A 70,391-nucleotide genomic window follows, 5' to 3' on the forward strand; every position below is an offset into this window, starting at 1 on the left:
CTTTCTCCAAGCCAGGATATATATTTGCAAAGTTAAAAATGAGTGTTTCATTCGTTGACCGAACTAGAAATGGATGGTCAGAGAGATTCAGTGGCTTTTCCGAGGTGCTTACACAGTGAATAGATCTGTAATGTATTTCTACAGCTCTTACATAGTCTGATTTTTGCCCCAAACAGATCCAAGATAGATAATCACTCTATTATGATCTGATTACTCTTGCTATTTTATCTATCTATATATACCTATCCATCCATCCATTCATCCTTACCTCTCTCTTTGTCTGTCTGTCTACTCATCCATCTATCTATCTATCTATCTATCTATCTATCTATCTATCTATCTATCTATCTATCTATCATCTATCTATCTATCTATTCATGCATCCATCTCTGTCTGTCTCTCCATCCATCCATCCATCCATCCATCCATCATCTATCTATTTATCTCTACCTATCTACCTATCCATTTATATAGACGCCCAACTCAAACAAGTGACACTTCGTGGCGAACAGTCATCAAATTATTAAAAATAGTTACAATATGGTATAAAATTAAACATGTGTATGGCAACAGAGGGAAAAAAATGTCACCACAGATGTCAATATAGCCAGGAAATAGAGCCATTCACATACCTGCTCACTGTTCAACTCTGACACAGTAGCTAGAAGGCAGTATTGCAGGCTAACTCTGCCAACTGCCAGGAAATTGATTCTCACTGGCTCAAGGTTGACTCATCCTTCCATCCTTCTGAGGTGGGTAAAATGAGGACCCAGATTGTTGGGGGCAAGAGGCTGACTCTGTAAATCGCTTAGAGAAGGCTGTAAAGCACTGTAAAGTGGTATATAAGTCTAGGTGCTGTTGCAATCCTTAACTATAAATGGAGAATGTTTTGGTTGCTTCCACATAGAAGGTATGTCTCCTGCTTCCTCCCAGCTGACATTCCTTGATGGGACCAATAGCATGTCTAACCTGCATTGGACTAGAAAAAGATGGCCCCTCACACAGCCTGATCCCATACCATGAAAGGGTTTAAAGTACCAGTAACTTGTCTTGCACCCAGAAACACACAGGAAACCAATGCAGCTCACAGAGTTGTGGTGTTATGTGTGTCGTATATTCTGTTCTGATCGAGGCTTCCCAAGAGCATGAAGCAAACTCCTGGTCATGACAATTGACTGTGAATTCTGCTCATTCACATCCAGCAAAGCCTTTCAAAGGAGGATTTATGGTCACAGACCTTATCTGGCATGGAGAGCTGCCAGGCTGATATCTGCAAAATATCTGCAAAATAAGTCTCGGAGAGTCACGAACCAATGAAGTGAACTAATTGTTTCCTGCAAACTCCACCCCCCTTTTGCTCCTCTTTTATTTCCTCTGGGAGGGGCCATTCATCATCGTGGCCTTACTCCCAAGTCGATCCCTGTTCTTTAGCTGTTCGCTTCATCTGGCAACTCTGCGCATGCGCACACTGGGAACAGGCTCCAGCTGTTCGTCTGTCTCACTGATGTCTGACTCTGAAGGCAGCTGATAACTGGCATACGGCTCTGGCCCCCTCTCTACTTCTGACACAGAGCCCTCATCAGAGCCTTCCCCAGACTCCAGGACTGGCCCATGTTCCTCCCCAACCTCCTCACTGTCCGAATCTGCTGCCAGCTCCACTTGCTGCTGGTGGGCAACAACATATTCAACGCTATCCCTGAAGCTGCATTTTGCACCACTTGAAACTTCCACGTGCTTTTCAAGGGCATTTCCACGTAAATCTTGTTGCAGTAGGTCACATGAGGTCATGAGTGACTGTAAACAGAGCCTCCTGATCTATTGATGGACGCCACTGGTGCACAGTTGGTTCCTTAGACAACTCAGCTGCACCCAGAAGAAGCCTTGGAGATATTTCCACCTCAGATTGTATAACTCATACAGACCTCTGCCCGAAAACAGGGGTTGTTCAGAGGATCTGATTCCAAAACCTTTTGGATGCAGGACAACTGATATACCCAACACGATGAATAATACAAGGAGGTGTTTGGCTCTGCTTCCCAGGATATGGTTACAAGAGGAGCAATCCTCTCGCCCAGCTGGACTGCAGAGAAAATTCTAGCAGAAGGAGGCCACTCATGCAGGACCACGTTTCACCCTGCAGCCTTCTGGGACCAAAAACAGGCCACTACGGGTGCACCACTCCCCGTGCTGCCCCCCCCCCAATGCATGCATGGCAGAAACCTGAAAATTATTGCATTTTTCGGAGTATAAGACACATCAAAATTTTAAAGAGGCAAATTAAAAAAAAAGTTTTTGCACTCTGCAGTTTATTATTTTTATAAATAACTCAAGGAAGCTGGCATATTTAATCCTCTTCCTATTTTCCTTACTACAACAACACTGTGAGGTGGGATGGACTGAGAGAGACAGACTGGCCCAAAGTCACCCAGCAAGGCAGGGCTAGAACTCACCGTCTCCTGGTGATTGGCCCAAGTCACCCAGCTAGGTTTCATGTCTACCATGCCATCTCCTGGTGATTTGCCTAACGCCACCCAGACGGCTTTCATGGCTAAGACGGGACTAGAACTTACCGTCTCCTGGTGATTGACCCAAAGCCACCCAGTTGGCTTTTTCATGGCTAAGACTGGACTAGAACTCACTGTCTCCTAGTGATTGGCCCAAGTCACCCAGCCAGGTTTCATGTCTATCGCGGCACTAGAATTCACCGTCTCCTAATGATTTGCCCAAAGCCACCCAGTTGGCTTTTTCATGGCTATGGTGGGACTAGAACTCACCGTCTCCTGGTGATTCACCCAAAGCCACCCAGCCGGCTTTCATGGCTAAGGCAGGACTAGAATTCACCGTCTCCTGGTGATTGGCCCAAAGCCACCCAGCCGGCTTTCATGCTAAAGCTTGAAAAATGCTTGAAAAATCCAGATGCTATCAAAAAAAACAGTAACTAACCAGCACTTTAGAGATTTGGGGAATGTCTCTCCATGACTGATAGCTGCTAAAGATAGACAAAGACTTCTGTACAAACATTGGCAGATCCACTCGTGGTCTTTTATAGACTGGCTGGAATTTTGAGGAGGGAGCTAAATGGCAGTTCAAGTATGTGAAGTGCATTGATGAGAAGAGGGCTGCCTGTCAGTCTTTTCAAGCTGCAAGTCCTATTCAGAAAGGCAACAAAAGGCACAGTGAGGTCATTCTGGGCCTCGGCACATTTGAGAAGCCATTTCATTTATCTGGACAGAACGCATAGAAAGACGCTTAGTCCAGGAACACGCTCGGAAATCTTACCGCCGGCTGCTGAAAATATTATATTTCAGTTTTTCTAGCAGAAAACTAAGGGCTCAGTGGCTAAGATGCTGAGCTTGCCCATCTGAAAGGTCGGCAGTTCGAATCCCAAGCGCTGCGTAAGGGAGTGAGCTCCCGTTACTTCTCCCAGCTTCTGCCAACCTAGCAGTTCAAAAGCACATAAAAATGCAAGTAGAAAAATAGGAACCACCTTTGGTGGGAAGGTAACAGCGTTCTGTGCACCTTCGGCATTTAGTCATTCCGGCCACATGACCACGGAGACGTCTTCGGACAGCGCTGGCTCTTCGGCTTTGAAACAGAGATGAGCTCTGCCCCCTACAGTCAGGAATAACTAGCACATATGTGAGAGGGGAACCTTTACTTTTACCTTTAGCAGAAAACTATACAGGTAGCCCTCCACTTGCGACCAAAATTGGGATCAGAATTTCTAGGTAGTTGTTGGTGTGAGTCACATCCAATTTTGCGAGCTTTTTGGCACAGCTGTCAAGCAAATCACAACAAGCGTTCAGTGAACATAAGGATTAGTTGTCCATAATGCAATCTACCCTTTCTTTGTGTTTTCCTTCTTTCTCCCCCAGGCTGGTTCTGCCTTTTAGCTGCTTGGACCCCTCAGCCCTTTGATCTCGAAAATTACACCAATGTCAACTGGCTCCTACTGTCCAGAAGGAAGCCCTGAGCCCCTTCTATGCCCACCAGGACTTTAGTGTAATGTAGAGACAAAGGATGACCTTGGATTCTAGAAAGGAGTTTTATTTTGGCTACGTAGCATTTGACTCCGTACCTTCCCCCCCCTCCCAATTCCCCACAATAGAAACAACATAGTAGAATAATAGAAAGTGTGGCAGGCCAAAGATGCAAAAAGGAATGTGGCTGCAGGCCTGACAGGGCCATCCTCCTTCCATTGAGATGAAAGAAAGAAGGAGCATCAGTGCTTCGGAGCAGAACATGAATGACAAGAGAAAGAAGTGACCACATGGGGGAGTATTGAGGCTGACAGATAGCCTGAAATGTGCTAAGAAGGCTGAGATGTTGTAGTAAGACTCCGATCTACTCACAGAGTCACACCACTGTGGAGCGGGAGGGAACACAAAGGTCCTCTAGTCCAACCCTCTTATCTTCAGGGGATAAATTAAAGTGGCCTCTGAAGGGTCTGGCCAGCATTGTCTTCAAAGCTTCACAGCATAAGGACCGATTCACACTTACAACGGCACTGAAAAGGGTGACTTACAACTGTTTTTCACGCTTATGATGGTCGCAACATCTCCCTGGTCACGTGGTTGAAATTCAGGCGCTTGGCTATTGACTCATATTTATGACGGTTGTCCCAGGGGTCATGTCATCCCATTTGGCCCCCTTCTGATGAGCAAAGTGGATGGGGAAGCCAGATTCACTTAACAACGGAGTGACTAGTTTAACAACTGCGGTGGTTCACAGGTTGCAAAATGGGGTGAATTTCCCTTAACAATTGTCTCGCTTAGCAATAGAAATTTCTAACTCAATGGCGGTCGCAAGTCGAGGACTACCTGTCTAAATCCAGCAACAAACAGAACTTAAGCCGGATTGTGTCATGGCCTGCTGGCGGCCAGCAGAGTTGGCAGTAGATTCGGACTGTGAGGAGGTTGGGGAGGAACGTGGGCCAGTCCTGGGGGCTGAGGAAAGCTCAGACGAGGGCTCTGCATTGGAGGCAGAGAAGGAGCTAGACAGCAGTGAGGCAGAGGAACAGCTGGAGCCTGTTCCCAGTGTGCGCATGCGCAGAGCTGCCAGAAGACAAGAACAACTAAGAAACCAGGGTCAATTTAGGAGTAAATCTACATCTTGGAGGTGATTGACCCCTCCCATAGGAAACAAAAGAGGAGCAAATGGGGAGGGGGCTTTTGCAGGAAACAATTTGTTCCTTCGGTCGTTTCAAGAGTGGAAAGTTCTGTTTGTGACTATAAGAGACTCTGTGCCAAGTGTTGCCTTGCCCTGCCTTTGGAAACTAGTTATCTGGCAGCTCTCCAAGTGAGATAAGGTGCGTGTGGGTAAACCTTCCTCTGAAAGACTGTTTGTTAAAGCCTTGCTGACTGTGAATGAAAGGAATTCACAGTCATGTAAATAATAGAGGTTTCGCATCAAACGGAGAGGAGATCAACCCTGACTGCTCTTTAGAAGGCCAGATCCTGAAGATGCAACTCAAATCCTTTGGCCACCTAATGAGAAGGAAGGACTCCCTGGAGAAGAGCCTCATGCTGGGAAAGACTGAGGGCAAAAGAAGAAGAAGGGGACGACAGAGAAGGAGGGGGCTGGATGGAGTCACCGAAGCAGTCGGCGTGAGCTTCAATGGACTCCAGAAGATGATAGAGGAGAGGAAGGCCTGGAGGAACATTGTCCAAGGGGTCGCGATGGGTCAGACATGACTTCACAACTAACAACAAGCCTTCAAGAGGCTTTGCTGAAAGACACAGGATGCCTGCAAAGCCATTTTCTTATCAAAGCACAGCATGTAATTGTCCAAGAAACGGCTGGAGAATTTTGCACATGGGGGCTTGCTTTGTGGCAAATTGAAGAAATGAAACTCAACCTGTCTATTTCCTTCACTTAAGAGAGAGGTAACAGCTGATAGTTCACCCGTCTCTTTCATTGGTGCCATATTTCTGGGATGTTGTTGTTTTTTTTAAATCACATTTGCTGTGAAATATTTTGGAGAAAAATGCCAAGAATTCGAAGCCTGAGGGATGGGTGGGTGGGTGGGACCCCATTTTGTCCACTGGGGTCAAATAACTCATTAGGCAGGATTACAAGATGCAGAATTCCCGATTATCGTGCCACTGTGGTAAGCTTTCCTACAGAGCCATGATGGCGAACCTATGGCACCCGTACCCGAAGTGGCATGTCGCTTAGCACATGCAGCGTCGCCCATTCCTCTTCCGGGTTTCTGGCACGCATGCACACATGACGATAGCTGAACTTCGTTTGTGCAACAGTGCCGGAAACTGGAAGAGCTGGTCTTCCGTTTTCCTGCATCAGCATGCATGCTGGCCAGCTGATTATCACGCATGCATGTGCGCCAGTAACTGGAAGAAATAGCTGGCTGGCGCGCAGCGCGTGCCAGAAACTGAAAGTGGATTTGGGGGGCATGTGCATGTGCCCTGGCCAGCTCCTGTTCCGTGTTGCGGGCCTGTTGAGTGCGTGCGCACTCCCGAGTGCTGAAAAGGTTCAGCATCACTACTGTCTGTGACAGATCAGGAAAGACCAGTGATGGAATATCTCAGACCATTATTCAAGCATCTTTGCCGGCCCTTTCATCCAGATAACTCCAGCTACTGTCATGTAAATGACACGTCTGTTTGTTAGAACACAGATAAGCAAAGACAACAGGGAGTTTAGGTCGTCTCAATAAAATTCAGCAATGTACAAAAAAAAAAACGTGGAATGTACTAGCAAACTTTTCTACAGTACAGTACAAAATTGGGCGATGTTTTCATCATAGCATCATGGGTGCCATCTTGACAGTTTTGACCATCTTGTGTGGATACCGCTGCCAAATGTTTATTTTGCCCCCCCCCCCAGTGGGCTCTGCTATTCTGACTTCAACAATGTGGAAGATAATGACTTACCGAGGAACATTTCAATATATTACTAAAACCGTCGTATCCGTTGATTTGTAGACTTCGATAGAGGGAAATTGAAAGGAGTAGAGAACAATTTTTGAACCAAGGGGCTACCAAATGGTGGGAATTATGGGTGATGGAGAGAGGGGGGTGAGAGGGAGGGAGGAAGGGAGGGGGAGAGGGAGGGGGAGAGGGAGGGAGAAATTGAACTAAATACTTCATTTGGCCAAGTGTGATTAGACACACAAAGAATTTGTCTCTAGTATGGAAGCTCTCAGTGTACATGCAAAGCAACAGAATGCCTATAATGAAAAAGTGTGAATAATGAAGATAATGAAAATAAATAAGAATCCGACAGCCATACTACATGGGTAAATATATGCAAACATTAGGTAGCTCTGTTGTTGTTTAGCAGAGAAAGAAAGGACTGAAGAACATACACTATGTCTTAGTATCCTTGTTCTGAAGTTTACCAGGAACTCTTCCAAACTTCTGTCTGACAATATAATCAACAAGTCCGATCTGTGAGGCTTCCCTTCTACCCTCCACCCCCTTCATTCGTGTTTTTGTAACGTAGATTTATTTGCGCAGTGACAAAACCCAGGAGTGTTGTTAGTGAAAATTCTCAGCTATTCTGTTAGATCTTACTCATGTAAACATCCAGATCTAATGTGTTTATTTTGCCCTGCTTTGAGTATCTATCAGACTCACACATATCCTGGGTGGTTTGCAACCGTAAGCCCTGTTGTAAGGCGACTGGATCTCAGGATCTGGTCTCTTGAATTAAGGCAGAGCTCTTAACCTTTGACTTCTGTTTATAGCCTCATAGCTTCCCACCATTGATAAATAATCAAAAGGACCCATTTAAGGAGCTGCAGGCTTACGCATCGCAGAACTCCCACAGATAGTCTTTATGTATTTTTAGAACAACGGTGAAGAACTATTTTCAATCCAAGGACTACACTTGTTTATATAATCCCTTTGGAAAGCCACATGTCAAAGAAATGTATTTGTAGCATCAAGTCACCCCATGCTCTTTCTCCAGCAGGCCAGCGTATTGGATCTCATGCCACTTTCGAAATGTATGCCATTTATTGATTTATTAGGGGGGGGAGGTTGGTTACTTTATAAGTAACACAAGGCAGCAAACATACACAATACCCCTTCCTTCTCCCGTTTTCCTCGCAACAATAACCCGGAGGTGGGTTGGACAGAGAGAAAGAGAGAGTGATTGTGCTAGGATCATCCAGCCAGCTTTCATGCCTAAGGTGGGACTAGAACTCACCGTCCCCTGGTGAGAGGAGGAGGAGGAGGAAGAGGAGGAGGACTGAGGTATCCTTAGTGCTCTCTGAGCTTGATGGTTTTCTTGGAGATGTTTCATGACAATCCTTCCCCTGCCACGCCCACCAAGCCACGCCCACAGAACCAGTAGTAAAAAATGTTGAATTTCACCACTGAGCAAATCCCACATCCTCCTAAAACTGAGGATGCCACCTAGTTGGGTCATGAAACGTCTGCCAAAAAAATCCACCAAACTCAGAGAGCACCAAAGTCCCCTCAGCTACAACTATTCTTTATTATTATTTCTTTTATTCGTTAAACATGAAACTCAGTCAAGTGAACATTTAAAGATGTGTCACAAATACCATTGACGGGTGCTAATGGTTGATACAGGTTGCTGCCAGCGTCCTAGGTATCAACCAGGTATCTTCTTAAAATATACGATGTTCCTAGTAGCGCAGTTTTTTGCCATTCCGCTGGTGTTATTGCAGGAAGATTATTACTATTATTATTGTTGTTGTTGTTATTATCATTATTATCATTATTATTATGTGGTTAATCTTTGGTGAGATTCACAGCCTTTGGGGCTGGTTGGTAGCACAACAGCTCGAGTCCTAACCAAGGACCTAGGAACTGTTACGGTAATGTCAGAGGAAATAATAAGCTGTTCCAAGTAGGTTTTTTTTTTTTTTTGTAGAATCAGAATGTTCAAGTCCGATAAATTTAGACTTTCCAAATAGCCAGGTAGCCCTTTGTGTATTGCTCCAATTATTATTATTATTATTATTATTATTATTATTATTATTATTAGTAGTAGTAGTAGTAGTAGTAGTAGTAGTAGTAGTATCATCATCATCATCATCATCATCAACAACAACAACAACAACATTATTAAGCTTCAAGACCATTTTTGTGAGGCGGGGTGGTGGAACCAAGATGAGATCTCAAATGGAACACATTCCCGCCCCACCCCTTTCTTCCTTCTTTCCTTCTTTCTTTCCTTCCTTCCTTCCTTCCTTCCTTCCTTCCTTCCTTCCTTCCTTCCTTCCTTCCTTAATTAATTACTTAATTAATCAATCAATCGAGCTTTTCAATTGCGCTGGGTCCCGCGCCGCCCTCCCCGCATCCTCTCCCGGCGGTCCCATCCCCGCCACGCAGGCCGGGGATGCGGTTGCCGGGGCAACGGAGCCCAGCATCTCGGGTCGCCTAGCAACCGGCTCTCCCCGGCTTCCTTTCCCCGCCTGCTCCGCGCCGTCCCTCTTTCTCTCTCTCTCTCTCTCTCCCCCTCCGTCTCTCCTCCCACCCGGCGCTGGGATCAAGCCAAGCGGGGAATGCGCAAGCTCGGCCGGGCCAGAACGGACGCCCCGAGTCCCTCGGCATCATGGCGCTTTGGCGGCCGGCGCTGCTGCTTCTGCTGCTCCGTGAGTCTCTCCCGGTTGGTTGTGTGTATGCGGGGATCGGGGATCCCTCGATGGAGGGAAAGGAGGCGAGCCGGACCCAAAGGAGAACCCGGGCGGGGCCTTTCCAAGCGGGAGGGAAGAAAACCGGGAAGGGGGGGGGTCATTATTTCCCGGTCTTCACAGCCCCCTTTTCCCTTCTCCGAGGTCCTATTGTTTCCAGCATCCGCCAGTTGCAAAGTTAGGCGATGCGGGGTTGGGGGGGATTGAGGGGGTGGCAGGGGGTCTTTGGGGAGTTTTTCTCCCTAACCCATCATCCTTGGGCAGAGAGTTCCTGAAACAATAGGCCCTTAGGCGTGCTTTCCCCAAGGGTTGGTTGTGTGCCTTACAAGGGGGAGGAAAACTTTTCTCCAGTCCAGCATTTGGGACAAAGGGAAAGGAGTTGTAACTGCTTGGGGGAGGGGAAAAAGTTTTGTTTTTTGTTTTTGCTCTTTTCAAGGCCTAAACCCAAAAGAGTTGTGAGTTGGGCGATTGTAGGATTCTCCACAAAACAAAGGCACTGCTGAATGCAATTATATTTGCCGGCTGCCTGGCTCAGAAGTATCTCCTAAGTAGCTGCCAGACCTACACACCCACACACCCTCCTTCGTAGTTGTTCGTTCAACTATACCTGTTGGATGTTGTCCTGGTGAGCTTCTCCTGAGTTGGTACAAAATGTATATTCTTGGGAAGGAAGGAAGGAAGGAGGGAGGGAGGGAGGGAGGGAGGGAGGGAGGAAGGAAGGAAGGAAGGAAGGAAGGAAGGAAGGAAGGAAGGAAGGAAGGAAGGAAGGAAGGAAGGAATTTTCCCTGGACTGTGGGTGCTCCATTACTGGAGATTGTGGTTGGTACAAATAACTTGGAATATGCAAACAGAGAATCAGAAATAAAATAATATTTATCATGTATATTTGGAAAGAAAGAAAAGAAAGAAAGAAAGAAAGAAAGAAAGAGGGGGAAAGAAGGAGGAAAAGGGAGGGAAGGAGGGAGAGAGGGAAGGAAGGAAGGAAGGAAGGAAGGAAGGAAGGAAGGAAGGAAGGAAGGAAGGAAGGAAGGAGGGAAGTTTGGTGATTGGCCTTTTTGTGTTTCCCATTCAATTGTTTTTATGGATTGTGGATTTCATGGAGTTGTAAAGTAGTTTGAAGGCATCTTCCTCCCAACCAATCTGTTCCCCTTTTCCGTAACTTGGGTTGTGCGTGTAAAGGGTGGAGGAATGGCTGAACTAACAAGACTTGTCTGTTATTATTATTTTCCTAACCTTTCTCTCCCGTCTGTCTTTATCAAGAGTCCCAACATTGTTTTTGAATGGTGTCCTTGGAAGTTTTTCAACTGCAACCTCAAGAAGTAGAGCTAAGCGATAGTAACTGGCCCCAAATCACCCATTATTTTTTTTTGTCCTTTACTCCAAGTGTGGCCACTGCAAGCTGGCATAGGCTGTTGTAGAAGTGGCTACTACAGGTAGTCCTCAATTTACAACAGTTCATTTAGTAACAATTTAAAGTTACAACAGCACCGGGGGAAAAAATGACTTATGACCGTTTTGGACCAGTGGTGGGTTTTAATTTATTTTACTACAGGTTTACTCGTGCACGCATGCGCAGAAGCATCTGGGCGGGTGGGCGGAGCCTCACCTGAATCAGCAGAAACCCACCTCTGCTTAGGACTTTTGTATTACCCCGCCACACTCATGGGATCAAAATTCAGATGCTTGGCAAATGGTTCATACTTATGACCGTTACTGTGTCCCGGGGTCACGCAATCCCCTTTTGCGACCTTTGGACCAGCAAAATCAATGGGGAAGCCAGATTCACTTAATGACCGTTGTTAGTAACTTATCAACGGCAGTGATTTGCTTAACAACTAGGGCAAGAAAGGTCGTAAAACGAGACAGTTCACAAATGTCTCACTTAACAGAAACAGAAATTTGGGGCTCAATTGTGGTCGTAAGTCGAGGACTACCTGTACATTTGAAGTATGTAAAAAAAATTGAAAGTTGAGGTTTTAATGTTAACTGGGAGGTTCTACTCTGCTAAAAAGAGTCAGTGCTTTTCTTTAGTTTTTCCCCCCCTCTTAACCCTAACACGTCTTTCTTTCCTCTTTTCCCTCCCTCATTTCCGCGCTCTTTTCATTTTCATTTGTATTTTATTCTTCAACAAGTCCCATAAAAAAATATCAGTTTCTTTCTTTAAAAAAAAAAAAAAAAAGAACAGCTGGCACATTTGATCCATTTGCTTTGCTCAAAACTATTTTGGGGAGTTGAATAAAGTAAAGCCAGAAAAAAAAAAAAACAAGGGTGGAAACTTTTACTTTGAACTGAGCCACTCTTCATCTGTACGCCATTTCGAATGTACACATATTTAACGCTTGTGGAAGACACAAAGTGGTGCTATATGTGTGTGTGGATGGCATTTTGTCCCTCCCGATGGTTTCCGTTCTTTATCATCTTTGCAGGAGACAATCTTTACTCCTGTCCCGTTATACAAAAACGTGGATTCCCCCCCCCCCCCCAATCTTCCAAGTGTTTCTGGGCTTATCTTGAGGAGGAGAGATTTAGGAATGTGCAGCTTGGCCAGCTGATACTGGATCCATCTTCACTTGGCAACAGAGAGACTCATTGTTCTGGGGGCCCCCAATGCAAATGCTTGCAGCTTTTATTGCAAAAACATTTGCTAATTCCATTCATGAATGAGTTAGGGCTTGCTTGGGGTTTGGGCTAATAATAAAGGGCCAGATAGGGCAGCTTGGGTGGGTTTTGTTCTAGGGGAATGTTCAGCTAACATACATACTTTCTATCTCAGAGGGTAGATGCCCCTGGGTAAAATATAACAAATAGATGAGATTAGCGTTGTGGTTTGGAATTTGCCGATCCTTATTGAGAAAATGAGTGCATTAAGGAAATAGCCCAGACTTCCTGATGGTCACTTCCAGGGACCACACATATTTCCTTGCAAAATATACAGAGAACTGTATGAGTGTCTGATCACAATCTCACACAGCTTCCTTACTAACATGATATTTTGGGGAGAATGGGAGATAAATTTTATTTATTTACTTACATCGTTGGGCTGAGCAGTTTGCCATTTGGTGGCAAACATTTCGTCACCATTCGAGGAGATGTCATCCGTGCGCTTTGAATTGTGCTCCGTCTGTCAGGGCGCTGATCTTTCAATACCTTTAGTACCAAATTAGTGTGGATGGAATGGAATGGAATAGAACAGAATAGAATAGAAGTAGAAGTAGAAGTAGAAGTAGAAGTAGAATTCTTTATTGACCAAGTATGATTGGACACACAAGGAATTTGTCTTTGGTGCATAAGCTCTCAGTGTATGTAAAGAAAAATAAAATAGAATACATTCATCAAGAATCATAAGATACAACACTTAGTGATAAGTCATAGGTTAATAAACAATCAAATTATACTAAGAAACAAATAGAACACTATAAATTTTAAAGATACAAGCAATATGGTTATAGTCATAAGTGGAAAGAGATAGGTACTAAGAAGGACGAGAAGAATAATACGTAATTTACATCACATCAAAAGACCAGGGCTCGGACCGAGGAGCACAATTCGAAGCTCACTGACAACGTCTCCTCGAATGGTGACAAAATGTTTGCCCCCAAATTGCAAATTGCTCAGAGCTACTACCAACCTGAACTACTTATTTTCAAATACATTTCAGCCGCTTACATATTTATTCAGTTCTGTGGCCATCCGAATCCACAGGGACAGCTCTCTGTTTACCCCCCCACCCAAAAAAAAAATTAAAAAGAAGACCAGGACAGAAGAAAGGGGCCCTCTGATGTCCACTGATGAAATATTGAAATGTTGATTTCCAGTTCTTGCTTCTCCTTAACCAATCCTGATTTGCCAGGCGATTCTAAGATAGACCCAACACATCACCTTAGTCAGAGAGCAAAGGTATGATGCAGTGGTACAATTCAGCCGGTTCGATCTGGTTTGGGTGAACCGGTAGCGGTGATGGCAGGAGGCTCCGCCCATCCACCCGGACATCATCACATCCCGTTTTTAAAACTTTGCGCATGTGCGTAGTTGGCGCGCGCACTCACATTTTCGAACCGGTAGCGAAGATATGTTGATTTCACCCCTGGCATGATGGCAAAAATCCTGTGGACTAGGGAAATGTTCTTTTCCTTCTTCTTTTTTAAATTTCTCCAGCAGGCCAATCGTTAGAACAAATTTTCGAGCGGACTTGCCGTCCAGTTCTGAGTTTTGAATTGCACCCTAGTTTCCTAACTGACCCGTCCAATATATTTTGTCAGGACAGATGGTTAGCAAATTCTAATTTCTTCCTTTGCAAAATTTGCAGGGCTGGTTTCAGTCCCCACCCACGAAGCAATCTGGGATTTAACGCCACCACAAATAAGAAATCCGTTGACCCCTTCACCACAGTTCTTGAAAACCCAGTTTTGAATTGTGTGGGATCCCTTCCCAGAGACCTTAGTCTGCCCCAAACAACACAATCCTTTGGGCATCGGGTTAAAACTTTGCTAATCTCCCGGGCCTTTGATGTCAAGGCATAAAGATCTTGCTTATTAAATTCACTGCTGCTGCTTGTCTGCTGTTATTATTGGCTTAGCCTTTTATGTGATATTTTAGGCTTGTTTTAACCGAGCTGTTAGCTGCTCAAACACCCAGTCTGGCGATAAGGCGAGGCATCTCTGGTTTTTAAAACAGAGCAAATGTTCTTTGGATGTGATCAGGGGAGAGATAGAGGGAGAAAACCTTTGGTACAAGCAATTAAAAATTAATTGAGGTTTGTTTATGCTGGTTTTTCTCCCCTGCTAGCTCCCCCAAAAAAGCGTTTTATGGTAATAAAAATCAATGGGACGTAATATACGACAACTCTATTTGTAGGCTTGTAAAACAGGGACAAAAAACAAGACCAATGCAAGAATTTGTTTCAGACATGACAAATCTGCTTTTTGGCTTGCTGAGTTATGGGAATAATTCTTAACTGGTCTCTCCGATTGGTCTTTTAAATCAACTGAGTGCGAAAGAGTCTTGTTGCGTTGAAAACGTGAGACCACAAGTTGATTAAAAATGGAAGGAACCAAGTTAAGGATTGGAATCTCCCTGCTGAAAATTATTTCTGACTTTCAGTCTCTTAAAGTTCTAATCCTTTGTGATTATTATTATCGCTGGAGCTGTCATTTGCAGTCTTAATTCAAGCAGGCTTTTGGTTCAGGTATTCCATCCAGGTAAATGGGTGTTATGGTTTTGTGGGTGTCCAGTTAGAATAACAGTGTTGCAAGGGGCCTTGGAGGTCTTCTAGTCCAACCCCCTGCTTAGGCAGGAAACCTACACCACTTCAGACAAATGGCTATCCAACATTTTCTTAAAAACTTCCAGTGTTGGAGCATTCACAACTTCTGGAGGCAACTTCTGTTCCACTGATTAATTGTTCTGACCGTCAGGAAATTCCTCCTTAGTTCTAAGTTGCTTCTCTCCTTGATTAGTTTCCCCCCATTGCTTCTTACCACCCATTTTATGGTTTCATTTTTAAAATTATGACTTTTTTTCCTGTGTGGTTTCCCCTCCTCCCCCCCCCCTCCATTTTATGAACCACCCAGGGTCACTGGGTCACTTTATACAAATTTAATAAAGGAATAAATAATTTATTTAGGGAAATTCCTCCGGCCTCCAGAGCTAAGCAGGGTCAAATCTGTTTATGTGGGAACCCCTAGTAGGAACTCCTGACATGTAGGCAAGCAAAGAACATCCCAGAAAAAGCCGAAAGAAACTGCTTCCGTTGTGTTGCCAAGACAGCTATAGCACGCACGTATATAAGGGCATCTTTTTAACCTTAAAAGTTGTTGTTTTTTAACCCTTTTTCGTGCCTGGTGAAATCCAACCACGCACTCTTTCAGGACGAGTCTTAACTTCTTGAGAACTTCACCTGCTCCTGCAGATTCCGTGTGGGTCGCGTGCCCCCTCAAATAGCTGGGAGTTTTGGGATTCTCCGAAGACCCAAATAGGTTTCGTGCCCACAAAAGCCTTTTTGTAGCATTCTGGTCAGAATGTCCCGAGACAATCTCCCTTTTTTACAGAGATCCAGCTGTCCCTCAAGGAAGCAAGTGGTCCAAGCCAGCTGTCCACGCTTGTGTTCGGTCCTTTTTGGCTTTTTCTAGCCTAGTGGATTTGGCCTCCTAAATTGGAAAGGGGAAGGGGGAAGGGCAGGAAGAGCCCCCAAACTGCGTCACAGTTGATTTAAAAAAAAAGGCCCAAATGGGTTGCTTGGAATTGTTGTTTTAAATACATTCCGAAGCAAAATGTGAAATTTCTCCTGTAAACAACTCTTAAGCTTGGTCACGTTGTAAGAATTGATTTTTCCACCCCCTTTCTAGCTCTGGAGAAGAATGTGTGATATGAGCAAGCTGTCTTTGGACATCTTCTCCAAGCCGTGTTGTTGATTATGTAAATGGCTTTGAGTTCATGGAGAATTGCGTGCACATTTGTGCCAAGTCTTTGTCCATCAAGAAGCAAAGTCAAAAGAGCCATCCTCAAATTATTCGGCTTTCTTTCATCCGATGGCGTCTTTTCTGTCTATCCAGCTTTTGCGGGTCCTCCTCACAATTGTACACTCTCTCGACAGTGCCACATGGCTTCGGATGTCCATGACGAATAAAGGGTGGCGTGGTACAGAGGTTCGGCCTGTGAATTTACAGATTATAGATTAAGAGAATTGGAAGGGACCTTGTAGGTCATCTAGTTCAACCCTCCACCCAAGCAGACCCCATACCATTTCTGACAGATGGCAGTCCAGTCTCTTCTTGAAAGATTCCAGGGATGAAGCTCCCGCAACTTCCGAAGGCAACTTCTGTTCCATGGGTTGATTGTTCTCACTGCCAGAAAGTTCCTCCTTATTTCCAGGTTGAATCTCTCCTTGGTCAGTTTCCATCCATTATTCCTTGTCTGGCCTTCAGGTGCTTTGGAGAATAGCTTGACCCCCACTCCTCTCTGTGGCAGCCCCTCAAATATTGGAAGACTGCTCTCATGTCTCCCCTGGTCCTTCTCTTCACTAGACTAGGCATGCCAGAGGATGGTAAAGGACAGGAAGGCCTGGAGGAATGCAACTAACAACAACAGATTGAGGCTGATGTTGGCCGTTGGCAACTTTTTCTGTTTTGGAAAAAAAACAAAACCCTCTTTTGCAAAAGGATTGCAAAAATCACCCGTAGAGCTGGATTTTTTTATCAGGGAGGGAAAGGGGAATGATTTCCTGATTTTGTCCTCTCTGGGTTTCTGCTCCAGGTTCTTATCCTCCCCCCCCCGCCCCCCATCACTGCCTGAAGACCAAGTTAGAGGATCCCTAAAGTGGGTGTTTCAGAAGCTCCTGCACAATATCAAAGTGTGTGTGTGTATTCTGTGAATGCAGGGGGCACGTTGGCTGGCAGAGTTTCCCTGCAATCAATGCTGCGTCCTGTAAACCAAGAGTCACCAACCTTTCGGACCCCAGGGACAAATAAGTTCATAATTTTAAATCCCGCGGACAACTAATACGATCTGCCTAATGACCGGTTGGGTGGGCGTGGCCAGGTGGTCATGTGACTGGGTGGGCCTGGCCAAGTCAATGTCACTCATGTCAAGGGGCGCCTCGCCAGCCTCTACTCGCCCCCCCCCCTTCCCAGCCACTCCTCGCCTATCCGCCCAGGCTCCTTAGGACCCCAACAGGAAGCAGTTGCTGGAGCTAAGCAGCCACCAGGAGAAAGAGTTGGCCAAACAGCTCAGTTCAAATTCTGACCAAGAAGGAGGCTCAGCAGAAGCTCCTCACTGAGGACTACGAGCATAGGCTTTCCAAGCAGAGGGAAGACCTGTGGGAGTGCAAGGCCAGGTACCGGAGCCTGGAGGCTCAGCGGGCTGAGATGGTCAGCCAGTTCCAGGCCATGATGCAGTCCCACTGAAACAAGGCCCTCTGGCTCTTCGCCACCAGGGGCGCTTCCCTCCAGCCTTTGCCCAAAGCCCCACACCAGGTGGCTTAGGCAGACCCCATGTTGGAATTTCTGCCCCCCTCCAAAAAGACCCCAAAGGGGAACACTCTCTGCAGCCACACAAGCGTTCATTGCACGTATCCATCCCTTGGGCCGTAGTTTGAGGACTCCTGATTTAGTGCAATATAAAAAATACAAATAATTTTTCTGCGGACCACCAAAATTTTCTCATGGACCACCACATTCTTTGCGTTTTAAACAAAATGCGAGCAATCCAGGGTTATTCGCCTTCCCTCGAGGAACTGCCCCCTAAGTTGCTAAAATCCCCTGCAACAAAGTCTGGGAGAAAACAAACAAACAAACAAACAGTGAGAGCTTACAACAACCAGGGAGTTTGGAGAAAGTTTTGCTTCCTAACAAATCTGCCTCTTCTCTTGGCATCCTTTGTCATCCCTCCCACCCACCCACCCCCGACTCCCCATCCCACCCCCTTACCCGGCTGGCTTCCCTACAATTTAGTCCTGTGTGCATGTGTGCTGAGGCAGAAATGGGTGTTGTAAATTCAAAAGTCCCGTTTCACAGCTGATTGCACTCCTGTCCAGCCAGGAATGCATTCAAACATTTTCTAAAGCTCCGTTGAGTTGCAGCCCAGGGCGGAGAGTGGGATAAGCTCTTGATTCAGAATGCCTTTCCTGGGCTTTGCTGTTCCCCCCCAAAAAAATTCCCTTGGGTTGTAGAAAGGTTGAGGACAAAGAGATCCCTTTGTATTTTAAACATTCAACAATATCCAGAATGGTATTGGAGAGCCAGTATTGTGTAGTGGTTAAATCAGGAGACTGTGAGTTCTAGTCCCACTTTACTCATGAAAGATGGCTAAATGACTTGGGGCCAGTCACCAGAGATGGTGAATTCTAATCCTGTCTTGGGCTTGAAAACCTCATTTATGACTTGGGGCCAATCACTAGGCGACTGTGAGTTATAGTCCTGATTTAGGCATGAAAACCAACTGGGGACTTTGGGCCAATCACCAGGAAACTGTGTGTTATAGTCTTATCTTAAGCATGAAAGCTGGCTGGAGGACTTTGCACCAATCACCAGGAGACTGTGAGTTCTAGTGTTACATCAGGCATGAAAGCTACTTAAGGGCTTTAAGCCAATCACCAGGAGATGGTGAGTTCTAGTCCCGCTTTAGGCAAATTTTACATGTTGTCATCTTAAGAGTAACCATGTGAATTGGGTCTCCGCAGTGGTAGTCCAGCATCCTAACCAGTACCCCCATTAGCCTTAGGAGACCCCGTAACGAGAAAGTATGAGTGATGGCAATGCTTTTTACAGATATAGGAAGTGGCTCCCAGATGTCCTACAGAAATAAATCTGGATGGACCTCCATTAATTTTCAGGTCATCCTACTAAAAGTAAATAAAAATAATGACCTGCCTGACTCCATAACAGAAGGCCCCCAGGCCATCATGCAATATTACCAAATTAATGTTTCTTGCAGGATTGTAAATATATTTAGATTATACCCTCGGAAGGGCGTCTTAAAAATGCATTCCTGTATCGTATGCATTTTAAAGTCTTTTTCCCCCCAGATTTGCATTGCTGGACAGACCCTATTTCAAGGCTTCCAAAAAAAAGGGAAGGAAAAAAAATCTAAAAGATAAGGACCTCCTTTTATTCGGTGTTCATGGAAACAATGCTTTCTTTGCATGTAGATTTCATGGGAGATTAGTTTATTTGCTCAGCTTCCTGATTCTTCCCTCCCAGAGAATTAGGTGATGGTGCTACTTTAGAAATACGTCCCATTCCTCTCCCCCAACCCTTCCTCTCCCCTCCAGATTTCAGATTAACAGATTTGGAAGGGACCTTGTAGGTCATCTATTTCAACCCTCCACCCAAGCAGACCCCATACCATTTCTGACAGATGGCAGTCCAGTCTCTTCTTGAAAGCTTCCAGGGAGGAAGCTCCCGCAACTTCCGAAGGCAACTTCTGTTCCATGGGTTGATTTGTTCATTTTCTGTCAGAAAATTATCCTTATTTCCAGGTTAAATCTCTCCTTGGTCAGTTTCCATCCATTAGTCCTTGTCTGGCCTTTGGGTGCTTTGGAAAATAGCTTGGCCCCCTTCCTCTCTGTGCTAGCTCCTCAAATATTGGAAGATGCTCTCCTGTCTTCCCTGGTCCTTCTCTTCATTAGACTAGCCATGCCCAGTTCCTGCAACCATTTATCGTATGTTTTAGCCTCCAGTTCCCTAATCATCTTGGTTGCTCTTCTCTGCACTCTTTCCAGAGTCTCAACATCTTTTTTATAATGTGTTGACCAAAACTGGATGCCATGTTCTCGGTGTGGTCTTACTAGGGCTTTATAGTGTGGTATTAGCATCTTACTTGATCTTGATTGTATACCTCTGTTATTGCAATTTAGGATTGCATTGGCTTTTTTGGCTGTCGCTGCAGCCAAATTTTTTTTGAATCAATAAAATGATTTTATTCTACTAATAAAAGAAGGTGGTTCCAAAAATCTTCTCCAAGGTTATTTCAGTCACTAAGTTCAATTTATTTAAATGGTGCTTGGCCTTCCCATTCCGGCAAATATTCAACGTGCCTTGCCAATTTTTTTAAACTCCCTGTCAGAAGATAATTTTGGGGTTTCTATTCAGGCTGGGGTTGGGGTGGAGGGAGGGAAGGGGAAATATTTGTAAAATCTATTAAAACTCTTCAATTAAAAAAAAGGACAAAGAAACAGGCCGGCAACAGCACCGGCGACCAGGGAACCGGTTTGGGGGGAGGTGGCCAGCCTGGAAACAGAAAAAAAGGGTTCACTCTCTTCAGACGCTGCGTGTGGCCTGAAGCAGCCGAGGCGGTTTCTTAAATTCTTAATTTCTGCGTTTCAACCCCTGGTGCAAAAAAAAAATGGCTGATTGTGATGGGTTGTTGGCAGAGAAAACCCTTGTTTTCTTTTCTTCTTCAAAGCTTCTGGCCTCTGGGCTTAAGCAGGTATTTTAAAACAAATTGTTGCTGCGTCTGTAGATTTCGGAGAGAGATTAGCCTGGGAAAGAGTTGGTAATTGGGTCCTTCACCTTAGGAAGACGAGGAGTTGATCCTAAAGAGTTGTTTTAAGAATATACGCCACTGTTTGGGCTAAAGATAATTGCAAAGAGAGGAAAAAATGCTTGCTTGGCACCGGCAGCTGAACAAAAACTCAGCAATTGCTCCTACCCCCCCCCTCCCAGAAGCATCAGGTGAGAAGGAGAAAGTTTGGAGAAGCCGCTCCCTCGCCGCCAAGAAGATGCAAAGGCTAATTCGCCCTGGAATGTCAAGCAGGAGTGTCAAACTCACGGCTCGTGGGCTGGATTCGGCCCACAGGGTGCTTAGATCTGCCCCCCGAGGCCGCCCTGGGAACAGCAAAGGACCAGCCCACGGTGCCTCCGCCAGCGAAAACGGAGCTCGGGAAGCTACGCGCAGCTATCGCGGGCTCGTTTTCAGCTGCAATGTCCTCCTGCAGCCCTCTCACCAGTCAAAACGGAGCTTGGGGGGGGGGGACACGCGGCCCCGTTTTCGCTGGCGGAGGGCTATCAAAACAAACTAAAAACAAAACAAAAGGAGAAATGTTTCCCCTTCTGCATTTGAGCAGGCAAGAAGAAGGGACAGGAAAAGAGAAAGGGAAAGAGGAAAGAAAAGGAAAAGAAGGGCAGACAGGAAGAGAACAAGGAAGGAAAACTAAGTAAAGAGGGAAAGGAAGAAGAAAGGAGAAGGAGGAAGGAAGGAAAAGGGGAGGGAAGGGAGAGAGGGAAGGAAAGAAGGAAGGAAGGAAGGGAGGAAGGGAGGGAGGGAGGGAAAGGATTATAGTAGGAGTGAAGGAGGGTCTGAGGGAAGTCCTGCCTTAACACTTGGCCACCACAGGTGCCCCCCCGACACGAGTGACATCGAGCTGGCCACGCCCCCCCCCGCCCCCTTCCGAGGTCAAACACAACCCTGGCCCTCAATGAAATCGAGTTTGACACCCCTGGTCTGCAGGATTGAGCTTCACCTTGACCCATCCTTGTCTCCAATGTTGGCAACTTTAAGACTTGGGGACTTCAACTCCCAGATTTCTCCATCATGTATAGCTAGAGTTGGAGCCCTGAGGTCTACAACTCCAGCCAGGAAGTCCACACGTTGTAAGGTGGTCATCGGTCCCCAGGGTTGTGAAGATTGGACATCTTTGCGGTAAGATGAAAACAGAGGCAATGTCCAGATGACCATCTGCTCTCCAGCCAAGCTATTTAAGAGTATAGCGAGTCCTCATTTAGCGACAGTTCGAATGTCTTTGAATGGGTGACTAAGTCTCCATTGCACACCCTTCCAGAGAACTCTTGTTTATCTCACAGAATAAAATCCGAGAAAGCATTTGTCCCCAAATCCCAGAAATAAAGGCCCGTTTTCTGCAAAATCGTCATAAAATGTGATCCCGTCGTCACCATGGGCTGGCTACTAATGGACGTAACCGCAGTCCAGGTGCCAAGCGTCCGAAGAACAGGTGGCAGGGCTACCGTCCGTATTGAATCCGGGTCATCGGTCCTCTTTTAAGCAGTAGCCCGTAATTTTGAAGAGTTGTAAGTTGAGGATACGGATGCGCTGAACTTGTTGATCAGAAAGGTTGGCAGTTCGAACCCCTAGCGCCGTGTAACGGAGTGAGCTCCCGTGACTTGTCCCAGCTTCTGCCAACCTAGCCGTCCAAAAACATGTAAAATATGCAAGTAGAAAAATAGGGACCACCTTTGGTGGGAAGGGAACAGCGTTCGTTGCACCTTTGGCATTTATTCATGCTGGCAACATGACCATGGAGACGTCTTCGGACAGCGCTGGCTCTTTGGCTTTGAAACAGAAAAGAGCACCGCCCACTAGAGTCAGGAACGACTGGCACATATGTGAGAGGGGAACCTTTACCTTTTATAGCCTACGTAAGCCAAAGCTCCAAGATTTTTAAAAGTGGGAAGAGAAGAGCAGAAAGTTTAAAAGGCACTGATTTAAATAATGCCTAGTATCCCATGATTCCTTGTTCTTGGCAAGTATTGGCAAGGCTTCGTGATGTCACAAGCCTCCTCCCTGTTGGCCAGGCTTGCACAGGAAGGCGGGGTTTGATGGCTGCAGCCAATCGGGCTTCAGAACAACGTAGTGTTTTGCCAGACCTTGGCAGTGACTCCAGCAATAATGTGCTTTTTCAGCTGACTGTGGTTAGAGCTTCCCACGGCAGGACTCTCGGCAGTTTAAGTCAGCTTGAACTCTTGAGTTTCTTTGGGGCCGAATTCCTTAAACGCCGTTTTCGTCTTTCTGCAACAAATCCCTTCTCCTTTCAGCCCGCTCAGTCAGAAGATATATTCAGTGCACAGCCTGTCTTTGCGGTTAATATCAGCCACTCACTGCAAGAACAATTACTACCTCCCCCCCCGCAAAAAAAACCGGATGGAAAAACGACATAGAATAACAAAGCTGGAAGGGACCTTGGAGGTCTTCTAGTCCAACCCCCTGCTCAAGCAAGAGACCCTGTACCATTTCAGATTATTTGTTTCCAGAGAGTAAGTCATCTGTGTACCAAGTTTGGTTGAAATTGCTCCAGGCGTTCCAGAGTTATGCTGGAAACACACACACACGCATGCACACACACAGCCATTTTTATATATATAGAAAGGCAATTCTTGGCCAAAGTTCCTCTTTCTCTAAGATGTTTTTTTAAAAAGTTTTTGTGCCGTTCTGTTTTTAGAGAACAGTTTGTTGGCGCAATCCACGTTTCCCATTCCTTCAGTGCTTCGGCCTTTCCAAACTGGGGCCAAATTCATCATCTTTCAGGATCTTTTGGATGAATTTCAGAAAGATTCGAAAGCTTTAATAAATTGCTGGAGCCAGCTGAGAGCAGATGCTGAGATTGGTAGCTGGTAAGCGTAGAGGGTGGGACATTCTTGGCCATGAATCTGATTAGGAAGATTAGATGGGGCGGAGATCAAGGCTTAAGTGAGGGCCTTCTGTCTGTGGGTCATTTTTAGTGTAGCGGCTATGAGCCTATTGGTTGTATTGCTTGCTTTTGTCTATTTTTAACCAGGGTGGATTTGATTTAAATCAAGTCTATTTAAATCACGATTTAAATCACAATTCAAATCAAGTCTATTTAAGTCACGATTTAAATCACAATTTAAATCAAGTCAATTTAAATCACGATTTAAATCACGATTTAAATCAAGTCGATTTAAATCACAATTAAATAAATCACAATTTAAATCAGATTGATTTAAATCACTAGTAAAAGGTTTGATTTAAATCAACTCGATTTAAATCATAACTTAAAATTTAAATATGTAAATTTCAATCATAACTTTTAAATACAGTTCATTTAGTGACCAAAGTGACAATGGCACTGAAAGATGTGACTTACGACCATTTTTCACACTTGGTAACCTTTGCAGCATCCCCGGGGGGTCAGGTGATTTACTTAACGCGTGCTTGGCAATGGGTTCATACCTACGACCGTTGATGGGTCCCAGGCTCATGGGACCCCCCCTTTACAAGCGACAGATGGAAACTAGTCAAGGAGAGGAGCAAGCTAGAACTAAGAGGGAATTTCCTGACCGGGAGAACAATTAGCCAGTGGAACAGCTTGCCACTAGAAGTTGTGGCTGCTCCAAAACCTGGAAGTTTTTAAGAAAAGATTGGACAGCCATTTGTCAGGAATGGTGTGGGGTCTCCTGCTTGGGCAAGGGGGGGTTGCATTGTATTACTGTCAAGAAAAGCAAGAGTTGAGCGTAACTTGGACAAGACTTTAATTGAAGTTTTAATCCAAAACTGGAACGCCAAAATTTTTTTGGGGGGGGCTCGGTGTGACGTTCCCTGTTTCGTGTCAGGATCCAGACGGACCACGAGCCACAAGTCCTGGAACGCGGATCTATCAAAGGGAATCTTTGTCACATATTTGGGGGGGGGGGAATAGCTGTCTAAAAATAGAGGCAGAGGGAAGAAATGGCTCCAGGATTAGAAGAATCTGCCTTCTTAGCTAAACGCTTCAGGGGTTTGACTCCCCTTTAGGGGAGGCTGTTTTTAACACTTCCCCTGCTGAAAAAATACTCACCAGACTCATTTCGCTATTTTAAGGAAAGGAGGATGAACAGGCTCTCTGATAAGAAATGCTTCCATCTTCGGGAACTGGGTTTTTTATTTTTCTTCCCTCTTAAGAATGTCTAAACAACCCCACCTCATTTTGGGGGGCCCCTCTCCCTCCCTCTCTCTGCCTCTTTCTTTCTCTCTTCTTCTCTTTCTTTCTTTCTTTCTTTCTTTCTTTCTTTCTTTCTTTCTTTCTTTCTCGGTCTCTCTGCCTCTTTCTTTGTCTCTCTGTCTCTGTCTTTCTTTCTTTCTCTCTCTTTCTCTCTCTGCCTCTTTCTTTCTCTCTTCTTCTGTTTCTTTCTTTCTTTCTTTCTTTCTTTTTTTCTTTCTTTCTTTCTCGGTCTCTCTGCCTCTTTCTTTGTCTCTCTGTCTCTGTCTTTCTTTCTCTCTCTCTCTTTCTCTCTCTGCCTCTTTCTTTCTCTCTTCTTCTCTTTCTTTCTTTCTTTCTTTCTTTCTTTCTCGGTCTCTCTGCCTCTTTCTTTGTCTCTCTGTCTCTGTCTTTCTTTCTTTCTCTCTCTTTCTCTCTCTGCCTCTTTCTTTCTCTCTTCTTCTGTTTCTTTCTTTCTTTCTTTCTTTCTTTCTTTCTCGGTCTCTCTGCCTCTTTCTTTGTCTCTCTGTCTCTGTCTTTCTTTCTTTCTCTCTCTTTCTCTCTCTGCCTCTTTCTTTCTCTCTTCTTCTGTTTCTTTCTTTCTTTCTCTCTTTCTTTCTTTCTTTCTTTCTTTCTTTCTTTCTCGGTCTCTCTGCCTCTTTCTTTGTCTCTCTGTCTCTGTCTTTCTTTCTTTCTCTCTCTTTCTCTCTCTGCCTCTTTCTTTCTCTCTTCTTCTGTTTCTCTTTCTTTCTTTCTTTCTTTCTTTCTTTCTTTCTCGGTCTCTCTGCCTCTTTCTTTGTCTCTCTGTCTCTGTCTTTCTTTCTCTCTCTCTCTTTCTCTCTCTGCCTCTTTCTTTCTCTCCCTCCCTCCCCTCTCTCTGCTTCTCCCCCCCCCCCATTGCTGATTCTTTTCGGGGGATAATATTTATTCCTGGCACAGATATGCTGTTTTTCTTATCCCCCGTCTCAGCCCTGGAAAAATATATATATCTGGGAATGGCTTCATCTGCCTTTGTTCCTGTATTTGGAATGCACTCCAGCCCAGGGCGAGGTTTTAACCAAGAATTTTGGCCAAGGAGGGAAAGGGGGGGGGGGGGATCAAGTTCTTTTGAGCTTTCCATCGTTTGGCTTACGGTTTCTTCTAGGCTCAGCCTCTTTTTAAACATTTTTTTAATTTAAGTTATTTTTCTTGTTAGTTGCAAAGTCGTATCTGACCCATCATGACCCCCATGGACAACGTTCCTCCAGGCCTTCCTGTCCTCTACCATCCTCTGGAGCCCATTTAAGCTCACGCTGGCTGCTTCAGTGGCTCCATCCAGCCACCTCATTCTCTGTCGTCCCTTTCTTCTTTTGCCCTCCATCTTTCCCAGCATGAGGCTCTTCTCCAGGGAGTCCTTCTTCCTTCTCATTAGATGGCCAAAGGATTTGAGTTCCCTCTTCAGGATCTGGCCTTCTAAAGAACAATCAGGATGGATCTCCTCCAGGACTGACCGGTTGGATGGCCTTGCAGTCCAAGGGACTCAATGCAGGAGTCTTCTTCTCCAGCACCAGAGTTCAAAGGCCTCCATTCTTTGACGCTCAGCCTTCCTTATGGTCCAACCTTCACAGCCATCCATTGCAACTGGGAGAGCCACAGCCTTGACTATACGCACTTTTGTTGGCAGGGTGATGCCTCTGCTTTTTAGGATGCTGTCTAGATTTTTCATAGCTTTCTTCCCAGGAGCAAGCGTCTTTTAATTTCTTTTAATAACTTTTAATTAAGTTATTAAGTATTCTAAAATACAAAAGTAAATAAAAGAGCAGCGAGAAGGGAAATGGGAAAGAGAGGTGAGGAAAAGTAAGGAAAAGGAAAGAAAAAGAGGCCTTGACTTCCGACTCTGTTGCAGTAGAATAAGGCATTAGCATCAAATTGCAGCTTTTTTGTTTTCCCATAATGATATGAACAAGTCATTTCTATAAAGAGCTATCAGTCATCACTTCCTTTTAAGGACCCCATAATCCCTTGCGGGGTGGAGTCTGGGCAGCTGAGTGGAGCAGGGTATTTACTGGCCAGATGCCCTTCGTGTCACCATTGAGGAGTTTTGTTCAGCAGATAAATTCTCATTGTGCCCAGAGAGAGAAATATCTGCATCTACCTAGGATCGAAGGCTTATAAAGATCTATCAATCTAATCTATAAAACCCAAAGTCAAAGTTAAGTCGCTAACTGCTGCCCATTATTGTTCTTGGACCAAAAGTTCTTCCTTTCTTGTACTTGGCATGTTGGAGAATTTATTTAGCCCTGGAAGGTGCCAGTTAAAACTTCCAATGCTTTTGACCCTCCGGAGTCAAATAATACACAAATAGCATTCTTTTGGACTCGTTCCCAGCAGAGAGAAGCCAGAAATAGATTCAGATTCACCCCTATACAGGTAACCTTCGACTTACAACCGTTTGTTTAGTGGCTGTTTGAAGTTAGAAGAGCAGAAAGAGGGAGAAAAGTGATTGATGCGAAAAAAAGATCATAACATCGGATCCGGCCATAGGGTGACCTGCTTTACAACTATCACAACTTATGACCAAGAGCGTGGGCTCAGTTACGGTTGTAAGTTGAGGACTACTTATAAGGACCTACAGGAAGTCCTTAGCTTACAACCACAACTGAACCCCACAGTTTCTGTTGCTATGCGAGACAGTTGTGAAATGAATTTGATTTTCAGCACAAAAGTAAAAGAAATATCTCTTTGTGGATTTCCCCAAGTGTTGAGGAGGGGCCGGGGATGACGACAAATGAAGTGCATTCTATAACCCGGGAAATATGGGGGTAGTCCTTAAGTTAAGACAACACAATTGAGCCCAAAATTTACGTTGCTAAGAGAGACATTTGAATTTTCCCTGTTTTACAACCTTTCTTGCCATCATTGTTAAATGAAGTGCTGCTGTAGTTACGTAAGTGAGCAACGTGGTTGTTAAGCAAATCAGGTTTCCCCATTGATTTTGCTTGCCAGAAAGTCGCAAAAGGTAAATCTCGTGACCCGTGGGACCATGCAACTGTCATAAATGCGAGTCAGTTGCCAACGGTCAGTTCACCAAAGCCAATTCGCCACAGCCAACTCAACAACAGTCAGTTCACCTTGGCCAACTCAAAATGGTCAATTCGCCATGGCCAACTCTTCATGCCCAACTCACAACAGTCAGTTCACCATAGCTAATTCTCCACAGCCAACTCACAATGGTCAATTCGACACAGCCAACTCAACAACAGTCAATTCACCATGGCCAACTCACAATGGCCAACTACAATGGTCAATTCAAGCTAGCCAACTCAACAACAGTCAATTCGGCATGGCCAACTCACAAGGGTCAATTCGCCATGGCCAACAGTCAGTTCACCATAGACAATTCGCCACAGCCAACTCACAAGGGTCAATTCACCATGGCCAACTCACAAGGGTCAATTCACCATGGCCAACTCACAAGGGTCAATTCACTATGGCCAATTTGTCATGGCCAACTCACAAGGGTCAATTCTCCATGGCCAACTCCCTGCGGGACAAGACTTACACTGATATCAAAGAAATGGTGGAATAGAATCATTAAAGAAAAGATGCAAAAGGAGGGACAAAAAGAACTCTGAATGACAAAAAAAAATTAAAACAATTTTTATTTATTTATTCTAAATGATTACATTGAATTGATCAAATGCCCTATGGCCAATTGACCGCGGTGAGTTGGCCGTGGCGAATTGACCATGGCGAGTTGGCCAGAGTGAGTTGGCTGCAGCAAGTTGCCCCATTCCGCCCAGAGCGCATCCCAAGGAAAGAGCCGAGAAATGATGTGTTCACATTGAACTGCACTCTCTCACACACACAAAACACAAAGGGAAACACCCGGAAAAGCCCTTTTGTCTGTTCCGATGGCTGAATTTCCTGTCCCTAATCTTTGACATCTGCTCCGTCTTTCCTGGCTTCTGCCAGCAGCTCTGTCAGAGCTAGGGGGGGAGGGGGGGGAGGGCAGGAGGACTGAGACTCTGCCAGAAAGAAGCCAACAGGAAAAAAATAATAATAATTAAGACGATGCAAATTGCTGATCTTCTTCTTTCGGCTTAAAAAAAGAGCCACAGCCGCGAGAGTGTAACACAAGCTGTTTACCGGCATTGTTACCTGTGTGCCTCCAGACAGCCGAGATTACACCCTGGCGATTATCCTGATTAGCAATGGTACCTCCTGCAGCTGAATGTGTGAGGGGAGGGAGGGGGGACACTCACAGGTTATCTAATTTTAGAGGATGGTAGATGAACTTTGTGGCAGCAGGGCTGACTCATCCTGCAAAACCATGGTTTAAAAGACACAGGCCACTCTTTTGCAAGACAACAAAGCCCATATTTTGGACACAGAGGATCGCTGGTTTGAAAGACGGGGACCAAGAGACCATCTATGTCCAAATTATCCAAACAGCTAGACACAAAGGCAGTTTCCCCCCGCATGCCGTTACTCTGCTCACCAACTCATTCCCACAACACTGTCAAACTAGTTACTAAGACTGTATTACTATTTTTCTTCTTATCCTTCCTATTACCTATCTCCTTCCACTTATGACTTTGTTGCTTGTATCTTTATGATTTATATTGTTTTATTTCATTTCCTAGTATGAGTTTGATTGCTTATTTATAGGATCCTATAACTATCACTGTTGTATCTTATGATTCTTGATGAATGTATTTTTATGTACACTTAGAGCTTATCCACCGAAGACAAATTCCTTGTGTGTCCAATCACACTTCACCAATAAATAATTCTATTCTATTCTATTCTATTCTACTCTACTCTACTCTACTCTACTCTACTCTATTTGTTATATTCTATTCTACTCTACTCTACTCTACTCTACTCTACTCTACTCTACTCTACTTATTCTATTCTATTCTTCTATTGTACTCTACTCCACTCTATTTGTTCTACTCTACTCTACTCTATTCTACTCTACTCTACTTATTCTATTCTATTCTTCTACTGTACTCTACTCCACTCTATTTGTTCTACTCTACTCTACTCTAAATGGCAAATCAACAAGTGAAGCCTGCAAGCCAGGTTAGCACCCTAACCTGCCCCAATTTGGTTTCAACATGTTTGAGAAGCCTTTCCTGTTTCTTAACCTACCTCTCGTTTGCTTCCTAGGCTACAGAGTCCTGGCGATAGAGCTGATCTCGAAAAATATCAATCCGGTGGTGGAAGAATTTCGACGTAAGTATGGGGCGAGCAAAAGAGCACGACCGTATCCTAGCCAGTGTCTGGCTTGTCACCCTCTTTACCAACCCACAGCCACATTGGCTGGAAGCCACGGGGTTTCAAAAAGCCAGTTGCCTCGGGAAGACACAACTTTGTTTGGCCTTGACCTGGCATCAGGGGTAGGCTTCAGCCAGTTCGTGCGAGCTGGTAGCTCCGAAGATCAGCCCGCTCCTGGGCTTTACCCAACTATATTTCCTTGGGGTTTTTTAGCCCAGCTGATGGGTTGCCGCGCCTCAGCTGTTTTCCTGTGTGGCAGGCAGGACAGGCGCGCGCGCAAAGCCCATGCTCCGCAAACCAGTTGTTAAATTGGTAGGATCCCACCCGTGGCTGGCATCTATCTCCACATCGCCTCGTGATGTCTGTTGTGTGTGTGTCTTTGCAGAAGCCGAACTGTCCTGCATTATTGCTGCCACCAAAACAGCGAATCCTAGGATCGAATGGAAGAAAATCGGCAGCCAAGGGACAACCTACGTGTATTTTGACGGCAAGGTGCAAGGTAGAAAGTCAAATTTTTGAAGAGTCAAATTTTTTTAAAAAAGTTTTTGCACTCTGCAGACCTCCCAAAAGTGGCCCGTTTTTCGCGAAAATGGGCCCATTTCTTTTCCAAAAAAAGGCATGAATAGCCTTTAGGGGGCTTGCAAACTGCTCCTGAGGAGTGCCCCCCCCCCCCAAAATAAGCAAAAAATGGATCACTTTTTGCAAAAACGGGCCTGTTTTTTGTCAAAGAAATTGCATGCATAGACTTTAGGAGGCTTATAGAGTACTCCTGGGGGCTTGGGGGGGAAATTGAGCAAAAACCAGTCCGTTTTTCACTTATTTCTGCCTTCCCCAGCCCCCAGGAGCACTCTGAAAGCCTCCTAAAGGCTATGCATGGCCATTTTGGTGAAGGGGGCGGCGTTTCGGGAGGCAAAAAATGCTCTATTCAGTGTATAAGACACACCCAGATTTTCATCCTCTTTTTTGAGGGAAAAAGGTGCGTCTTATACTCTGAAAAGTACGGTAGCTGTGGAAATGTTTGGGCTCGATTATGGTCGTAAGTCGAGGACCGCCTGTATACTGGGGTCTTCAGGCTGCCTATCTCCTCTGCTTCTCCTCCTCCTCCACCCTTAGGAGAATGGGCGAACCGGGCCCAGCTCAGCAGCAGGACGTCTCTGACCATTTACAACGTCACCAGAGCTGATAAGGGGATTTACCGGTGTGAGGTCGTAGCTCCCGACGATGCCAATCTTGGCGCAGAAATCAACGTTAACCTCACCGTTCACGGTACGTTTCATGATAAACCTGGAGTAAGCTTCATAGGCCATGCCTGTTTCCCTTCCATAGGAATCTAGACTGGAAAGCAAGCTTGTGTGTGTGTGTGTGTGTCTGTGTCTCTGTGTGTCTGTGTGTGTGTTTGTGCGTGTGTATGAAAGAGGAAGAAACAGAAAGAGACGGAGAAAGGAAGGATGGAAGGAAGGAAGGGAGAGAGAAAGAAAGAGAGGAGAAAGAGAGAAGGAATGAGAGAGGGGGAGAGGGAGAGAGAAATAGAGAGGTGGAGAAAGGAGGGAAGAGAAAGGAAGAAAGAAGGAGAGAAAGGGTGGGAGGGAGAAAGAGAGGAAAAGAGAAAGAATGAGAGAGGGGGAAGAGGGAGAGAGAAAGAAATGGAGAAAGGAAGAAAGAAAAAGAAAGAGGAAGAGAGAAAAAGAAGAGAGAAAAGAGGGGGAGAGAGAAAGAGATAGAGAAAGAGAGATGGACAAAGGAAGAAAGAGAGGGAGAGAGGAAGATAGAGAAAAAAGAGAGGAAGAGGGAGGAAGACAAGAGGAGAGAGAGGAAGAGAGAGAAAGAGAGAATGAGAGGGAGAGAAAGAGAGAAGGGGAGGGCAGAGTGTCTTGACTATAACATAGTGTGTTCCTACCACAAAGCAGTTTTCTAACGAGGTGAACTATAATTAAATACTTCATTAGCATCCCAGTATCTTTGCCTTACACTCTTTCTTTCCCTTTTTTTTGTATTTGTATACACACACGTACTTGCCAGGATGCTACCTGGTCCTCAGAAAAAGAACTAAGTAGACACTGTTCCTTCGTGCAAACCCAGGCCTTCTGTTGTGCTCAATGCCCCCTGCTCTTGAGTAACAGACCCTCCCTAACAACAGAGAAGGTCTGATGGGGGGTGGGATCCCACCCCTTACCTGGATTCATGGACTTTTGAAAGGTGTGTGTGTGTATATGTTCTTTGTATTGTGCAGCTTTACCGACTGAACCAGATTAATAACTTGACCAACTGGTGGCCCCGTGAGATTAATATTATACAGCTAAGCTTGTCCTGTAAATCCTTTATCCGTTCAGCTGGAAGACTTTCAGGCTATGAAGGAGGAGCAATAATGTCTTCCGACCTAGGCTTCCCGAGTTAGCATAAATCACCACCTTAGTCCCAAAAAACCCCACTCTTTTTATTTAAACAGCTGTGAATTATGCTCATTCCCAGCCCATAATGATTCACAAACAGTCTGTGAAGAGTCTGACAGAAGTCTGCCAAAGTCTTTCAGGGTAATGTTGATAAGCACCCACCTTCATCTCCCTTGAAACGCTGCCAGAGACCTAACTGCCATTTAGTTTCGCAAGGCCAAACGGAGCACAGAGTCAAACAGAACTACTCAGAGCTTGAAACCGGCTAGATGAACTAATTGCTTCCTGCAAAGGCTCACGTCCCGTTTGCTCCTCTTTTATGTCCTATGGGAGGGGCCAATCATTTCCAAGCCTTACTCCCGAGTCGCCCTTTTTGTCTGAACTCTTCTTGCCTTCTGGCAGCTCTGCGCATGTGCCCACTGGGAATAGGCTCACATGTTCTTCTACCTCGCTGATGTCAGACTCCGGAGTCCTCTGTGCCTCCGACGCAGCCTTCCCTGGACTCCAGGACCGGCCCAATGCTCCTCCCCAACCTCCTCACTGTCCGAATCTGCTTCCAGCTTCGCAGGCCGCCAGTGGGCTGCAACATAATGGAGGCTCCGTCCCTTGTACGAAAAGCGTTCTAATTCCCCCCCGGGCTAAGAGTAATTTACTTTCTTGGTTTTTCTTTCCTACGATGGCAGACTGTTGAATAGGAAATGTTCATGAAGGTATGACTGAGGTTCTGTATCCACTAAAATCATGGTTGGGCTGATTTGCATGAAAAAAAAAAGAGAAGCCGCCAAGGAACTTCAGCCCAGATGCTGTCCTGCGCGCCTGAAAGATTTTGGGCACGATGTGACTCTGCTTTCTCCCAATGTTGCTCCTTCGTGGCATCTGGGACCACGATTGCGGGTTTGCGATGAACTCTTGTTTTCGCCCAGCTTGAGAATTAAAGCTACGGTTTGACGTTGGCCTGTTTTGGGAGCCCAACACTGGAATTGGCTGCGAATCACAATCTCAGATCTCTCCAAAGATGGAGAAAATGGAATTCAATGCTGCAAGGGGGAGATCCTGGCTGTATAGAGGAGATGGGAGAATGTAGCATGTTAATCACAAGGCTGACACCCATTTCTCGCTGCTTGTATCTCTTGCATTAAACCATGGTTTAACGGGATGTCCGGCAGGCTGAATGTGGGAAGAGCATGCTTCTTGGCAACCTGGGGGCCAACGCTCACACCTCGCAGTTGATGAATCCACTAGATCACCTGCTTTGTGGGCCACCTCGATACGATCTCTAGTTCATTGCTCAGTGTGAGATTCGCAGCTTTGATGGAGCTCCCGAGAAATGAAAGATGCAAATCTCCTTCTACATATTCCGCAGCATGTATTTATTGATCCTGTTGGTTTTCTGACTTTTCCCCAAACGCCCTTTTCCAAAGCTGGCTCAGAAGTGCAGCGGTCCTTGAGTTATGACTGCAAATGCGCCTAGAATTTCTGTCCTACGTCATCATAGTCATAAGTTGAGGTGTTGTGGCCTGTCGGCTGCCAGGCCCTCCAGCAGACAAATCAGAGGAGGAGGAGGAGGAGGAGGGGGCATGGGACTCAGGGTCAGCTTCAAGGCAGCCTGAGAGCTGCGAGGGGGAAGAGGGAGTGGAGCTAGCAGGGAGAGAGAGACAGAGGCGGAGCCTGGGCTGTCCGTCAGCCCTCAGATGGAGAGCCAACAGCCCCCAGGTCTGGAGGTGGCTGATGAGGAAGAGGAGGAACAGTTGGGCCCAGTGCCTGACACACAGATGCGCAGCAGGCAGAGGAGAGGAGAGCAGTGGAAATCTATGGGCCGGTCCTTGGGACGGAAGAGCCACCGCTGCTAGTGAAGCCTCTGGGGATAAAAGGCAGGGGGTGGAGATGAATAGATGTGGCAGACAACTTATTCATCTCCCAGACAGACGGACTTCTTAGCCTGCAGTGACAGAAACTTTTTGCCGGGGCTGCCGGCATTCCTAATTAAAGGAATCTTTTGAGTTCACTTCAGAAGGTGTGTCATGCTTGGGGAGCTGGGTCAGAACATGAAGCATCAACACGACTGGACCCGTTTTTATGACCTTTTGTGCAGAGGTCATTTTTGTCTCTGTCGTAACTCCCAACGGTCACTACGTGACCGGACATTAAGCGAGGACTGCCTGTAATCCTCTCGGTTCCACACCCAGAAACACTAAACCTGCGTTCAGTCTGATGCCCCTTATCTTCTCCCGCCATTTTCCCCGCAGTGAAACCGGTGGCCCCCAAATGTCGGGGACCCCCTTCTGTCCCCGTGGGAAAGCCAGCCACCCTCTACTGCCAAGAAAAGGAAGGCTTTCCCGAGCCCACCTACAGCTGGTACCGTAACGATGAGACGTTGCCCCTCGATTCCAAAGCCAGCACCAAGTTCCAGAATTCTTCCTTTACGGTGAACCCCAAAACTGGCATGTTGGTAAGTCTGGGGTGAAGACAAAGAGAAACACGGGGGGGTGGGGGGGGATGTCCTTGCTTGGAGAAGGGTTTGGAAGAAGTGACTTTTATCATTCAGCTGGGCTTTCTCCTATCCAGGGTGGAGGGTATACATGGTTTGTTTGTAATTAGTTTTTGTTAATATGGGGTCCTTGGTTCTCTCTGAGCTTTATTGTTTTCTTGCAGACGTTTCATTGCCCAACTAGATAGTGTCATCAGCGCTAGAAAGGAGTGGGTTATGTGGAGAGGAGGAGGAGGAGGAGAATTATGGGGTCCTTGGTGCTCTCTGAGCTTGCTTGTTTTCTTGCAGACGTTATATTACTCAAACTAGGTAATATCATCAGTGTGAGGAGGAGGAGGAGGAGGAAGAAGAGGAGGACAAAGAGGAGGAGGAGAATGGCTGTAGGGTCCTTGGTGTACCCTGAGCTTTATTGTTTTCTTGCAGACATTTCATTGCCCAACTAGATAGTGTCATCAGCGCTAGAAAGTGGGGTATGTGGAGAGGAGGAGGAGGAGGAGGAGGAGAATGACTGTGGGGTCCTTGGTGTTCCCTGAATTTGGTTGTTTTCTTGCAGCTGTTTCATTACCAGAGTTGGTAGTGTCATCAGTGCTAGAAGGAGGTGGGAAGTGAGTGGAGAGGAGGAGGAGGAAGAGGAGGATTGTGGGGTCTTTGGTGGTCTCTGAGCTTTGCTCTTGTCTTGCATTCCTGAAATGTTTCGCTGTCCGACTAGGTAGCCTCATCCGTGCTAGAAGGGAGTGGGGCTTGCTCTCTGTTTATATACTTGCCCTGCCTAACCAAGGATCTACCATGAACCCTCCGACTACTAGTATATAAAAAGGGCAAACCACTAGTATATAAAAAGACAGCAAACCCATCTCCTCCTTGCACTGATGATGTAACCTAGTTGGGTCATGAAACGTCAGCAAGAAAACAAGAGAGCCCGAAGGATCCCACGGTCGTCATTGTCCTTCTCGTCTTCCTTCTCTTTGTCCTCTTCCTCCACAACTCCTCCTCCTCCTCCTCCACTCCACACCCACACTCCCTTCTAGCACGAGATGATGTTACCTAGTCAGGCGGTGAAATGTCGGCCAGAAACAACCAACCCCCGAGAGGACGCCTCATTTCAACCCTGAGCTACCAACATTCCCCTCTGTTGATAAAAACTGTTATGATGGGTTATAGCTTTTATTTAAGTTTCTAACCAATCCGAATGGGGAGGGGAGAAAGACCCCCTCCGGGATAAAAGGACTTTGCAATTCCTCAGGGGGAAGAATATTATGTCCAGGACTGGCTTATATCTATGATTTTGCCCAGTGAATCAAAAGCCCAATTTTAATAGTCTTTCGATTCAGCAGGGAATTTTAAAACAAGGCAGGGAAGGAAGAAGAGACGGCTGCCTTGGTAGGAAACATATGGAAACCTAGCATCGGCAATAAAAGAAGAAGAAAGAAAGAAATTTAGACTCCTTTCCTTCGTTTCTTTTTCTACAAGCAGGGCTGTTTCGTTCCCTTCCTTCCTTCCGTCCTCCCTTCCTTCCTTTCTTTCCCCTTTTGTAATGGCAGGAAGCTTGCAAACATGCAAAACACGGACGCTTCCTTCCCAAGCCGTGATCCAGAACGGCACGGGTTTCCTGCAGGTGGGGGGGGGGGGAGGTGGGTCTGCTTTAGGGACTTGAAATTTCCCCCGAGCGCAGGAGGCACTCACCCTGATTCTCCTCCGCACAGGCCTTCGAAGAAGTCCAGAAAGGAGACACGGGGCGCTACAGCTGCAGAGCCATGAACGTTGTGGGAGAAGCCTGGTGTGAAGGGATAGAGATGGAAGTTTGTGAGTAGCAGGGCAGAAGGTGGGCGGGGTTAGATTCAGCTCCCCCTGTGGTCCTCGCCGTACGACGTGAATTGGCTTCGGAACCCAGGGGGGTGGGGTTCCTGCCGGCATTACTACCGGTTCGGCTTCGCTCGTGCGCATGCCAGGCACATCCTCCACGCGCAAGTGCATTTGCACCTTAAAAGGCCTGTGCATGCACCTTTTCCTTAGAAAAGGGGGAAAACTACATTTTTTCCAAGGAAGATTTTTCTGCGGAAGATGGCCGAGCATAGAACCGGTTCGTGCGCATGTCCGGCCGAGTTACTACCTACCCACACCAGTAGGAACCCACCGCGGAAGCAGTCCCAAAGCAAAACCTTGTGTGACTAAGCAACAACAGGCTTTGATAGCCATGGTTGGGGTCATTAGGCAAGGACCTCCAGCCTTCTCTCCTGCCTTGCCGCAGTTGCCTTCATTTCAACTCTCCTCCTCCCTTATCTCAGCCTCACCTCTACGTAAGACAAAACTTCAGCAAACAGGCAGAAGACTGGCAGAATGGATCCACAACCACCAGCCAGCAGTCAGAAGACACGATGAAAACTCCTTCGCTTCACAACCTAGGGACAGACTTAGCCATAGTTGCAATTAGGAAACTGACCACCGTAGACCAAGCCAAGTCCAAAAATGCTAGGGAATTTCCAGAGGCCTGGTACTCTGACAAATTAGCCATCAATAAACACATGGACGTAAACAATACCTACGCATCCTTTGCAAAAGGGACCATGAAGAAGCCACAAAGGGAACACAAGGGGAACACCAAAACACCTCCCCACAATAGTCAGCACCCAGAGGAGCATACTCCCAAGTTTAACATCAGACCAACAATTAAGTAAACAATAACTCAATCAAGGAATTGCTGAACAAACCAAATAGTAAACAGCCTTTCTTTTCTTTTTCTTTCTTTCTTTCTTTCTTTCTTTCTTTTTCTTTCTTCTTGTTCTTTCGTTCTTTCTTATTTTCCTTTCCTTCCTTACTTCATTCTTTCTCTCTCTTTCCATCTTCCCTCCCATCCTCCCCTTTCTTTCCTTCCTTTCTTCTTTCTCTTTTCTCTTTCTTTTCTTTCTTTTGTCTTCTTTCTTTCCTGCCTGCCTCCTTTCCTTCCTACCTACCTACTTTTCTTTTTCTTCATTCCTTCCTTTCTTTGCTTGTTTCTTTTTCTCTCTCTTTCCACCTTCCCTCCCTCCCCTTTCCTAACTGCCTTCTTTCTTTCTCTCTTTCCTACTTTCTTCTCTCCCTCTCCCTCCTTTCTTCTTTCTCTTTTTTCTTTCTTTTCCTTTCTTTCATCTTCCTGCCTGCCTGCCTGCTTTCCTTCCTACCTATCTACCTACTTTTCTTTTCCTTTCTCCCTCCCTTTCTTCCTTTCTTTCCTCCTTCCCTCCCTCCCTCTGTCTTTTTTCCTTCCCTTCCCTTCTTTCCTTTCTCACCCATCTCTTATCCAATGACTTTGGGTAGCTGAGACTTTCTACTGGCGATAGATGCTTCGCTGGGTAGAGGGGACCCTGAAGCCAGAATACTCTAGAGTAGGGCACTTAGGAAATGGGAACAGGTCAACTGATGCTCCTTTTCCTTCTGCAGATGACCTCAATATTGTTGGAATCGTGATCGGAGTATTGGTGGTCCTGGCTGTTCTGTCCCTGACTACAGTGGGGATCTGCTGTGCCTACAGAAACGGTTTCTTTGTCCACAACAAACAAAACGGAAACAGGTACAACTTAATTGTCGAGCGCTGGGCTTATGAACAAAAAGGAAATACGTGCGCAGGGTATAATATTTCTTTTGTGCTACTCATAATAAGAAGGAAAAGGGGACAAAAAGAAGAAGAAACATGGCCAGGGGCAAATCATGTTATGAACAGAAGCACTCCAAAACTGTTGGCTACGTTGCTCAGAATCTTCCCTTCCTGAACAAGTTTTATTTTCCCTTTTTTCATCCTCCTTTGGTAGAAAAGCACTGGGTGCTGTACGGAAATGACTAGAAATGCAACTTAGAGAAAGAAATTCAGTCTGGAAATGTGCCAAAAGAAACAAGATTGAATGTCATTAATCCTGCATTTCTGTAGACAGTTTAGGAAGGAGAATAGAAAAACCGAGAACGATTCTTGGCCAGGGTTTTTATCAGCGGTGAAATTCATTTTTTTTTTACTACTGGTTTTGTGATTGGTGGGCATGGCAGGGGAAGGATGCTGCAAAATCCCCATTCTCTCCCCACTCTGGGGCCAGCACGAGATGGCATTCACCAGTTCTCCGAACTACTCAAAATTTCCGCTACTGGTTCTCCAGAACCTGTCAGAACCTGCTGAATTTCATCCCTGGTTTTTATGTCACTTTAGCAATGTCAGGGTTAAATGTTGGCCCTTGCAAAAAAAGAAGGTAGGAAGATAATAGAAAAGAAAAAGAAGGAAGGGAGGAAGGAAGGAAGGAAGGAAGGAAGGAAGAAAGAAAGAAAGAAAGAAAGAGAAGAAAGAAAGAAAGAAAGAAAGAAAGAAAGAAAGAAAGAAAGAAAGAAAGAAAGAAAGAAAGAAAAAAAGAAAAAAAGAAGCAAGCCGGTTTAGGGAGGATGATAGAGAGCCAAGAAAAAAACTTGACCAAGGTTTTTATGTCACTTTAGCAATGTGGAGATAGATTTAAATATTGTCCCTTGCAAATGAATGAATGAATGAACAAATGAAGCCAGGTTAGGGAGGATGATAGAGAGCCAAGAAAAAATCTTGACCATGTCACTTTAGCAGTGTTAGGGCAGGTTCAATCAATCAATCGATTTGAATTTACTGGCATTGGATAAGCAACCTGGATCCTCAAATCTCCTCTTTCCTTGGATCTCTATGTTGGATGAAAGGAAATGAGACTTGCCTGTTAGACCAGTCTTAAGTACCAAATCCAAAGCAACAGATGGCTTCAAAATTAGCCCTAACAGGAAATAAGACATCAGGAAGAGGAAAAGCATGCCAATGCCAGTGAAGACCGATAGCCGTTCTTTTTTTAAATTATTCAGCTGACTCAGGCTTTGAAGATAGTGATTCTCTGTGATCCTCCATCTTCTCTTGGGAAAAAATGAAATTGTAAGGAATTCCCTTTTGGATTGTCTTTGTAACAGAAGTCGATGGATATTCTCCATCATCCAAGCCAAAGGTGGTAGCCAAAGGTGGTTTTTCAAGAGGCAACTGGACTTTCTGGTTTTATTTTGAAGACGTTTCGCTTCTCATTCAAGAAGCTTCCTCAGCTCTGGCAGGATGGTGGGGAATGGAAGGATTTAGACTCCTTGCAGACAGCTGGTCCTTTGCATCCTTTTAGAGGGTTCTTGAGGCCACCTGGAGGTTTATCAAAGAGGCCATCTATGACGAAGTTGCCCTCTTTCAAGAGAGGGGGAGGGATGCAACATCATCTATCTCCAGCCTACAACAGTCCTTCCACACCCATTTGCACCACTCAGGTGACTTTGAGGACACAGACAAACCTCCAAGTGGCCTCAACGAGTCTCTCAAAGGATGCAAATGACTAGCTGTCTGCAAGGAGTCTAAATCCTTATATTCCCCTCCATCCTGTCACAGCTAAAGAAGCTTCTTGGATGAGAAGCAAAACATCTTCAAGGAAAAACTCCCTTGACTCCACCCCCTCTTGGCTCTGCCTGTCCTCCTCCTACAAAAGGGGAGATAGAGGTGTTGTGTTTCACTGATGTGGTCCAATTAAACATTGCCTTCTCTTCCCAGCTACAAGACTCCAACGAAGCCAGATGGCGTGAACTATATTCACACAGATGAGGAGGTAAGGGGGTCTTCTTAGACCAACAGACAATGACTGTCTTCTCCTGCCCATCCCAAGAAAAATAGATAAAAGAACCAGGCTAGAGCCCAGATATTGCCATTTTGTTGGGTAGGACTTTGGATTTGATTTCCAAATTGTGTTTTCGAGCTCCTGAGGCCCTCTGGAAGCCGGAAATGACCCCGTTTCTGGCCTTTGCGAATTTCCAGTAGGTCCATTTTTTTTGCCCTCCCCAAGCTTCCGCGCACGCCCTGCATTTACCTGCCTCCAAAATGGGCCGCGTGGGGACTTGTGGGAGGAGCAGAGTGGGGCGGGGCCAGCCATGAGTGGGATTTGGGGGTTCTTCAAACTTCACAGAGTCTTAGCTAGAGGTTCTCCAGCAGCCCCACCCCTGGAGGTACGCAACAACGCAACACCTCTCCCCCCCCCCCCAATCTTAACAAGCCTGTGCTGTGTCTTTTGTTGCAGGGCGACTTTAGACACAAGTCCTCCTTTGTGATATGAAAACAGCAGAGACACTTGGATTTGACCCGGCGGCGAGAGGAGAGGGCAGCAAAAAAACCTTTCCCCTCCAAGGGGCGATCGCCGATGTGTGTGGGAACGTGTCCCTTTTTTTACGCCTTTCTAAACCATTTACAGGCACGCGGGCGCAGTGGCCCGTGGTTGGTTTTTGTTTCTTTTTAAAAACAAACAAACAAACTCTTTTTTTTGTGTGTGTCGTTGCCAAAGTCAAACCCCGGTTTATATAACTGCCAATCTGCCGCCTTCCACTCCAGAAGCGACCGATGCCAACGCCACAAGTCTCTCTCTATCTCTGGGGGGGAGGGGGGGGCAAGGAGAGCATCTCTTCAATCTTTGGCAGGTGAAAAATCGCTTCGATTAAAATCTCCGGGGAATCACTCACAGGACGCGTTCAAGGTTGCAGAGCTGCCTCTTCTACTAACCGTATTACACCAACGTAGCGTCACAAGCAAACGTCTGCACCCCGTCTAATCGCTCTCGGCTCCTTTAGGCAGATTTCGATGCCCTTTGGCAGGCCTGATTCCACATGCCGAGCATCTCTGCGGGTTGCTAAGCAACAACAGACAACGACAATGTACAACAATAAGAACAACAACACAACAAAAAGCCAAACTTTCTGACTTTTCGATCTGGTTCCCGGGACCGAATTTTTTTTTTCTACTGTTCTTCTTTCGTTTGTAGAATTCTGCAGTCTAATTATTTTTCTCTCTATTTTTTGTTGTTGTTGGTTGGTGGTTTTCTTTTGTTTTTTTCTTTTGGCAAAGATGTATTTTGATTACTTTCTTTTTTAAAGTCCTTTTTTTTGTTTTTAATTTAAAATGTAAATAGGTTGGTAGGCCAAATGGTGTTAATTGTAATGACGTAGTGAACTTTTTACAGGGTTTGCAATTTATGCTTTCCACTACTGATGACAGCCGTATCAGTGTTAACCGAAAGTGCAGTGTGGCAAAATATTTAATTTCCTTTCACGGGGTAGGTAATTGAAGATTTATTCCCCCCCCCCCCCTGCAGAAAAATACAGCACGGTCGAAAGACTTAGTAGTAGCAAGAACATAAAGGGAAAGGCATTGAATGTGTTTTGAATTATTTTGTAAGTGGAAGGGAACTTGGGATACGACAAGATGCCCAAAAGAGAAACTCCCAAATCTTGGGAGTTCTAAATTTTGGATGGGCATTTTAGGTCTTGGGAAAGCTAAACCGTACAGCGGTTTTCAAATGAAGCTCCGTAATTTTTAGCCAGCTAAAAATGGAGGAGACTCTGACCTTATGCCTCATCTCACCTTTTCGAAAATCCCACTTGTGAAAACGCTTGTCCATTGAAGAAAAAGAGGGGCGGAGGGAATGGAGTGCACTTAAATCCACAATTCTCTAATTTACTGTTCGGGTAAGCATGGGAGTTGCCATCTTTTCTAACTTATAAGCAAGCAAGCAACTCCTAGCCATTCCCACAGCAGCTATGGCCGCCTCTGATCTACAGCTGGTGTATTTCACCATGGCGACTTTTAAGACTTGTGGACTTCAATTCCCAGAATTTGCCAGCCAGCCATGCAATGGCTGGCTGGGGAATTCTGGGAGTTGAAGTCCACAGGTCTTAAAAGTCACCATGTTTGGATACCCCCAAAGTATACAAGGATCATAGGATTTGCTGTGATGGGGAACGTGTCTTTTTTTCCTTCCCAAAACATGGTCTATTTTTTAGACATGACTTTTTTCACCCTCCAAATTCATAGTCTTAATTTTGAACGGAGAGGTATTTTATTACCTACAAAAATGTAGGACCGGGTTTGTTGATCTTCTGTATTAATCTGCCTTAGAATATCCAACATACTTGGTCGTTTGCTTTCTCTCTTTTTTTTTTAAAGGAAGTTGAGAAGACATTGGTGTATTTCGTTTCTTTTCAACAGTTTTAAATTCCCAGGGTAAAGTGGCACTCAAGTTAGGGGAGGGGAAGCTTTCACAAGGTGCCCCAATCCAACTAACATGGGTTTGATTTTTAACCGTGGCTACCTCGGCATTCAACCAAAGCAAGGTGTTTTACTCACTGCCAAAATGTGTTTTCTTCTCCCTGTCAACTTTTTAAGGTTGCCTTCTGGATCAAAATGACTCCCCCTTCTGCCTTAGTGTGTTCACTGATCCTTTTTTCTCCCAACGCTGCCTCTCTGACACCCAAAAGTAAGAAGAAAATCCTTGAATATTGATACCTCTTTGTCTTTGGGATTAAGTCTAAGCCAGAGGTGTCCAGCCTTGGCCATTTTAAGACTTGTGGACTTCAACTCCCAGAATTCCCCAGCCAGTCATGACCTTCCAAAATGACTTCGTAAAAAGTGGTTGTCTTGTGCTGGTTAAAAAGACTTTTGGGTCTCAAAAATGCACCAGTGGATTCTCTTTCAACAAACAGGTCTCCGCAAAACACATTGTAAATACTTAAAAATCGGTTTGTACTAATGTTATTGCATATACCTTTGCTGAGAATGTTTTACATAAATATATCTATATATATAACTATATCTATATATATAAAGTTGTCGTTCTGGATGGTGAGGACCCCTGCAAGGGGTACAGCAGTGGGGAAACATGCATTGTGCATGTTTAATTATTCCTGCAGCTGCCTAGTTGCAATATCACTTAGACTTATATACCGCTTCATAAGGCTTTTACAGACCCTCTCTAAGCGGTTTATAGAGTCAGCATCTTGCCCCCCAAAAAATCTGGGTCCTCATTTTACCAACCTCGGAAGGATGGAAAGCTGAGTCAACCATGAGCTGGTCAGGATCAAACTCCTGGCAGTTGGAAGAATTAGCCTGCAATACTGCATTCTAACCACTGGGAAGGAAGGAAGGAAGATAGCAATAGCACTTATACTTATATACCGCTTTAGTGCTTTCTACCCCTCTCTAAGCTGTTTACAGTCAGCCTATTGCCCCCCCCCCCCCCCAACAATCTGGGTCCTCATTTTACCCACCTCGGAAAGATGTAAGGCTGGGTCAACCTTGAGTTAAAGTTGAGTTAATCCTCAACTTATGACTACAAACAGAATTTTGGTTCTTAAGTGAGGAGGTTTAAGTGAGTCACGCTTGATTTTATGACCTTTTGCGGTGATTAAGCCCTTGATCACTTCATTTAGTGAACGTTCAAATGGCACCGAAAAAGGCAACATGTCTGTTTTTCACACATACAACTGTTGCACCTGTCACATGATATACATTCAGACTACTTGACCACTGACTCACATTTATGATGGCTGCAGTGTCCTGGAGTGATGTGATCCCCTTTTGCAACCTTCTGACAAGCAAAGTCAGTGGGGAAGCCAGATTCGTTTAACGGCCGTGTTACTAATTTAAGAACGGCAGTGATTCCCTTAACAAATGTGGCAAGAAGAGTTGTAAAATGGGACGAAACTCACTTAACGAATTTCTCACTTAGCAGCCTCAATTTTGGGCTCCGTTGAGATCATAAATTGAGGAATACCTGTACTGCCAGTTGCCAAGCACCTGAATTTTGATCATATGACTTTGGGGAGGTGGTGAGAATCGTATGTGCGAGGACTGGTCACATGCCACTTTCTCAGTGCTGTTGTAACATCAAACGGCCATAAAGTGAATGATTGTAAGATGAGGACTACCTGTGGTTACATTCTTCTCCTTATCTTTAGCACAAGCTCCTGAGCAACAGTAAAGAATGATCAAGTGTTTATTCCCAATCCTTCATGGGGTGAGAACCAGGTCTCACAAGGACTTTGAAGGCAGATTGGTACACAAACACACACACCTAAGGAAAAATCACTCACAACTTCATCTTATTTCCATCTCTGTCCCGGCGTATCGGTTTTGATTGTGTCGTACAGGGGGACACTAAAGCTGAAGGGCATCAACCTCTGATGGAAGAGATACAGATTAACAGATTTGGGAGGGACTTTGTAGGTCATCTAGTTCATCCCCCCACCCAAGCAGGAGACCCAACACCATTTCTGACAAGTCTCTTCTGGAAAGCCTCCAGGGATGAAGCTCCCACAACTTCTGAAGGCAACTTCTGTTCCATTGGTGGATTGCTCTATCAGAAAAGTCTCATTTCCAGGTTGAATCTTTCAGTTTCCATCCATTGTTCCTTGTTTGGCCTTCAGGTGCTTTGGAGAATAGCTTGACCCCCTCCTCTCTGTGGCAGCCCCTCAAATATTGAAACACTGCTTTCATGTCTCCCCTGGTCCTTCTCTTTGCTAGACTAGACATGACCAGTTCCTGCAACCGTTCATCGTATGTTTTAGCCTCCCCTAATCATCTCGATTGATCTTCTCTGCACTCTTTCTAGAGTCTCAACATCTTTTTAAAGAGTGTGGTGACCAAAACTGGATGCAAGACTCTAGGTGTGGTCTTACTAAGGCTTTATAGTGGTATTACTACCTCACTTGATCTTGATTGTATCCCTGTTAATGCAACTTAGGACTGCATTGGCTTTTTTGGCTGCCACCACACACTGCTGGCTCGTATTTAATTGGTTGTTCACTAAGACTCCAAGATCCCTCTCACAGCTACTGCCATTAAGCCTGGTTTTACACAATTTATATGTGTACTTTTGGTTTTTCTTGCCTAAGTGTAAGACTTTACTTTTCTCTACATTGAATTTCATTTTGTTAGAGGTGTACCTTCAGGCGAATATCACATCACAAACTTGGATCTGTTTTACCTTGGTCATTGGTTCCATCAGCTGGGGCAGTGTGGTGCCCTAGAGGTGGAGCTCTCGCCTCACCATCAGGAGGCTGCAAGTTCAATCCTAAGTAGAGGCAGATATTCCTCTCTCTGAGCGCAAAGTGAAAAGATCTGCTGTGAACCCCACATAGGTGTCAGGAAAGGCATCTGGCTAGCAAATGCTCAGCTCTAATCAATTGCCCTGACTCCACTCTTCTCCAAGGGATTTACAAGGTCATTTAAATAAAAATTTAGAAATGCTTCTATCAGCAAATGGGATCTAGGTGGATGTTGGTCTGTGTATCTTCCCATGCCTTCTCCTGCCCTCTAATGATACAACGAACAATATGTGATGGACAGAGTAGAGTTATGGGTTGATGTGGGTGGATGGATGAAAGAACGATCTCGTTCGTTACCAACTGATGGAAGCTACAGTGCAAAGGAGAAATTGTTACGACTTTGGGGTGAAATGTGTACATTAATCTTTGAAGCCCATTTTGTTCCCTTATAAGTAAGAACTATGGTTGACAAGAGTCTTATTTTTTTGTGTCTGGCTGAATTGTTTTTAAAAGAGGAAAAGCAAAGATTGAAGAATTGTCTCCAGACCGCTAAATCTTCACAAAAGAACTCTATAAAACAACTGAAACATTGAGACATCGGATCCGTTAAAAGCATGGTTAGTAGGTTAGTGACGGCAGTTTGCTCCTTTAAGCAATAAATCCCAGCCAATGGACTCATGATCACTTCTCCAACCTCCGTATATGACTTCTGTCGGACTAGTGACAAACTATTTGGGACTCATTACAGGCGGCGGCGAATGAACATAATTCACAGCCGTTGAAATAAAAATAAGGTTCTTGGGATAAGTGCATGCTTTTTACTGTCTCGGGAGGCCTAAATCACAACAGTCAGACCTTAATCTCTTTCCAAATGAGATTAAGACCAGAATGAAGGAAGACCTGAGGTTTTGACTCAAAGCAAGCGGTGGCATTTAAAAGCATTTATTCGGTTTATGGTAAAATTAAGAACATGGTATGGAGGTAATAAATAATCCTCACACTGGGGATATCTAGTCATATCGTCCCCGACATGTGATGATGGTTTAGCCAACTTGGCAACTTTTAAAACTTGTAGGACTTCAACTCCCAGGATTCCTCAGGATTTCTAGGAGTTGGAAGTCCACAAGTCTTAAAATGGCCAAGTTTGGAGATTCCTGGTTTAGGTTTAACGGTCTTTCAAGAACAGGTGGGTCGTCCGTCCGTCCGTCCGCGCCGGAAATCTGTTTGATTCGACTCTTTGTCAGGGGTTAGTGAGTCTCTTGGGCCGTGATGGCGAACCTATGGCACACGGGCCGGAAATGACACGCAGAGCCATCTCTCCGGGCACGCGAGCTGTTGCCCGTTGCTGTTCCATCACACCAGCCAGGTGGTCTTCATGCCTGCGGGACCACCGGAAATCAGAAGAGCAGCTGCCCAGTTGCATGCGCACGCCGAGTGGCTGCTCTTCCATTTTCTGGCTCGCGTATGCGCACCGGCCACTTAGTCTTCTAGTTTCTGGTGCACATGTGCACACAAAGACCAGCTGATGATGTGGGCCGGCAACCGGATCATCTTCCCAGCGCACGGGTGCACTCCTGTTTTGGCACTCGGTGCCGAAAAGGTTCGGCAACACTGCTGTAAGGGAGACCCAGCCATTCTTTTCTCTGCGGGAGAAAATCCGGATTCCGTTTCAGGAAGATTTAGGAGGTTGCGACAGATCTGTCTCTCTCCCCCTCCCTCTCTCTCTGGCCTGTGCAATCATTTTCACGGGGGAGGAATTACGGGGTGAAATTTCAACACACAATTCTTCCAGGAGACTCATCCCCCACACGCCAGGCTTCTCCCCATGTTTGCAGGGTCTGGCCTAGAGCAGAGGCCCTGCCGTATGGAAACATGTCTCTCATACGACCTTAGATTCACCATCCCTCGACCGATGCAAAGCAAGGATGTAAAATTAAGCTTAGTGATAGCTGCGGGAAAGTCTTAGAACTGTGATGGGGAATCTATGGCACCCACGGCCAAAGTGGCACGGAAAGCCATGTTGCCTGGTGCGCGCGGCCTTGACTGTCTTGCGGGTTTCTGTGCCCGCATGCGCGCGCAACCGTCAGCTGTCTATATGTGCCAAAAACTGGTGTGCGCGTGCGTGCCACCAGCTGACTGTCAAGTGCGTATGCACGCCAGAACCCGGAGGTTTGGCTGTTCCGGAGCGCGATCCCTTTGCGCATGCGGCAGTGCCGAAAACAGGTGTGCGCATATGTGCCGGCCAGCTGATCGTCGGGTGCACATATGCGCTGGAACCCAGAAGTTTGGCTTTTTCCTGGAGTGCAGCCCTGACGAGTGCGCTTGTGCAAGGTTTACGCACAACCTGTTCGGGATTTGGTGGAGAAAAGGTTCCCCATGGCTGACTTAGAACATCGTGGTACGTGTCCATTGGACAAAGCTGGTCCCAGCCCTAAAAGTGCTTCGTGGACCCCAATCAACACAAATTACTCCAGAGGACATCCACGTATCAATCAAAATGTAGGAGGAGGGGCCCTTGTCTAGCCACACAGCAGTTGGCTATTTCCAGTTGCGGTAATACTAAACAGATCATTTATAGCACACCGATTATAAAAGCAAGCAAGCTTGACACGGGGAGAATAAAAAGAAGAGCTAGGAGGCATCGATCGGATGGTCTTCCAAAAGGGGCAGAGAGCGCTTGAAACATGATCCTGCTTGTAGGCAAGGCGCATTCTTGCTGGGAAGAGAAAACACAAGTCATTTCTTTGGTTGCCGGGCCATTCTACGGCTGGACCTCCGCAGACTTAAACTGGATGGACTGCTCCTGCTTGGAGAATTCACCCTCCATAGTGGAGGCTGGGGCAACCTACAAAGAGAATGCAGAAAAGAAGTAAAAAAAGAAAAGAAAAAGAAGAACGCCCATCCAGGATCCAGGAGAACCAGCGGAGACCCATCATGAGCCGCGGTGGCACAGGGATTTGGAGTGCAGTAGTGCGGGCTACTCCTGCTGACTGCCGGCTGCCTGCAATTTGGCAGTTCGAATCTCACCAGGCTCAAGGATGACTCAACCTTCCGTCCTTCCGAGATTGGTAAAATGAGGACCCAGATTGTTGGGGGCAAATATGCTGACAGTAAACCGCTTAGAGAGGGCTGTAAAGCATTGTGAAGCGGTATATAAGTCTAAGCGCTCTAGTTCTGTCTTCCTTCCTCCCTCCCTCCCTTCTCTCCCAGTGGTTAGAATTCAATATTGCAGGCTAACTCTGATCACAGCCAGGAGTTCAATCCCGACCGGCTCAAGGTTGACTCAACCTTCTGGGGTCGGTAAAATGTGAATCCAGATTGTTGGGGGAAAATATGCTGACTCTGGAAACCGCTTAGAGAGGGCTGAGAAACACCGTGAAGCAATATATGTCTAAGTGCTATTGCTACCTTCCTTCCTTCCCTCCCTCCCAGTGGTTAGAAGACAATATTGCAGGATAATTCTGCCCAGAGCCAGGAGTTCAACCCTGACCAGCTCAAGGTTGATTCAGCCTTCCGTCCTTCCAAGGTCGGTAAAATGAGAACCCAGATTGTTGGGGGCAAATATGCTGACTCTGTAAACCGCTTAGAGAGGGCTGTAAAAGAACTGGGAAGCGGTATATAAATCTTAAGTGCTATTGCTATTATACTCTAAAACTAGGCGATAAGATGACTGCATAGCTAAAAGAAATATAAATTGGGTTAATAGGAATTATGAGAAAGGGGAAGTCTAGTTAGTTTAACTTTTTAAAGTGAAACCCACCCTTAAGACACACACACACACACACACACACACACACACAAACAAACACACAAACACACACTGATCGTGGGGACATGTAGAGTTTCATTTATACTCACAATTTATCCGGAGAGGTCAAGCAAATCACCTGCTCCTGCGAAGTTTCTGGTTCCTCTTTGACTGCAGGACGAACGGAAGAGGTATTATAGCGAGGTTGCCTCTTTTTTCCAAGCTTAGGTTTTTGTTTTTTTGGGTTTTGTTTTAAAAAAGACAATCACGGAAATTGGGATTCCACTTGCCTTTAGAAGAAGGGGATGTGAAGCTCAGCCTAATTTGGCTGACTCCGGCTCCGAAGGTCACGTTGTTAATGGACTCTGGAAAAAGAAAAAAATGCACCACCTTGAGTGGACGCTGATGGGGAAAACATTTGTGCAACTCCAGTGGCTCAGTGGCTAAGATGCCGAGCTTGTCTATTAGAAAGGTTGGCCTTTCGGCAGTTTGAATCCTTACTGCCGCATAACAGAGTGAGCTCCGGTTACTTTTCCCAGCTTCTGCCAACCCAGCAGTTCGAAAGGATGTAAAAATGCAAGTAGAAAAATAGGGACCGCCTTTGGGGGGAAAGTAGCAGCGTTCTGTGCACCTTCGGCATTTAGTCATGCCGGCCACAGGACCACAGAGATGTCTTTGAACAGCGCTGGCTCTTCGGCTTTGAAACGGGGATGAGCACCGCCCCCTAGAGTCAGGAGCGGCTAGCACATAAGTGCGAGGGGAAGCTTTACCTTTAAAGTGTGACTATAAACAATGCTAATTGAAAAGGCACCCAGTAAGGGCATCCATGCATGGAGCTGCCAATATCTACCTTCCTTGTCCTTTTTGAAGTGGGTGTCCATGGCGTTGAGATGTATGTTTTGGAAGGCAATGTTCGAATTCAGACTCTCTCCGGAGCAATCCAGCTGCTCTTCCTCCAAGCAGGGAGACTTTCAAACAAAAATAGGGTTTTTTAAAAGACACTTACGTTCGGGAGTACTGATCGCTCGTCCTTCCAAGGGTCTGTTGGTAAGGGAAGATGGTTGGTTGAGGCTGCAAAAGGAAGCTAAGAAGGAGGGGGGGGGGGAGAAAGGGAGAATGTTAGCCACAGAAAATATCTGTAGTACGTTAGCCACTTGCCTCGCTTTCTACACTCTATTTACTCAATGTTTATTGATTTGTATCACGCCTTTATTATTTCTACAAATAACTCAAGGCGGGAAACATATGCAACACATCTTCCACCCCCTATTTCCCTAACAAAAACAACCGTGAGATGTGAGTTCGACTCCTGGTGATTGGCTCAAAGTCACCCAACTTGTTTTCATGCCTAAGGCGGGGCTAGAATTCCCTGGCTCCTGGTGATTGGCTCAAAGTCACCCAACTGGCTTTCATGCCTAAGGTGGGACTAGAATTCCCTGGCTCCTGGTGATTGGCTCAAAGTCACCCAACTGGCTTTCATGCCTAAGGCGGGGCTAGAATTCCCTGGCTCCTGGTGATTGGCTCAAAGTCACCCAACTGGCTTTCATGCCTAAGGCGGGACTAGAATTCCCTGGCTCCTGGTGATTGGCTCAAAGTCACCCAACTGGCTTTCATGCCTAAGGTGGGACTAGAATTCCCTGGCTCCTGGTGATTGGCTCAAAGTCACCCAACTTGTTTTCATGCCTAAGGCGGGGCTAGAATTCCCTGGCTCCTGGTGATTGGCTCAGTCACCCAACTGGCTTTCATGCCTAAGGCGGGACTAGAATTCCCTGGCTCCTGGTGATTGGCTCAAAGTCACCCAACTGGTTTTCATGCCTAAGGTGGGACTAGAATTCACCAGTTCCTGTGATTGGCTCAAAGTCACCCAACTGGTTTTCATGCCTAAGGCGGGGCTAGAATTCACCAGTTCCTGGTGATTAGCTCAAGGACACTCAGCTGGCTTTCATGCCTAAGGCAAAACTAGAACTCACTGGCAGCTGTTGATTAGCTCAAAGTCACCCAGCCGACTTTCATGGCTAAGCGAGGACTAGAACTCTCTGTCTCCCACTTTCCAGCCTGGCGCCTTAACCACTAGGCCAAACTGGTTGGGGAACAGCCTACCTTTATCGCTTTGTCTGCTCCCCAGAGATTCCAGCCTGGTCCCCATGCTCCTGCCACGCTTCGTCTTCACGGCCTCCGCGGCTCGCTTAGCAGAGTTGAGGATGGAGAAAGTACTCAGGGATAAATTCCTATGACGAGAACAAAATAGCGCATATGGCTGGCCCTTTCGTCCCAACCCTAGGAGCTTCGAGCGTTCCCTTGCCGAGTGGCGGACACGGTATTAAACGCTCCCATTGTAAACAGAGTAAGCACATTTTCGTGCAACGCGTGCTGAAAAGGAAGGGGAGAGGTCCGGAAGGGTACCTGTGTCGGGGCTTCGTAGGTCCCGGCCCGGGAACGGTAAACATTGCAAGGGCCGAGAGAGGAGATCGCAGAGGGGGTGGAGAATTGCTTTGGGCACGTGGGGAGGCCTCGCCCATCTGATTCCGAGGATGTGAAGTCCTCTCCAAGGTAGGAGTCTGTTTATTTAAAGGAGAGAACAGAAAGGGGCTAACAAAGGACCATTGCGGTAGCATCCTCAATCGCATCTCTGCAGAGGAAGCCACGCTTATCCTCATTATTCCCCTCTCAACCCTTGAGAGCTCTTCCTAGAAATCCTGGGAGGCAATCCTCATTTTATGCCTAGATTCAAAGTTCTGACAATCACGCAGTCGCATTTCAGGTGCTCGGCAATCGGCTAGCATTTATGACTGCGGCATCCCATGGCTAGTTTCGCGTCGTGCATTACAATTTTTTAACAAATCCAACGCATTGGGGAGGAAGGGGGGGGGGGAGAGAGGAAATCTAAAGCTGCTATAACCAGATGTGCCAAATCCAGATGCCATGGCCTCTGCACAGCTGCTTTCTGCCCCCGATGACCTGCTCTGGCACCGGTGGACTTACAGCTGTTCATTTAACTGTTCAAAGTTTCAACTTGCACTGAAAAAAGTGACTAATGACCGTTTTTCACACTTACGGCCATTGCCTCATCTCCGTGGTTATGTGATAAAAATTTGGATGCTTGGCAACTGGTTCACATTTATGACAGTCGCAGTGTCCGTGTCCCAGGATTTTGCGACCTTCTGACAACTGAAGACAAGGGGATTCGAACCACCGAACTGCTGACCTTCTGATCGACAAGCTCAGAAGCTGCCGAGCCACTGCGTCCCCGCTGTCCTTAACTTACAAGGATTCATTTAACGGCCATTGTAAGTTTCCATGGCATTGAAAAAATGTGACTTCGGACCATTTTTCACACTTGTAACCATTGGCAGCATCCCCATGGTCGCATAATCAAAATTCGGATGTGTGGAAAATTGACTCGTGTCTATGACGGTCGTAGTGTCCCAGCGTCATGAGAAGCCATGGGGAAGCCAGACTCACTTCGCAACCGGGTTACTAACTTCACAACAGCGGCGACTCACTTAGCCACCGTGGCAAGGAAGGTCCTAAAATGGGGCAAAACTCACTTCGCAACTGACAACACTTAGCAACTTAAATTATGGGGTCAATTGCGGTCGTAGGTTGAGGCACAACGGTATATTGCCCCTCTCTCCACTTTCCAGCAGCCGAGTTCGAACGGCTTCGGAGTGAGCGGGATGGGACTTGAACCGCAGCCGAACGAGAGATCCGTACCGGCCTGGCCATCGGTGTGTTGTGGCCTGCGCGATCCACGCTCAGCTCCTGGTCTTGCTCAGCCTCCCTCTCCAGCTGCTCCTCGTACTTCTTCATATCGTACTCCAGCTCAGCCGCCAGCTGCTTGTCCAGGGCGAAGAATTCCTTGATTTCATGGCGATAGTCTTGCATCACCTCCTGGAGGAAAGCGAAAATGAAAGCAAAAAGGGCAGGAAGGGGTTGGCCGGTGGGGTTTTCTGGATGGATTCGATATGATTCATCTATTCCAGGGGTATCCAAACTTGGGAACTTTAAGACTTGTGGACTTCAACTCCCATGGCTGGCTGGGGAATTCTGGGAGTTGAAGTCCACAAGTCTTAAAGTTCCCAAGTTTGGACACCCATGATTTAGTTTATAGATCCTGCCTTTATTATTTTTATGAACAATTCAAGGTGGTGGGCATATCTAAGACGCCTTCTTCCTTCTATCTTCCCCCGCAACGACCCTGTGAGGTGACTAGGGAATTCTGGGAGTTGAAGTCCACACACCTTCAAGTTGCTAAAGTTGAAAACACTTCTATAGCAATAGCTCTTAAACAACGCTTTACAGTGCGTTTACCTAAGCGGTTTACAGAGTCAGCATATTTGCCCCCAACAATCTGGGTCCTCATTTTACCCACATTGGAAGGTTGGAAGGGTGAGTCAACCTTGAGCCAGTCAGGGTCGAACTCATGGCTATGGGCAGAGTTAGCCTGCCATAAGGGAAGGGAAGGAAGTAGCCATAGCACTTAGACTTATATCCTACTTCACAGTGCTTTTACAGCTCCCTTTAAGCGGTTTACAGAGTCATCCTATTTGCCCTGAACAATCTGAGTCCTCACTTTACCGACCTCGGAAGGATGGAAAGCTGAGTCAACCTTGAGCCTGTTGAGAATCGAACTGCTGGCAGTTGGCAGAATTAGCCTGCATTCTAAGCACTGCACCAATAAATAAAGTATTCGTCTTAGCTAAATTAAATTGACCATCTCTACACTTGGCTTCCATGATGGAATGTGAAACATCCCACTTACCTTCAGGAACGTACTGCCCCCTGACTCAAATTTTAATGGCGTATCCCTGGTTGAGAAAGATTACCTGGAGGTAATTCATGAGGTCCTTCAACACTGGGAGTTTGTTTTGCTCCAACAAGGTCTTCAGCGACGTGATGATGGGAATGACGTTTTCGATGAAATTCTTCTTTTGGACCTAGAATTCGGATAGAACACAGAGAGATACGTTTAGGCGAAGAGGGCTGTCTACCCCAAACAATGGAGACAGCACACAATGAGGGAAGCCTTCGTAGAGATGGGATCAAAGTTGGGTATTTGAGAACATTTCCACTAGAAATTTGACTTGGAAACCAGTTCTGGACTCTGTGCTCCAGGTGGGAAAAAAAGTGAAGCTTTGTTTTTGGGTTTTACCGATTAAAGATATTTGTTGTTATAAAAATGGCTAATTTAATTTATACTATTATGCCACAGTAAAAAGCTGAGGTTAGAGGTTCATGTCTTATTCTGTTGTACCAAAGGAGTCGGAAGTCAATTCCTTCCCCCCCTTGCTTTCCCCCCCTTTCCCCTTCCCAAACTTCCCAACAACTTTTGTTGTATTCTATATTATTATTATTATTATCTATTATCTTTATCATTATTATTTTATTATCTCTATCTATGTATATAAAAATGGCTGTGTGTGTGTGTGTATGTTCCAGCATAACTCTGGAACGCCTCAAGCAATTCCAACCAAACTTGGTACACAGATGACTTACTCTCTGGAAACAAATACTGTGGGGGTAACACACTCCTAAAACTCCCCAGGGTGTGTGTTCTGTTAAGATACAGCCTGTTGTGCCTTAAAATGGCTTCTACTGTATTGCTGTAAAATGGCTTCTACTGTGCAGCGCAGTGGAGTTGACATGGCAACAGTTTCACAGTACTCCACAAAGGGGCTCCCTCTGGTAAGGGGGGAAAATCCAAGATTAGAAAATCTGGACATTTTCAACAAGGCTTTGATTATTCTAATTGCCTGTAAATAAAATTACTTTGATTTGACGCTATGCATATAATTCATTCATTTTCCTGTCTAATACAGGATTGGGATAAACACCCGGTTATCAGCTAGTAAACTAATAAAAAAATTGAAAAATGGGAACATTTCCAGGAATGGTGACTTGTAGCACGACGAGCAAGATGGGAAGTGAGGCGTCTCTTCCCACTGAAACCAACTGCCAATTATTTTGTTCTGGGGCAAGTAAAAAGGAAGTGGCTACTCCAGGTGGCACGGTTTTGTAAGACTCACCTGCGAAATCAGCTTCTTCTGGGCCACCTGCATGACGGCGTTGGCCATGGCTAATTCATCTTCTTCCGGCTGGATGTCTTCTTCTGGTCTGGATCTCATGGCCGAGAGTTTGATCTCCTTGCAGCTCAAGATCTCAAAGGTATCCGAGAGCAACTGGCTGGCTTCCATATTGAGCGGCAGGACGCCGTCCACAAAGGAGGCTGCAAGCGAATTTCGGAGAAAGGGAGAACGTGAAATGCGGAGAAGCTTCTTGGACGAGAAGAAATAATAATAACCAGGAAGTCCAGTTGCCTCTTGAAAAAGCACCTTTGGACAACCATGACTTAGATCAGAGGTGTCCAACTCAAGGCCCGGATGGATGGAAGACTGAGTCAATCCTGAGTGTGGTGAGATTTGAACTGCCAAACTGCAGGGTGCCAGCAAAAGTAGCCTGCAGTACTGCTTTCTAACCACCTTATATATTAAGAAGCGTGGTGGCGCAGTGGTGAGAATGCAGTATTGCAGGCTGACTCTGCCCACTGACAGCAGTTCGATCCTGACCGGCTCAGATTGGACTCAACCTTCCTCCCTTCCAAAGTCGGTAAAATGAGGACCCAGGTTGTTGGAAGAGGGGGCCAGGGGGTGGGGGGGAGGAGACGGACGACAACAAATATGCTGACTCTGTAAACTGCAATTCCTTTGAGAAAAGGCAAGAAACTTGCAGTTAGGCAAGGTTCCTATCTGCAGAGCAGGGCACCTTTGAAAAGGCCCTCTTATTTTTACACAAGTACCTTTGGGTTTAACTGGTCTAAAGCAGCGGTCCCCAACTTTTGCAGGTTGGCAGCCTAGCTGGAGGGGAGGGGCAGGGGTAGGATTCAGCCGGTTCGGACCTGTTCGGGCGAACTGATAGCTCCAATGATCAGCTGAGAGCGAACCGGTTCACTCAGGTGGGCCCACCCGCCCCTGCAATATATTGACCTAAATTTTCTGTTTGAAGCAGGGATGAAATTCAGCAGGTTCTGGAGAACCGGTAGCAGAAATTTTGAATAGTTCGGAGAACCTGCAAATACCACCTCTGGCTGGCCCCAGAATGAGAAGGGAATGGGGATTTTGCAGTATCCTTCCCCTGAAATGGAGATTTTGCAGTATCCTTCCCCTGCCACGCCCACCAAGCCACACCCACAGAACCGGTAGTAAACATTGTTGAATTTCACCACTGATTTGAAGCCCAGCTGATACCTGGTGAGTAAAACAGTTGATTACCATGCCTCAGCTGCTTTACTCACGGGGGCTGCAGTAGAAAGTAACTTTTTGAGCTGTTTTAAAGCATGCTGCCCGTACGCAGACCTGCTGTTACACAGGTTGAAGCCCACCACTGGAGAGGGGAACTGGGCAGCACAAACCGGCATGTGTGCGGTTACACAAACAGCTCGGCTTCAAGTGTGTATGCGCCGTCCCGTGGCCCGGTTGCAAACAGGCCATGCCCCGGGGGTTCGGGGACCCCTGCTCTAAAATTTCAGCCGTACCCAGGACGTTTAGGCTAATTTTGGAGGTGATGTTGAATCGCTGTTCGTCGGTGAAATGCTCCAGGAGAAACTTGTAGATCTGCATCCGGGGCCCTTTGTTGGCTCTGCCCTTCAGGGAAAAGAGATTCTTCTCCCTGTCGCAAGAGAACAAAATCCAGGAGTTGACCATGACACGCAAAGATGGCGCTCCCTGCGTTCACCCCTGGTTGGAATGAGGCTCCCAAGGATTGTTCAGGTGGTGTCGTGGGGAAAAGGCACCTGACGGCTTGACAATTGCACCCGGGGCTTCCTCCAGTGCAATTTTACGGAAGGAACCAGCCCTTGTAATAATCGTTCACAGGACGGCCGGAGAGAATAATTCAATGCACGGGGAGGGAAGGTATTCAGCGTATTAAATTCCATTTCAATTCAGCCGAAGGGTTTCATCCTGGCCCCACCAGTTCTTAAGAGCGTGGCCTGGGGCTGGGGACTCCCCATGCGAAGACCCAACCCTGCTTCTCGGTGAAAAAGGACTGTGCTCCCTGAGCTACCTCAAAAGCTCTCTTCTCTAGAAGCAGCCTGTATCTCCTTCCCAGTCTTCTCACCTGCCTCCAGCTTCAGCAACTTTCACGGATGGTCCACGTTCATTTCCTGTTCTGACCTAGGCTTCCCCAAAAAGCACGAGGCAGAGTCCTGGTCCCGACAAAACCCCTTTTATTAAACAAATGTGAATTCCTCTCATTCACATTCAGCAAAGGCCTGGCAAACAGTCTTTCAAAGGAATATTTATGGTCTATGTGATTAAGACATCGGGTTAGAAAGTGGGAGGCTGTGAGTTCTAGTCCAGCCTTAGGCATGAATGCTGGCTGGGTGACTCTGAGCCAATTACCAGGAGATTGTGAGTTCTAGTCCTGTCTTAGTTCTGAAAACCAACTGGGTGACTCTGAGCCAATTACCAGGAGATTGTGAGTTCTAGTCCTGCCTTAGCTATGAAAACCAACTGGGTGACTTTGGGCCAATCACCAGGAGCCTATGAATTCTAGTCCTGCCTTAGCTATGAAAGTTAGTTGGGTGACTTTGGGCCAATTACCAGGAGTCTGTGGATTCTAGTCCTGCCTTAGCTAAGAAAGCTAATTGGCTGGCTTTGGTCCAATCACCAGAAGGCCGTGTGTTCTAGTCCCTCCATAGCCAGGAAAGTCAATTGAGTGGAAAGTCATTTTGGCCCACCCCACCCCACAGGGTTGTCGTTGTGGGGGAAAATAACAAGAGGAAAGTATGTTCACCACCTCGAGTTGTTTGTAAAAGAAGGGCAAGACGCATATAAAGAATCTTCGCCGACCTTTCGCTCTGGAGGAACTTGTTGTACTTCTCATGCCTCTCGTAGCCGTTGAAATGGAAAATGCATTCGATGAAGTGCTGAGAAAACATGACGGGATTCCTCTTGAGCAGGAGGTGCACCAAGCAGAACTTGACAAAGCTGCAAATGGAGGGAGAACAAGGAAACAACAGCACTGAATAAAAAGGCCCTGGTGGGGATCACCGCCCTCTCCTTAAAAACCAGAGAGGTTAAAGCAACGATGCTGCTCTCCAAGATACAAAACGAAGAGGGTCCTGAAAATCCCAGCTTTGGTTTTTTTTAAAGAAAAAGATCTTTTTTTTTAAAGAAAAAGATTTTTTTAAAAGAAAAAGACAAAAGGGGCAAAAGATCCGAAGTCTGAAAAACAGCAGAAAAAGGCTCCTAGATCCCACCATCTGAAATTCTTTGGCATATGGGATCTGGAAGTTAAGCCTCTTCCACTGGAGAGAGTGGGACAGGCCCATGCCTGAGACGTGGAATTTAAATATCCTGGACCAGGGGTCACCAACCTTTCGGACTAAATTCATAACTCTAAATCCTACATATGATCTGCCTAATGACCGGCTGGGTGGGCGTGGTTAGATGGTCATGTGACTGGACAGGCGTGGCCAACTCAATGTCATTCATGTCAAGGGGCCCTCACCAACCTCCACTCACCCCTCCCCTCCCAGCCACTTCTCGCCTGCCCGTCCGGGCTCCTTAGGGCCTCCAACCCTATTATAGGCAGTCCTTCACTTATGTCCACAATCGAGCCCAAAATCTCCGTTGCTAAGTGAGACATTTGTTAAGTGGGGTTTGCCCCATTTTACGACTTTTCTTGCCTCGTTTGTTAAGTGAATCACTGCCGTTGAGAAAGTTTGTAGCTTGGTTGTTAAGTGAATCTGACTTCCCCGTTGACTTTGCTTGTCGTAAGGTCGCCAAAGGGGATCGCATGACCTCAGGACAAAGCAACCATCGTAAGTACGAGTCGGTTGCCAAGTGTCCAAATTTTGATCACATGATCACAAGGATGCCCCAAGGGTTATAACTGTGAAAAATGGTCATAAGTCCCTTTCTTCAGTGCCACCGTTGTAACTTTGAAAGGTCATTAAAAGAACTGCTGTATGTTGAGGACTTATTCTATTCTATTTTACCCTTTATTCCGATAATCTATTCTTTATTTTATTCTTTCCCTATTCTAGTCCATTCTATTCTGTTCATTCTTACCTCTTTCTATTCTATTCTATTCTATTCCACTCCACGTCCTATTCTATTCTTTCATTATTTTATTCGTCCCTTATTTAATAGAAAGAAGGACGAGGGGAGACATGATAGCAGTGTTCCAATATCTCAGGGGTTGCCACAAAGAAGAGGGAGTCAAACTATTCTCCAAGGCACCTGTGGACAGAACAAGAAACAATGGATGAAAACTAATCAAGGAGAGAAGCAACTTAGAACTGAGGAGAAACTTCCTGACAGTTAGAACAATGAATCAGTGGAACAGAAGTTGCCTCCAGAAGTTGTGAATGCCCCAACACTGGAAGTCTTTAAGAAGACGTTGGATAGCCATTTGTCTGAAACGGTATAGGGTTTCCTGCCTAGGCAGGGGGTTGGACTAGAAGACCTCCAAGTTCTCTTCCAAATCTGCTATTGTATTGTATTATTCTATTATATTCATTCTTTTCTCATTCTATTCTGTTCTATTCCACTTCACTCCACATCCTATTCTATTCTTTCGTTATTCTATTCCATTCCATTCCATTCCTTCTTTCCTCATTCCATTCCATATTCTGTTTTGTTCTACTTCAGTGCGCAAATTTGCTCCATCTGAACCACATGAGATATCAGAGAATGCACTGGACTCCAACATTACTGGACATTTGGATGTGAAAACCTGAAATATGTATATATTTAAACCTAGTTTGCTAGAATAGCAGCCACTTAATTTTTCCCACGAAACATCAACCAAGAGTCACAGACCCTTCTCTATCTTGAGGATGCCAGCCCAAAGCTAACAGGGGATGCCACCCAGTTGAGTGCCATCGAAGGAACAAAACCAGAGCTGTGTTGAAACCCGAGCCTCTCCTCTCCCCGTTCAGAGTCTCTTCCAATGATCGCCTTGATTAAAATGTCTTTTTAAAAAAAAACACCATACGGCTTGTTTCGGTGCCCTTCCCTTACCCAGCTCTCTTTAGCAAAAGCTTTCAGGGCTCATCCTACAATTTTCCTTCTAATTATAAACCAGCATAATTAAAGGGAGAAATAACTCCATAGAACAGTAAACACCGTCAGTAATTACAATGTTTGAGGTAATTAACTAGTCGCTCACGATAACTAAATCTTATTAAGAACGAGTCTACTTGCCTTGAGTCTAAACTCAGAACCTCAATATTTAGGGTCTCTTTTTTCTTTTAAAGAAAGAAAATGAATATTTTTTTCCCCTGTCCCCAGCCCAATATGTGGACTTTGACTGAAAAATATTCCCATTCCCAGCTGGTTTTAGATAAAGCACAGGTTAAGTTGCTCAGAGGAGAAGTTCATGGCTACAGAATTTAACCTACTGTATTTTTCAGAGTATATAACGCCCTGGAGTATAAGACACACCTTAGTTTTTTGGGGCGGAAAATAAGAAAGAAAAAATTCCACCTCCGCCTACCAGCTAGCGTCCTTAGCAAGCAGTGTGGCATATTAGTTTCCTGGTTGCGAGCGCACGCGCGGGGGAGTCCATACAAATTTGATTAAGGAGATGCTTAGAGGACGGATGCCACAAATGGCAGAAGACATGAGACTGTTTTGCTACTGGAAAGATACAGGTTGATAGATGGAAGTGTATAATTTAAAACTAGCTAGTCCCACCCACTGCCAAAGCAGAAGACCCTACACCAGTGATGGCTAAGCTTTTTGTCCTCATGTGCCGAAATTGTGTGTGCGTGAGAACACATGCGTGCATGCCCACACCCCCGATACAATGTGCCCTGCCCCCTGCACAGGCACGCACAACCCCCCGGGCACAGGCGCCCCATTTTGGGCCTAGCAGTTCCGCTTGACGCCTCCTGAAACCAAAACTGGGGTGTGAGGAGGGGGGACACCCTCCCTGCGCCTCCCACATGCGCAGCAGTGACCCGAAAACCAGCTGGCCGGTGGGAGGCGCGTGCGCATGTGTGGTGGAGCGGAGCTGGGCGACAGCTCAAGTGCCCACAGAGAGGGCTCTGTGTGCCACCTGTGGCACTTGTGCCATAGGTTTGCCATCATGGCCATACACCATTTCTGACAGATGGCAGTCCAGTCTCTTCTTGAAAGCTTCCAGTGATGAAGCTCCCACCACTCCTGAAGGCAACTTCTGTTCCGTTGGTTGATTTGTTCTCAGTGTCAGAAAATTCCTCCTTATTTCCAGGTTGAATATCTCCTTCGGGTGCTTTGGAAAATAGCTTGACCCCCTCCTCTCTGTGGCAGCCCCTTAAATATTGGAAGGCTGCTATCCTGTCTTCCCTGGTCCTTCTCTTCACTAGACTGGCCATGCCCAGTTCCTGCAATCGTTCTTCCTATTTGGGCATTCTTTTAAAAGTAGTGGCACGTGCCACGGTGGAAAATGCATTCTTCTCCTCTTTCTGTACACGGAATCCCGCAAGGACTCCGGAACCATCTTTTTTTTTTACTGTACTTTGATGCAAGTTTACACAATGGACTGAAAAGCCCTACAAGTAAGTTGCCTACTGTTTGTTTAAAGAACAATCCTGAGCATAAATAAAGCAGCGGGTATCAACGCCTCCTGCTTTTAAAGCAAACACCGCCAATCTAAACTAGATTTCAGCCGTGCGAAGGCGAACGATGTAACACTGTACTTCCCCCTGCTGGAAAGATATGGGACAATATCATCCCAAATTCAGACACTGTGGAGAAAGCAAGAGTTAGCTGCCTCCCTGTATCGCCATCCTTTTAGAAAAGTGTTTGCTTCTGGCTTAAGAATTCTTATTAGAAAAAGAGAGGAGAGGGGAGGGAAGGGAGGGGGAAGGAGAGGAGTAGGAAAGGGGGAGAGGAGGCAGAAAGGAAGGAGTTATACTGGTTTATGACTGTAATAGATATTTGACTTAATAAGAGAGTCTGCTTTCTCTTGCACCCTAATGCATGTAAGATTTAAGAAAATTGAAGAAAATTAAAGGAAGGAAGGAAAGAAAGATGAGAGGAAAGGGAGGGAAAGGAAAGGAGGAAAGAAGGAAAGGGGGAAGGAAGGAAGGGGAAAATAAAGGCCTATATTATAAAATTGCCTGAAGGACAAAAGGCTTAGATGGAATCTTCTCCCAGATTTTCTGAAGGAATGGAGACACCACCAAGTTTCAAACTCTACCAACTTCTGAAAGATCTTCCTTACCTGGCAATTTCTGGATTGGGATCGACCAGAACACTGACGAACCTGAAGAAGAGCGAGCCTTTCCATTTCACAAATTCTTCCTAATTAAACCAAAACAGCACAATTAGGTTCTTTGGATAGAAAATGTGGATACCATCTCCCTAATATATAGGGAGATAACTATATATATACCTATATATATATAGGTATTTCCCTGGCTCAGCTGATAAGGAGGAGAGCCTGTGGCTTAGTGGCTAAGACTCCTGCCTAATATGTAATACAGCCCAGGTTCAAATCCCAGTAAGAGTATGGCTAGCTGATGAGAGTTAAATAGCTTGAAATAGATCTATTCCAGTCTCCCTTTATTTCTTTGTCGGTAAAACATAAATGCGACACAAAAATGGTTTGTTGCTAAAGTGACTATCTGCGAAGGCTCCTGGATTGGAGCTGAAAGGCGAAAGCAGAAGCAGTATGCTCCGTCCATAATTGGGTAGACCAGGTTGCCCTGACAAAAAACACTTAGATCTTTCCCCTGGTGCAGCTGACAAAGGGAGGAGAGCCCGGGGCTTAGAGGTTAATATATCTACCTAATATGTACAGTAAGTAGCCTGGGTTGGAATCCCAAAAAGGTATGGCTAGCTGACGAGAGCTAAATCGTTTGAAATAGACGTATACTAGTCTCCCTTTATTTCTTTGTCGGTAAATATAAATTCAACACCCTGTGCTACATTTTCCTGAAAGCTGAGCTCGCCCGGTCTAGACAATGAAAAAGCTTAAATTCCACCCTTCTGCTTTCTCCTCACCTGCAAGAGATTTGTAAGGAGGATGAGAGTCTGTTTCCGTATGAATGGCTCTGGATCCTTCAGGCATATCGCGATGTCGGGAATATACCTGTCCACCATGGTGGTGTAGCGGACACAGAGGTCACACATCACAATCACCACATTGTTGCGGACGGCCACGTCCTTGGACACCTCCAGCTCGCGAGCCAAGGCCGCGATGCACTTCTTCGCCAGGTCCTCGTGCTGCAGGCAAAGCTTTCCTGTCATAAAAGGGAGCAGAAACGGATAAAAGTGGAAGAAAGATTCGAGGAGAAAGTTAGACAGTTAACAAAATTTGAATGATTATAAAAGAAGGTGAGATGAATGACGAATATAGAAGTAAAGGAAGAATTGGGAAAATATATAGAATATTAACTGAATTAGAAGAGCAGGCAAAAAGTTCTAAATTAATTTGGGAATCAGATATAGGAGAAATAAATGATAAAGATTGGAAAAATATTTGGGATGGAAGAGTATATAAGAATATGTCAGTTAGAGTTAAGGAAAATCGATATAAAGTGATATGGAGGTGATACCTAACACCACACAAATTAAATCAAATAGATGGTAAATATACAAATATTTGTTGGCAGTGCAAGAAAGAGGTTGGAACATATAAACATATGTGGTGGGTGCACAAAAAATATGGGACGGTGTTTAGAGAAATTAGAGCACTTTTGAATGTAAATTTAGATATGTCACTGAGAATTGCATTACTGTTGAGAGGGAAGGAGAGGAAAAGGAAGGAGAGGGGAAGGGAAGGAGAAGGAAGGGATGGAGAGGAGGATAAGGAGAGAAGAGAGGAGAAGGAAGGAGAGAAGAGGGGAGAGAAGGAAGGAGAGAGGAAAATGAAGGTGAGGGGAACATAAGGAGAGGAGAAGGAAGGAGAGGGAAGGAGAGGAGAGGGGAAGATGAGGAGAGAGGAGACAAGAGGGGAGAGGAGACACCAAACTCGGGATGTCAATTCCTATTGTCTTGCTTCTATTGTCTTCATTTCATCATGGACTCAGATGAAACGGAAACACAGAGGATAAAATTTTAAGATAGGCAAACATGCTGTGTCAATGGGTGCTAGGGGGGGAAAAAAAATAGAGAATATGGCAAGCCTTCTCCCCTCTCCCCCACCCCACCATGCCTACCCAGAGTAATGAATGCATGTGCTCGGACAGTAGAAGGCATCATGGACCCTCGGAATTGTGACAAGGGTTGAGATGCTGGGAGGTCCTCGTTCTCCGCAGAGCTGGACACTACAAAACAACACACACACACACACACCAAATAAGAAAGGACTTTGAAGTAGGAGACGGTTCCCTCTGCAAGGTGGCCATCCAAAGGAGGAAGAAGAGCTTACACTGTTCCATGTTGTCAGGACTAGCCAAGAGGGATTGGATCAACAAGAAGATGCGCTTGTCCACTTTGGCCGGACAGAGCTGTGCAATCTCACCCAAGGTGAAGAGGTGCCTCACCTGCCAAATGAAACAATGCCATAAACTAGAAAGAGAATCCTAAATTGATATTAAAATACTATTCGGCAAAAGTCTAACACGAACATGAATTTGAGCAAACTGCAAGAGACACTGGAGGACGGGGGGGGAGGGGGTGTCCACGAGGTTACAAAGAATTGGGCACAACATAGTGACTGAAGAACGGAGTGATGCGGTAGCCTAGTGGTGGAGCTCTCGCCTCACAATCAGGAGGCTGTTAGTTCGATCCATATTTCTCTCTCTCTGGGCAAAATGAGAATATATCTGCCGAACAAAACTCCGCATTGGCGTCAGGAAGGGCATCTGGCCATTAAAACGCTCTGATAGTTCCATTCAGTTGCCCAGACTCCACCCCGCAAGGGATTACGGGGTCGTTAAATGATGACGATGATTCGGTTCAGGGGTCGGCAAACTTAAACACTCAGAGAACCCTTTGGATCCGTTTCCCACAGAAAAGAAAATCGAACGGGGGTCGAAAAGCTCAATAAATCGTGTGCCGGCGGGTGTCGCACACTGGCAATTGTGACACATATCTGAGCGACAGGGAGCCGCAGCAGAGGGACGAAAGAGCCACACGCGGCTCCAGAGCTGCGGGTTGCCGACCGCTGATCCAGCTAATGGAGAGAAGGATTTGCCTTGACCAATCTTTCTACTAAGGCCTCCCTCGGTGGGCTGACTGAACCCCAAAATTGGATATTCAGAGTTTAACCACTCACAACCCCGCTGGTTTTATTTACCAAGATATCCTCTTGCAGCCGCTCCGTGCCAAATTCTTGGAGGACTATCTTTGAGATGTATTGCTCACAGGCCGCTAAAAGATCTCCGCATAGGTCGTTCAGCAGCTCCTGTTCAAACATGACACGGGGGGGGGGGGGGGTTGAGTAAATGTTTGCCGAGTTAAGGCAGCAACCTTCCCCAGGATCCCACTTCTTTGTGGCTAGGCGGATGGCTGTGTCTATGGCAGATTAAGTTATCCAGCCTCAGTCTTGGGAGATCTATCTAGGAACCATTTGCACTACTCAGGACACAGATAAACCTCCAAGGGCTTCAAGGACCCTCTAAAAGGATGCAAATGACCAGCTGTCTGCAAGGAGTATAAATCCTTCCATTCCCCACCGTCCTGTCAGAGCTGAGGAAGCTTCTTGGATGAGAAGCGAAACGTCTTCGAAAGAAAAAAAAGCAACAAAGTCCTGTTGCTTCCTGAGAAAAGGAGCCCTGGGACATAAAACCCGTCGTTTTGAAGAAGACTCATTGTGTCTCACCTGCATCTCCTTCGGGGCATCTGTGACGGCCTGGCTAAGCTTCTGCAGAGTTTCGATAGCTGAGCTGATCGCCTCCAAAGGACACTGGAAGTCCTGCAGCCAACATCTGAGATCATCTGCAAAAGAAGGCCAAACCCCCCCAGAGTAAATGGGTGTTGGGGCGCATAAACAGCCCTTCCCTCTCACCACAAAGAAGACAGCGTAAGAGAGACCGTTGCTTCCAGAAAAGTACCCTCCCAAATGACTGTCCAGTGTGCCCTCACTCATTAGCCTGCTCTGGGTGCTGCTGGGCAGGTGTCTGGCCACACTTCCAATCACGCTGAGGATGTGCACCATGGTCTCCAGGTTGGCTTCGGGCTGTCTGGGAAATGGAGAAGAATGAAGTGAGGATTGGCCACACTTCTCACCCATGAATGAAAGCAACTGGATTCACATGTTGCGCCATGGCTCATTTGATCCTGGGCCGTAAACCAATGGCTGGGGTCAACATGGCTAGGCCAGAGGTCCCCAAACTTGACAACTTCAGGATTTCGTGGACTTCAACTCCCAGAATTCTTCAGCCGGGCTTAGGAATTCTGGGAGTTGGGCCACAAGTCTTAAAGACCTGTAAAGTTAGCAACCACCTCTCTTAGAAGAATGAACTATTTTAGGAAATACTAGTGCTGATAACCTGGCATTGCCCTGGTATTTATTTATAGGGGGGGGGGGTGTGTGTGTGGAAATGTCCGGACCAAACGTAATTGCTAATGTTGGGTTTTACCCCTTACCAGAGAGAGACCCCTTGTGGAGTACTGTGAAGTCGTTACCATGGCAACTCCACTGCACTATAAGTAGAAGCCATTTTACGGCAGTACAGTAGAAGCCATTGTAAGGCACAACAGGCTGTATCTTAACAGAACACACACACACTGAGGGGTGTTAGGGGTGTCTTACCCCCACAGTATTTTTGTTCAGAGAGTAAGTCATCTGGGTACCATGTTTGGTTGAAATTGCTCGGCACGTTCCACAATTATGCTGGAACATACACCCACGCAGAGGGACCCATTTTTATATAGATAGATTAAAAAGACAGAATATAATATTTTCCCTAAAGGAGAAACATGTTTCTAAAGACAGAAACCTCAGGCAAAACCAGAAGAAGTACTTGATTCTCATATTTAACTCCAGCCATATGCTCACTCCCCACTTTTGTGCCAGGTTTCGCTCACCTGCTGATGCTGTCCCAGGCATCAATGATTTTGGAATAGTCCAACTTGGGCGAGGAACCAGCCACTTTCGCCAATAACATCCAAGCAGCTGCGGCACGCTCGGTTTCGGTATGGGAGATGACGCCGTTAATGAACGAAGAGGAGAATTTGTTCTTCTGAGCCAAAATGTGGAAAGCTTTGCTTAAATAGCGACTGAGAGAGAGAGAGAGAGAGAGAGAACAATCAATCATAAGGGGGGGAGGATTTTTTTGATTTGGTGGATGGAACGAGATTGAATTTTGCTGTTGCAAGAAAGCCAAACTCCATTAGCTGGCTGTTCATTTTGTCCAGAGAAACTGCAACCTTTTTTAAAAACTAAGATGCATGAAAAGAGGTTGATTAATGAAGCAAGCTTATTTTAATAAATCCTCTTGCACGTAAGTACTACCCATTCCCGACCCTAGAGGGCGATGCTCATCTCCATTTCAAAGCCAAAGAGCCAGCGCTGTCCGAAGATGTCTCCGTGGTCATGTGGCCGGCTTGACTAAACGCCGAAGGCGCACGGAACGCTGTTCCCTTCCCACCAAAGTGGCCCCTATTTTTCTGCTTGCATTTTTTACGTGCTTTCGAACTGCTAGGTTAGCAGAAGCTGGGACAAGTAACTGGGAGCTCACTCCGTTACGGGGCGCTAGGGATTCGAACCGCCGATCTTTCTGATCGACAAGCTCAGCGTCTTAACCAATGTGCCACCGCGTCCCTTAGAATGTAGTATTGCAACTCAAACTTCATTTGAATCTGATGGGCTAAAGGTTAACTTAAGCCTTCCATCTTTCCGAGGTCGGCAAAATGAGGACTCAAGTTGTTGTTGTTGTTGTTTTTTTTGGGGGGGGGGCAGATGGGAAATATGCCGATTCTGTAAACCGCTGAGAAGGGGTTGTAAAGTGCCATATAAGCCTTAGTGCTATTGCTAATGCATAGTATCCAAAGTTTAGGATTCACAAACTAGAACTCCAGCTGTTCATCTGCCCCACTGATGTCTGACTCTGAAGGCAGCTGATAACTGGCATACGGCCCTGGCCTCCTCTCTGCCTCCGACGCAGAGCCCTCATCAGAGCCTTCCCCAGACTCCAGGACTGGCCCAGGTTCCTCCCCAACTTCCTCACTGTCCAAATCTGCTCCCAGCTCTGTTGGTGGGCCACAACAACGTCAGAAGTTTCCTACACTTTTTTTTTTAATGACTAAGCACTATCTGGATTTAGTTTCTTCATCTTTCTCATGTGTCACCTGTGACCCGTTAATCTTCAAAAGTGTTTATTCCTCCGTGCCAAAACCTGTCTTCCTCCCGTATATATTTCCACTTGTCTCAAAATAGGACGAAAAATATGAAAATGATTCAGAAACCTCCCAAGCAATGTAAAAATTCCAAGTGTCTCATCCACGGGGCAAAATTAGGATTGGTGATGGTATCGTTATCCATCCTAACACAACATGTTCTATTTCAGAAGCTGTTACACGCTATTGACTAACAAACAGATGCTGTTTTTGATTCAGCATATGTTCCTGTCATTCCAGAAGTGGCACCTCACCCCTTATTTTGCTTCCTGTAAAATCTGAAGAAGAAAGAGAGAGAGAGACAGAGAGAGAGAGACACTTTGATTCCTAGCGTGGAAGAACAGTTTTAGAAGTGGATGGAGTTGGCGGAAATGGAAAAACTGACCTCTTTGATTAAAGAAAAGAACCACAGCCTTGACTATACACACTTTTGTTGGCAGGGTGATGTCTCTGCTTTTTAGTATGCTCTCTAGATTTGCTATTTGCCATTTTTGTATTTTGTATTGTAAATTTGTATTGTTAAGCAAATTATACACCCAGACAACACAATGTTTATTCAGCACTAAGAAATTGGGGAAAAAAATTCCTCAGCGGGAGAGGTAATTAAAAAAATATAAGACTGCACAGAAATGAATAGATTAAAGTTGGTAATTAAAGAGAAGAAAGATTAAGAGTATTATAAGATATGGGGGATGCTTTTATCATTGGATAGAAAATGAATGTAGGCAAAAAGAAATAGAAAACTGAGTAATTGGGGGCGGGAATGTAGAACTATAGGGGATTAATGGAATTAAAAGGTCACTGAAACGTAAATGTAAGATAAAAATACATTAAAAATGATGTAACTGTTAAATACGATGACACAAAAACTGTACCCAGGTGACACACTGTAAGATTAATGATGTAAGAGAAGTGATGGAAAAATAAAATAAAAAAAAACTTTTCAAAAAAATCACTAAGAAATGTATTTAATAGAAAATCATTTTTTTTTTAAAAAAAAGAGATATATATTTTTTCAAAAGCACCTTTGGGACATTGTGCGTAAGATTAGAGGGGAGGGTTCTCGGCGCAGGCAGTCGGAAGAGAACCTACCTCAGCTCTTGACTCTCTTTTGTGAGCAACGTAAGGAGATCCCAGGCCAGCACTTGGTCCTTCTCTTGATGGGTGAATTTATGGCAGGGCTTCATTTGCTGGAGCAAGAGATGATCCACGCACTCTAGGACTTTCTCCTGCACAGAGGTCTCGCAGTCCATAACGACGGGGATCACTCCCATCAGCCAGGCCTTCTGCATCAGCAGGTTCTTCGGTTGCGACTGTAAGAGGAGGAGACGTTGGTTAGAAAGCTCGGCTGGGCCAATCGGATTGAGTTTGTTTTGATGTTAGGAAATTTGTATGGCCGCACATGGTGACTCATGCTGAGATTTAACAGATTACCTGAGTTGGAAGGAACCTTGAAGGCCATCTAGTCCAACCCCCCCCCCCAACCAAGCAGGAGACCCAACACCGTTTCTGACAGATGGCAGTCCAGTCTCTTCTTGAAAGCCTCCAGTGAAGAAGCTCCCACAACTTCTGAAGGCAACTTCTGTT

At 45.8% G+C, this 70,391-nt stretch overlaps 2 protein-coding genes across 2 annotated transcripts in view; one reads left to right on the forward strand and one right to left on the reverse strand.

Moving 5' to 3' along the window:
• Positions 1-9,465: 9,465 nt before the first annotated feature.
• JAM3 (junctional adhesion molecule 3) lies at positions 9,466-43,542 on the forward strand. The gene is made up of 9 exons (XM_081961356.1): positions 9,466-9,589; positions 29,928-29,993; positions 30,421-30,534; positions 31,149-31,301; positions 34,672-34,874; positions 36,617-36,716; positions 38,331-38,460; positions 40,462-40,516; positions 40,982-43,542. The coding sequence occupies exons 1-9, from the start codon at positions 9,550-9,552 to the stop codon at positions 41,015-41,017; spliced, it is 897 nt and encodes a 298-aa protein (XP_081817482.1). The 5' UTR covers positions 9,466-9,549; the 3' UTR covers positions 41,018-43,542.
• A 3,160-nt stretch (positions 43,543-46,702) lies between these two features.
• The window catches only part of NCAPD3 (non-SMC condensin II complex subunit D3), a 41,681-nt gene continuing 17,992 nt past the window's right edge, over positions 46,703-70,391 (reverse strand). The window contains exons 16-35 of the mRNA XM_081960569.1: positions 69,897-70,117; positions 67,494-67,685; positions 66,549-66,646; positions 66,286-66,401; positions 65,761-65,868; positions 64,891-65,005; positions 64,679-64,786; positions 63,522-63,760; positions 62,740-62,819; positions 58,374-58,511; positions 57,056-57,189; positions 55,551-55,750; positions 54,351-54,461; positions 53,239-53,415; positions 51,928-52,082; positions 51,625-51,752; positions 50,531-50,608; positions 49,815-49,889; positions 49,635-49,695; positions 46,703-48,621 (exon numbers count right to left, since the gene is read on the reverse strand). Of these exons, the coding sequence (XP_081816695.1) occupies positions 48,513-48,621; positions 49,635-49,695; positions 49,815-49,889; positions 50,531-50,608; positions 51,625-51,752; positions 51,928-52,082; positions 53,239-53,415; positions 54,351-54,461; positions 55,551-55,750; positions 57,056-57,189; positions 58,374-58,511; positions 62,740-62,819; positions 63,522-63,760; positions 64,679-64,786; positions 64,891-65,005; positions 65,761-65,868; positions 66,286-66,401; positions 66,549-66,646; positions 67,494-67,685; positions 69,897-70,117 (2,643 nt within the window). The 3' untranslated portion in view covers positions 46,703-48,512. The remainder of the gene's footprint in view (positions 48,622-49,634; positions 49,696-49,814; positions 49,890-50,530; positions 50,609-51,624; positions 51,753-51,927; positions 52,083-53,238; positions 53,416-54,350; positions 54,462-55,550; positions 55,751-57,055; positions 57,190-58,373; positions 58,512-62,739; positions 62,820-63,521; positions 63,761-64,678; positions 64,787-64,890; positions 65,006-65,760; positions 65,869-66,285; positions 66,402-66,548; positions 66,647-67,493; positions 67,686-69,896; positions 70,118-70,391) is intronic.

The sequence above is a fragment of the Natrix helvetica genome (assembly GCF_964273705.1).
Source record: "Natrix helvetica genome assembly, chromosome: 8".
NCBI classification, from domain to species: domain Eukaryota; kingdom Metazoa; phylum Chordata; class Lepidosauria; order Squamata; family Natricidae; genus Natrix; species Natrix helvetica.

Excerpts from the sequence above, each read along its gene's own strand:
- JAM3 (XM_081961356.1), top strand. The coding sequence starts at position 9,550 with ATGGCGCTTTGGCGGCCGGCGCTGCTGCTTCTGCTGCTCC. Across the intron at positions 9,590-29,927 it reads GCTGCTGCTTCTGCTGCTCC|GCTACAGAGTCCTGGCGATA; the intron begins GTGAGTCTCTCC and ends TTTGCTTCCTAG. Across the intron at positions 29,994-30,420 it reads GGTGGTGGAAGAATTTCGAC|AAGCCGAACTGTCCTGCATT; the intron begins GTAAGTATGGGG and ends GTGTCTTTGCAG.